The sequence below is a fragment of the Chenopodium quinoa genome, unplaced genomic scaffold (assembly GCF_001683475.1).
Source record: "Chenopodium quinoa cultivar QQ74 unplaced genomic scaffold, ASM168347v1, whole genome shotgun sequence".
Taxonomy (NCBI): Eukaryota; Viridiplantae; Streptophyta; class Magnoliopsida; order Caryophyllales; family Amaranthaceae; genus Chenopodium; species Chenopodium quinoa.
This window is the reverse complement of record NW_018745240.1, coordinates 1,733,479-1,805,567: the sequence shown is the minus strand read 5'-3', so window position 1 is coordinate 1,805,567 and position 72,089 is coordinate 1,733,479. Positions and strand designations below refer to the sequence as shown.

Below are 72,089 nucleotides of genomic sequence, written 5' to 3'. Positions count from 1 at the left end.
ATGTCCTACCTAGTTACTTGGATTACATTCCCGAAGATGATAGTTTCCCACATAATTCTTCTGTAGGATCTTCCAGTGTGTCAGCAACCTTCTAAAGCGTCCCAAAATCCACATTATGATAAGCTAGACCCAATACCGATAGATGATCACTTCTTATACTATACAATTAGATCATAAATGATTTTGGATCCATGATACAATTGGGTTAATATTGCAACAACTAATCTAGATAGGGCCATGCGCATATCCATTTTATGGACCTACCATATGTTTTCACATATAGGGCCTCAAATATACTACCTAATAATTGTGGTAATATTGCAAACACTAAATCTTAATATGTTAAGCTAATGTTTTTATACTTTCAAAACCAATATATCTTTATTGTGTTAATATTGCAAAAACTAATCTTGATTTCCTAAAAAAAAAAAAAATAACTCATAATTGTGTTGATATTGCAAAAACTAATATTGATTTGTTAAGATAAATATTTTTATACTTTCAAAACTAATATATATTTATTGACAATTCTATGAATACACATATTCCCAAAAAAAAAAAAAAGAAATTTACATTACTTCACAAATCTAAATATACTAATAATGAACTTATTAAACATTATTTTGAGCAATGACAATGCAAATGTAAATGCAGACAAATGAGTGAAATGATTATTCAGAGTTCCCTAAAAACAATGAATATGCAGAGCATCTAAATGAAAATTAAAGTGCTACAATTAATTTTATGTCAAAAAATCCAAAAGGAAAAAACGATAATAAAAAAAAATTATTCGCCTTAGGATCGAACATAACATTAAAACTACATAACAAATGATACGCACCAAACAAGTTAACCAAACACTCACACACGTGAATGATTTATGTAATTAAATTTCTATATCCTGTTTTGGGGGCCGAGGCAAATGACCAATTCAATGAATTTCTTTCGCTTTTGGGGGCCCAAACAATCGAATCATCAAAATTAAAAAAAAAATCCACATAACACATAACAAATTTTGGGGCCCTTTTTCTACATGGGTTCTTTTCCAACCCATGTAACAAAAGGGCCTCAAAATTTGTTATGTTTGGTTTAGTTCACAATGGATATCACTATCTAGACTCTTATTGATTATGTTTGGTTTTGTATTTTTCCCATTAATTAGAAAATTAGAGATGACGGTGTATCAGAATAATAGATAATACATTTTAATCAATTTTAATTTTTTTTCACCTTAAATGTGAACAGGAATTTAATTTGTTTAATGATATTGGTAATAGATAACTGATAAGTAGTATTTTAAACATGTTATGTGATTGTGGTATGATATCATTTCCTATTGTACTTGTCATACGTACTCTACATGATAAATTATATTTTTTGTTGGGGCCAACGAAATAACTATATTCGTTTTAATAAATTAGACTATTCGGGAATGTTGTTTATGATAATCTATCTAATTTCAATTTTAGATTTATTTCAAAATACAATTGAACCTATATTGTGACTATAGCCAAATTAAACAAGGTAGGCACCATTAAACACACACAAAATATATAGTCCATTAATACGGTACCCTACATGACCACCTACAACAAAATATCCAAATTCAACCAACACGTTATATAGGGCATACATAACTTGTTCACAAATTTAAACAACTTAGAACTTAAAACACAAACATTTTAACACTAGAAATTTAAACAACTATTTATTTTAGTACGACATCATAACTTCAACAGCTTCACACACACTTTATCACTTGACCGACATACGTCTTAGTTGGTACCAACCATTTGGTTCTTCACCCCCCTTCACATAACTTGGTTCGGCAGCCTCATACTACACAATTAACATATCATAATCATGGCAAGTTAAAATATAGTGATACGTTTTTAGAATAATAATTTAATAATTATAACAATTAAAATATATATATATATATATATATATATATATATATATATATATATATATATATATATATATATATATAAATTGAAACATGTTACTCAGTTGATGATAAAATAGATCCAGTAAATACCTTGATTGCTCCAACACGGCCTAAAACACGAAGCTCATGACTTGGGTTGTCCGACACCAGCACTTCTGCTTGAACCCTATTAGCATTCCACATTATTATAGTCCCACCACCAAGATTTTTTGTCTCTTCCAACTTCCACATCATAGTAGTTTTGAGATTCTGCATCATCCTCTCACATGTAATCTTCCTCACCCGAGCTTCAGTGATAATAACAAGCATTGGCTTGTGCGTTTGAATAGCCCACTTAAAATCATCCTCAAATGATGGTCGTGTAATGCGTTTAGCGTTCCACAAAATTATGCTTGTACCCCTGTCAATAAGAGGCTTACTAGGCTCATTTTCTGGTATAACTCGGATGACATGATAGCGGCTTAATGGGTTGCTATCTATAAGTTTGGCGCGAAACACCATGAACACAGCGTTCGTCACATCAGCTCGAACATGCATAATTTGGAATGCATCAGTTAAGCATCCAACTTCCGTGGTGTACGCTGACCTAGTAAGGGGGTAAATTGGACCCTTACGAGGAATGATTGGCTCTGGGTCGATGTTGTCAACCAAAAGCTTAGGGATGAGCTTTGTCACCCCTTCATACTCAATAGGTTCAATTTCTAACCAAGGGATGATTGCTTGTACCTCCGGAAAGACAACGATATCCCCAGTGTGTGGCAAATGAGCGGGAACGACCTTCCCAGACTCATTCATCATCATAAGCTTGTCCATCTTAGCCGGCATGATCTTCTTAGGATTTGCAATTGCTTTTCGCAAATCCATTAAATTCGCCTCGTCAAGTGAAATGCTACCATTTTCACTATAAAAATACATGTAGCTGTTAAAATTCATTTCTGGGCCAGATTTTTGCTCTCTAGACCAAAAATATGGGGTGCCTGTAACAAGTTGTAGGTGGTAGCCAACCGAAAACGGTGGTAAACTAGCCATCTCAATTGAGCTTAGACGGAGAGGAAAAAATTTGTTTTTCTTTGTTTTAAAAAAAAAAGGAAAATAAGAAGAGGTAAGATGGTTGTGTGGTGAAAGGGATACCAACATCGTACACTTATATAGGCAATATAGGTGTATGGTGTTGGACCCACTTAGTAATAAATTGAAGTTGTTGCAACTCAATTTATTAACCTTTTTTAACCAACCTTAGTTAAATCTCAACCCTAATCGATTCAGCCTAGGGTTTATAGTTTGGGATTGCTCAAAATTCGAGTAGTGTATATACTAATTCATACTCCCTCCGCCCACGATTATCTGCACCAAACGTCCTTTTTGCGGCCTCCTAGGCAAAAAATTTAGTGGAGGCAAATTAAGTTTTGGTGGGTTCAATTAAGTGGGAAAAATGTGGAAAATTGAGGGCCCCCTTTTATGAGTGGGAAAAGGGTGGAAAATTGAGTGTAATTAAAAGATGTTAAACAAAGTTAACAAATAAAAGTAAGGGTAAAGTGGTCTTTGTACTCTTCAAAATTTACTAAAAGAGGAAACAAAAAAAATTTGTTGCACATAATAGAGAGCACCCATTTATGGCAAATGTTGCAGATAAATGTGGGCGGAGGGAGTATTATTTTATAATTTCCAAAGAATAAAAAAATAAAGAAAAAAACATTATTAGACGAAATTCAACAAAACTAAAAAAAAAAATTGGTTAATGGGGTACTCAAACTTCGTAAAACTACAACAGAATCGTCAGTTTTCAAGCAATCACCAACAATCAGGACTTGTTCTCTTCACCTTAAACTAGGGGTGAGCATGGGACGGGTACCCTTACCGTTAACACTATCGGTTCAGGTACCCGATAACCAATAACACTAACAGAATGATATCCATTACCTGAACCAATAAGTTAGGGTACTCGAACTTCGGGTACCCGGATGGTAATCGAGTACTGAATATGATATACAATAATAAAAATTTAGACTGTATAATATAGTTATTATGATATCATTCAACACTAATCAACAATTATATATAACACATGATCATGACCAAATTACTAATTATTACTAATCATATAAATTATGAAGTGATTACGTAGTAAAGTTTGAGATTAGATTTTGCATAAATAGATTTAAGTAGGACAACAAAGGAAAATTAAAATTGCTCATCGGATCGGATCAGATCAGGTAACCGTTAATTTTAAAAAGAAACCCAATAACCGGACATGATAAAAAATTATTGGATCGGGTACCCGAACCATTATAGGTATCACAGCGGGTACCCTAATTTTGGGTTCGCTTACGGTTCGGGTTTTCGGTTTTCCGGTTAATTTTGCTTAGCCCTACCAAAACAAGTAGATATAGTCTGATATTTTTAAGGTTTGATCTGGTGTGATCTGAATTTTTATTATCTGGACTGGTCTGATTTGATTTAACAAATGTGACTAAACTTTGACCGCATTTTAATAATAATCTATAAAGAAAAACATTATCAAAGTGGATCTTGTAAAATTCGTCTCAACTTTTCAAATTTGTTATTTATGAAATATACCAGTAACATATTAATGATATTGAACAATAAGTAAATGATAATTAATCTGAGGTTCTGATCTGACCTGAATCTTTCTACTCTAGCCTGACCTGCTTTGAATTAATTAATTATCTGAAATATAGTTGATGAGACAATTACTCAATTTAAAAACATGTACCCTCGTAGCTCGACGCCTTAACGGGTAATGGTCTCGAGTTTGCAGTCTGTAATAGGCAAATACCGATTCATCTTGGCATTTGGCCATTTTCAGGGGACTTACTTTGAACGTAAAATAGTACGTGTCTATGCTAATGCACGGGTTATATTTAATGAAAGGTATAAAAAAACAAGTATGTATGAACTAATAGGTGAATAAAATAGCCAAAAAGAGAAACTAGAACTCAATTGCAATTTTTAAAATTACCTATAGGAATATTTAGTTATAATTTGAACTAAGAGTAACCCTTACATATAACAATTAATTTTTCGATATCTTAAAATTTCATTGAGTTCATCAGACTTGTAATATGTGAACATTTTTCTTGTGTTGAGCTAGATTGATAGTCGGTCTTGTAAAATAAGAAGATCTACCAACAATATTATCATACGCATAACCTTAGATCGCCCAACGACATTAGTGTAAGGGAGCATGAATGATGAGGGAGTAATAAAGTAACTAACTAGGCCTATTTTTTAAAAATGAACATATTAATATTTACTTCGACTGATAAATATATTTATACTTCGTACAATTTTATTTGTAATCTACCAACTACAGTAATGACCTAGATGTTCTTGTTCAAACCAAAATCTAGGCTAGATTTAATAGCATATATCAACAACTACTAGATTATAATGGATACTCAATTATTGAATCCCTTGTAAAAATATTTTGTCATAATGCATTGCAAACCAGTTTAATTGACATCATTAGTGTCAATAGTTACATAATACATTAAATTCACCACCAAACTATTACTGTACATAGTAATAATAATACTAGTAAATACTATTAGTAATCTAACTCCATGAAACTATGACATTAAGAATTAAAATAACTAAAAGCAACCTATATCCTAAATACCAGTTTCTTACACAAGGGCACAGGCACTTTCATTTACCAACATTGCCAATTCAGACTTTTCTTTTTGCTACACTTCTTCTCAAGCAGCTGCACCTTCTCCATCGACACCTCGTTCAAGCTGATGTGTTCACCTCCTACTCCTTTATAACAACTCAACCAGCTTTGACAGATTTTTTCCATTACCCAAATGTTTTGTCTCCATAGACCATTAACTAACACGTTACGCTTCTTCTTGGATTTACCCTTCCTCTTGTTAATGGATTTATGACTTGCAAAAAACCGCCACTTCTCCATAGTTGTCTTAGGAGAATCTGGTGAAAAATTCAAGTCTCCAATAGTAACATACTTTTTGGGTGAAGCTACTTTCATTTCCGGAGACGCAACTGTGTTTTTAGAGGATGAATTACCGAGTAATTTGCGGGGGCAGGTGAAAATGATTCTTTTGGGGTTGAATACGGAGTTTCATCTCTTCGTTCTTCCAAATGCGAAAATAAATCAAATTCCATAGCATCAACTCGCATCACTTCTAGTTGTTCTTGAAGCATTTGATCCAAATCCATAGAAGAAGGATTTGAACCCCCCCTGCCCAAATCGGCATCGTGGAAGGAGTTGGTCGATCTTATTTAAATCTGGCACGTATAAACAATCTTGTGGATTCTTGTGAAAGGATTTTCTACGAGATTCATCACTGTCGTACATTAGTGAAAAAAGAGTAGTAGTATGGGTTGGGGTTGAAGGGCTTGAGTGTAAGGACATTGTTTGAAAGTTGAAGAGAGTATTTTTTTTTTTTTGTTGTTATGGAATTTAATTTGGAAGCTGCCGAAATAGGGTTCCCTGATCTATTTAAAAAGGACGTTGAAGGGGGGTGAAGTGCACATTTGATTGTACTTTATACAAGAGATGGGTAGCTGAATATAATGGCCTAATGGGCCAGGGATATAGTTGACTGGCTTTTTGTTTAAGTCTTAAAAATATTTTTTTAAGACTACCTAAAGGGTATGAATTGAATAAGTCTAAGAGGGGTATGAATAAAGTGTACTTCAACTTCTAGTACTATAAAATAATAATTCAATTCAAAAATTCAAAATGAACATATTCATGTAATACTTGTTGGATACAACCAGTACACATGATTCCAAATATAGGATATGTTAAAAAACTATCAATACTAGAGCAGGTTAAGGATTTGTTTCACAATTACTACTACATGGATCATCTAAAGATCCTTGACAACCATCATAAAATACTTGATACGAAATGGCCTTGGCACTTGCCTCCATACAAAGCTTCAAAATGATACGTAGTATTACGATTATTTTTAAGGCCAATTGTTGACTTAGTCACCTACCACTAATAGTACTTGAAAAATGGCTCTATAAGCCTTTAACCCAGTTATATTAGTTATTGATAGTGCAAGGTTGACAATTTAACTAAAAGATTTTAACATCAGCTCAAAACCTCCAAACACCATACATTAGATGTTTGCAAAGGCAAATACTTTATCCCCATTCGAGATCTTTGCCTCTAGAGTTGTCTGGAATGTGGTAAGATACTTACGTTCACGGAACAATTTAAGTCGATGTGGAGGGACATCCATTTAGGTGGCCCAGTAGGTGTATACACCATATAAGGGCTCGTGTAGGGGCCACAAAATTTTCAATTTTCTTGGATTATTGCAAATATCCTCAATAGTGAATTGCTTGAATCGTGTGTCCACATTTTTCTCCGACACCTAATAAATACAAATATTATCTCTTTCGATTTAAATACACTTATATTTATTAAATAGTTAGTAAACAAGTATTAGCTAGTTTAATTTAACCAAAATAATGTGTTAAATTGTACTACTTCTCTATACAAGACTTAATAGTACACTACTATAGTTAGATGGCTTGGTCATCATGTAAAACACGTGTAGCAACAAACGTTTAAAATGAAAGAATTTAAAAATAAAAATAATAAAAAAATGTATCTATTATAAAAATAATATGTAACCATCAAATTTATGAAACACACTCACACTCACACTCATCATCCTAATTAAAAATTCGGAGTAGAGTAACACTTAATCAAAAACATTTAAAAACAAAAGTAGCTAATTCGCTTCAATCACCAATTACATAAAGAATAATAATTACTTTTTCATGCAATAATTACTTTTTCATGCAATTAAATTCCACTCGCAATTAAATTACATTTTACATGCAATTAAATTCCACTAAAAAAATTTATTTGTAAGCTTGTTAAATTTTAGGTATTTTAAAGCCATTCACTTTAAACAATACTAGTAATTCCATTAACAGATTATACAGATTAATACTAGACATATTATCAAAAAAAAAAAAAACATGCGTTGTATAAAAAAGGTAAAGCTAAAAAAGATGGTACATAATTTTAACTCGAAATATATAAAGCAATAAACAATATACACAACAGTTGACAAAAATAACCCTAAATATTGGAAGATAAATAAACAAATTTTAAATCAAAAATCGTACCTTTGGACTCACGAAAAGAACCTCACCATTTTGGATCATAGCTTCAAAAGTCGTCTGCAGTGGTTGAATAATTTGATTTCCCTTGCTCAGATTTATCTCATGTGATTCCAAGTCCACCTTTGCTGCGTAATCAGAGTTAATTTGTTGGAAAGTGTGGTCACCTCTAATATTGTACATCAAACCAAAATCATTCAGATTCACAGACCGGACTTTAATGGTGAAAATGGTTATCGCATAATAGGGCACGGGAGTGCAGATTGGTGATTGGGTTGCTTGGCTATGGGTAGGAAGGAAGTTGTAGAACACAGGTCGTGGGTTCACATTCACAGACAATACTGGTTGTGTGTTAACATTAACAGGCAAAGTAGGATGGCCAGCAAAGGTGGGAGGATTGGCTACAACATTTGGTTCAACATTAGGTGCATCTTGACCCTCAGAGGAATTGTTTGGCCTTCACTAGTAGAAAAAATGAAATAGGCACCCCCCTTTAGCACCGGTTCTTGAAAACCGGTGCCAAAAGAAATGGGCGGGATTGAAAAATTCAGTTTTGGCACTGGTTCCAACCAAACCGGTGCCAAATCATATAATTAGCACCGGTTCAAACCGGTGCCAATTTATTAAAACAAAAAAAAAAGTTGGGAATTGATTTGGCACCGGTTCGCCTTAAGCCGATGCCAACTATGGTAATTAGCACCGGTTCAAACTGGTGCCAAATAACTAAAAATCGGGGTATACGTATAATAAACCCTTCCTCACTCTCATCCGCCTTTTTCTTTCATGCTCTCCTCTCTTCTGTGTTCATTCTTCTCTTCTATCTCATCTCTAATTCTCTATTTGTTCTTCTCTTCTCTCTCATCTCTTTTTCGTTGGATCTCTCTTCTCTTCCTTCTAATTTTGTCATTCTTCTCGTTCATCTCTCGTTCTTCTCACAATATAATCTCGTTCTTCTCTTCCTTTTGAATCAAGTTGATTTGTTGTGTTGATATTCGAAATTCAATGAGATTTATGGTTCCTCGCTATTGTTGTTGTTGTTCATCGTCTAAGGTTTGCGATTTTATTATGTTAAGAAGATTTTGGATCTAAATCTATGGTTGGTTAGTTTATTAATTAGGGTTTTTGTTGAACCTTTCATCTTCTTCCTCTGGTTGAGATCTAGAATTCCTCTCTTAGTCCGTCACCTCCGACTGCTCAGCGGCGCCTTTGCGTTAATTGATAGCTCCAATGGCGTTTCGAGGTGTGGGTTTTCAATTGACAGCAACTATAAACTCGAATAAGCAGAGGTAAGCAATTTGAGTTAGTGGTTGCAGTTTTCTATGGTCTAATTGTAGCTTGATTGGGGTATTCTGGTTTTGCTTATGATTAGTTATTGTTGCTAATTAATCAGAGAGTGTTTGCAATTTAGTCTGAACTAATTGTAGTTTGTATTGGTAATTATCTATTTTGATTTATAATTAGGTTGCTGTTGAGTATTTCTAATTGTTTCATGCATTGTTTTTGGGTTAATAGTTTAGTTATTGTTGCTAATTAATCAGAGAGTGTTTGCAATTAGGCTGACCTAAGTGTAGTTTGATTTTAATAAATAGTTTACCGTTTAGGATTTCTAATTGTTTCATTCATTGCTTTTGGGTGGGTATGCGTTTAGCAAGGCCTTACTAGGTGATGCGAAACTCAAGTTTTGCTTGTATTTGTGATAGGTGTATGCTGCTTGGATTAAGATTGTTTTTTTTTGTACTTTTTGTATGTGCCTACTGTCCTTTTTCTTTGCTTTTGTATCAATTGAGATTGTTGCTTGCTGGATTTTTACTGTTTATGGTTGGTGATGGCAACTGCTCTACTGGAAATATGATTTAGAAACCTATTTTTGGGTAGAAAAATCTTGCGCAGTTTTTAAGGCCTTTCCATATCTTGTCTTTTTCTGGGGAAGGAGTTAGCTTTACGAGGGTCGGTTTACCCTTACTATATATATGACCACTCTATTTTGAGTTGAGCTATATGTTGTTTCTTCACTGATCAAGGTGGTTTAGGTAATGAGTTCTTGGAGCTTTATTTTGCTCTTTCATGCTAATTGGTTTTTGTTATTGGACTTTTACTGGAAAGACAAGCTTGGTTTAAAGAACACTGTAACGAAAATGATCTTTACCTACATTGATTGCTCCACTAGAACAAATGAATTGCAATTTAGATAATTAGAATATTTAAAATGTCTGATCTTATATACATTTCTGTGTAAATTAGCTTAATCGATTATTTGATTACAATTTTGGCTTAAATAAGCTTGCCTATCATACTGTTGTTAGGTTCTCAGATTTATAGTTTTTATAATTAGCTATTGGTGAGTACATTTTGGATTTAAAAATCTCAGTAATATGCCATTGTGTTGAAGAAAAGAAAAAATAATATGAATGTCTTGGTTAAAAAGTGAACTTTGAATTTGTTTGTTGCTGTGTGAAAAATCGTGTCTTAGGGGGAAAATAAATTATATTAGTGGAGGCATCATTTTGGTTTGGTTCCCGATTTATAGATCTTAAAGTGACGGGTTTTGTTTGGTTTGTATTAGTTGGATCATTGAATGGTACATACTTTAGGAGAATAATATAGAGGAAATGTTGGCTTGTGCGATGATGTATTGTTTATGAATGAGTTTGTGTTTTACTGCCTGTTATAGTGAGCTGAGCAGAATTTTGTGTTGCTTGCAGGTGCTGTTGTGCTATATTACTTGGTGCTCGTTCTACTCAGATTTCCGCAGGTATATATTGTCCTTAGCATGATCTGCTATATACATTCGGGTTTAGTATGCTCTTTTAATTGCCGAAAAGTAATGTTCTGATTATACTCAAAATTTATATGTTATTCTGTTTACTTGTTTAATAATTTATATGTTATTCTGTTTACTTGTTTAATAATTTTGGTTTGTTAATTTGTTTGAATCAGTGAATTAGTTTTATTTTTCAATTTCAATAGTTGAATTAGTTGCTTTAGTGCTTGTTAGATTACTTAGATTATGTTGAATTGTTGAATTAGTTGCTTTACTGATTGATGAATTGTTAAATTAAGTTAATTTAATTTATTTTATATGCAATTCATGCCAAAATTTTGTATGAATTTAACAGAATTGGAAGATAAAAAACAAAATTCTAGGGTTTATGTAATTTATGAAATACAAAATTCTAGGGTTTATGTAACTTATGAAAAACAGAATCCAGTTAGTTTCAATTTAATGTAATTTGTTTTCGACTTGTTATTGGATTCAATTCATTTTGTTTCTCTTCTTCTTGTGTATTCAGGTAAGAAGCCGCTGGTTATACAATGATAAATCAAAAATATCACCCCTCTGAGTGAATGGGCAGCGTATAATTTTCTTCACCCTAATTTAATTTCTGCTTCTGATTTTTTGAGTTTTCTTGTTGCTTGATTGTTTGAGTTTTACATGAGTTTTATTACTACAATGAGATCATGTTTTGTCCGGATTATATTGTGATGAGATCATGTTGATTTACTCCCTATTCTATGATTGTGATATGTTGCTGGCGGGCTGGATTATTGTTGTTCTGATTTATTGTTGACTGAGATGGAGGATTGTGTGTTGCTTGTTGATATATGGTTGCCAGCAACTGTGATCTGTTGCTGGCCAGGGGATGTATGATTGTGATATATTGTTGTTGCTATTGATGTTGGTGTGTCTGTGATATGTGCATGTGTTTCTTGGATTATGTCCCTTTCAAAGTTCTTGTGAAATTGCATTTTTGAATAATAGAAATAAAGACGAATCTAACAAGATTCCATATGGTTATATTTTGAGGTACTGAAAAACCGTTGAAGTGTTAGATTCCATTTCCATTGGAATCTCTCAAAAAATTCCAAAATGAGAAAACCGAGGGAGTACATTTTCCCAGTAATAAATAGAATCAACTAATACTTATTTTAGTGTTGTTGACTGTTTCTGTTCAAGTATATGACTGATACTCCTTCAATTATGATGCTGAAACATTGCATAAGTTCATAATAAAGGAACCTTGCTAAATTTCCATATATTTCCCATTGAATCAAATTTCTCTGTCTGAGGGCAAAGCTGCAGAAAACCTCGAGACAGAAAAGCTACTGAAATTTAAATAAGTTGATTTAACTTCTCAGGATCCCAAATTTTTTTCAAATAGTTCTCAACTCTCATAGCCTATTATCTACTTCTTCTTTTTTTTTTTTTTGCATTAATGACCTAGTCTCATTGATGTAATGTATACTTTATCTAAAGGAAAAAAGGCAGACCGTTGGTTTGAAGGATTTTCTTGCAATTTTTGTGTAAACTTTTCACTCAAATTTCTGTGTGCATACAAACTTATGCATTAGGAAATTTGATAACCCCCCCCCCCCAACCCTTTTCTCTATTTTCTACAAGCAAAAACCATGTTATTAGTGTCTTGTCCTCCCCATATACAATATGTGTGTGTGTGTGTGTGTGTGTGTGTGTGTGTGTGTGTGTGTGTGTGTGTTTAGCAGCTTTGACAGGTAAAACAGCAGCAACAGCCAGCACCAGGCAGGTACGGCACCACCAGACAACAGCCAGCAGATAGCCAGCAGGCTTTGCAAAACCAGGCCAGCAACCAAACAACAGAATCACAGCAGCTGAAAGAGCATGCAACAGAACCAGCAACCTAAACCAACACGCACCAGCCTGAGCCTAAGCAGCCAGAAATAGAAAGCAGTAGCCAGCAACAGCTAAACACACCCTGCAAACAGAAACCAACAACCAGACACAAAGCAAGCAACACAGCCAATAGAAAACAGCAGCTTACAAACGGAAATTTGACCTGGCTGTTAAATCAAGGGCTCTGCTTCTCCAGACCTTGATTCTGTATTTTTTTTTCTTCAGTTTTTAAAGTGTAATATTACAAGTTATTGAAGAAAATATATGTGTTTTATGTATATTATGATTATATATAAGTATTTGGTACAATTTAAGTGAAAAAAATGCAAAAAAAAAAAAAAAAATATTTATTTTTGGCACCGGTTTTGGGAAAGAACCGATGCTAAAAGTTTTTTTTAATTTTTTTGGGGACTTTTGACACCGGTTCTAAGTCAAAACCGGTGCCTATTGTGATGAAATAAAAAAAAAAGCGCCATGGGTTTTTGGCACTGGTTAATCGGTGCCATAGCTCTTAATAGCCACCAGTTTTTAACCGGTGCCAAATCTTCAGAGATTTGGCATCCCTCAAATACCCAACGGTTCAAAACCGGTGCCAAAGAGGGGGTTTGAACCGGTGCCTATTTTCCTTTTTCGCCTAGTGCTTTGAACTGGGGAAACAGGTTCATTGATCACCATGCTATCCCTTGTCACTGGAACAATTTGGGGTGATCCGGTTGGACTAAAAGCCCTACCAACATGGCAGTTGCCAACCATCTGACCGGCAGCGATATTCCCTAGACGTGACCAAACTTCCCACCGATGGGCCACCATTGTAATGCCTAGGAAGAACCATTTTGCGACGCCTTTTGTTGCACCAAAATCCACCAGTAATTCGGTTATTTGGGTTTGGGGGTGGAGGATTGGAGGAAGACATGTACATGCAAAACACTATTCTAAGTGTTTTGCTTTTTAGGGTATGAAGTGATAAGTGGGATGGAGCTACACTTGTTGCCCCTATTTATAGCAAAAATAATAAATTAAAAAGACAAAGCTATTGATGCCCTAAAATATTTTGAGTAAGTTGGGTATTTTAGGTTTTTCTTATAGTTCCTTTTTTGGGTGTAAAAGTATAAATAGCTAGGAATGGTAAGAACAGGGAGTAGGGGATAGTAACTTCTACTAAATACAAGACTATATTATGGGTTATTTAAAAAATCTATAAAACTTATAAATGGTGAAATTGTTATTAAGATATACTTTAGAGTATATTACATGATAAAGTATATTTGTGATCATTAATTATTTTTAGTGGTTTTCACATTCGGTTAAAAAATAAATACATGAAATACGATTAGTATAAGGAGCTAGTTTGGTCAATCCATGCATGTGTTACCTAAGAAAAATACACAATATACAAACGGAAGCTAGTCAAACAATGATACATTTTGGTGAAAGGGTATTAGTGAAGTCTTATTTTGAAATAATTAGTGAGTACGTAGTTTGGAATTGTAAATGCAAGAAAAACTATATATTATAAGGTACTAAACAACAACTATAGCCATGGCGCTCACCTAGTTGTCGCTAATCATAAATAAATATATTAATCGTAATTGTTGCTAAAACGTAAGCTATTAAGCAAAATAAGTGCTAAAGTCATTTTAGCTATGATTAGCTTAGAATATCCCTTTTAAATAGGGTTTGCAAAAGGGGTTTATGGATACGCTTATATATGAGCCCATAGTTGTTTGGTTGTAGAAGTTCAATTTTGATTTAGGCTTAGAAGTAAGCAAAGCCAAATACAATCCGATGTGAATTTAATTGAGCTTTTCAGCTGTTAGATTTTTTGTGAATTAAAAAAAGGATGTCACACTTAAAAGGTCAACACTTTATTTACAAATACACTTACGAGTAATATATATCCTAGGGTTCATGTTTGATATGAGTGATAATTTGTTTTGAGGTTATGATGTTGGTGAGTGATAACTAACATATTAGCAGCACAAGATCAAGTGTGTTATTTTGTATTTTAACAAAAAGCATATTAGTTACAATTGAGCTTCTCATATAATCTGCTATAAAATGAAATTGGTACAAGGGAAACATGGTCTTACAAATCAAGCAAAAAAATTTGCAAACCCTTGAATAATGCTAATGAATGCAGTGGTAAATACTCCTGACATTCGGCTATGGCAGAGTAGCAGACATGGTGGGTGATAACTTGGGCAAATAAGCAAATATGACTTTAATTTGCTCATCAATTTAATAAATTTTTTTTAAAAGTAAACCTAATCTATTTATTATGCACATGCATCATGTATATACTTTTATGATCACATAACATAACAAAAAATGCAACTCAACACTAAAAGTTGTATTACATGCTTGCAATTATGTGAAGTACTTTTATCAAAGTTATATATACAACCGTATAACTAGACATATTATGTATTCATTTAGATTTTATCAAAGGGATAGTCTTGGAGGCCCTCAAAAAGATATATGATAATCTTTCGTATATTTAAGTGTCTTAAATTATTATGCAGTATATGACACCCCATAAGGAGGTAGCAAAATAAAAAAAAAGTCTACAATATTTAAGATGATTTATATTCCTTAGAAGTGTGATTAAAAAAGTGAACAAAACTATCATAAATGAAGACACTATACATATAATTATAATCGCCAAAAATAAATAATATAAGACAGTATATACATTATATGTAGCCGAGTCAAAGGGTTATCTCATTATGATAATAAGTAATTAAAATTTTATACCAAATTATCAAACCCCTATACATATTAAGAAATCAAAATACATGTTTAAAGCCCATACCATATAGTAAATTATGTGATTTATGGTAAATGGTTAAAGAGTTCCGCTTATATAGCAATAGATGTTAAGGTGTAGCACAACCAATTTTATAGGCAATTTTGAACAAATCGAGAGGCTGTTCGATTTTTGGATGAATGATCTTTCCTGAATTAAATATCATCCTTTACTTACAATTGCAAGCAAACAAAACCATAAGGCAGCGTTGAACAAATTATGTCTACAATAATCGATCTATACCATCATAGTTATATTAGTATACCCATAATTAACTAGTATGCTTAAAAAACAAGATAATAACAATGATCCTAGAGCATACAACCTTACATTGTGACCTTAAAAACAATAAGGGCAAGATAGTCATACAAATATAGCTTACAAACCCTAGAATTCCCGAACCACCCAATGAATGCACTTGCAAAATACCTGATATTCGGCTGTTGCAGACTTTGTGTCATACTGCATCTAGAGTTATTGGAAAAGACACAATTTATTGCGCACTTCATTTTTTTCAGAACTCCATGACAGAACACAAATTTTGTTCAACTCTAGTAAGTATTTTTTGATATAATATGCAAAAGACCAAATACATAAAGATGTAATAAGTATGACTTATAAGATAACTATTGTATTTAATTAGCATTAATCAAGTATTTAAGCTTCCATTACTCGACTATAGTATTAATCAATAATTAATCATTCGCAAATAATAAGCAACATACCATAATGTAGATATTAATTAAGAAAATGATGTAAATGACTTGAGTTGTGAGAGGACTAATATAACGATATGTGTGAATATGGATATAACTCTAGTATGGAGTATTAAAAACCGTACTCAATTGTGTAATCTTTCACAACTACAATATAATATTAATCAATTAATAAATATTTCCAAATAATAAGTAACACAATACAAATATCCTTTTTTGGGTAGATATTAAGAAGGCGTAACGGCATGAGCTGTAAGGACCCAAAGTTAAAACTTATCGTGTATCGCGAGCGTTTAATTATATGACATACAATTGGTTTATATGTATTTAATTATGCATATTATCTGTTTAAGAAATTAATTTCTTCTACAAGCATTTAGTATTACATGCATAATCTTATCATTATACCTTGTGTACATTGATTAAGTTAGCCAATTGACATCCTACTCTTTAGCATCTACTTTCACAAAAAAAAATGAATGTTGAAACTTTGATGATAATGCTTATTAGTTTTCAGAAAACAACCAACTACTTCTACCTTTATCACTAAATGTAAACTCTGACGCCATTACAACTATGAGTGAACTAGAGGTTTTAAGCTTGATGATGATGATCAAACCGAAATAAGTGGAGTGAAGGTGTGAAGCTTGGTTTGCCACAAATCCCACAAGTTGACAATGAATGCTGAAGAGTCACTTCAATTTATTTTGCCTAAGAGTGACATTCAATAATATGACATCATGCATCCTAATAGTGAAGTTGACTTATGTCCTCTACATCTCCAAAAATGCAAGTATTGAACAATACCAAAAAAATAAATTGGCTATTTTTATCATTAACCAATGCATATACTTGAATAAACTTGTGTTTTACTACCTACTTTAAAATTTACAACACATAATTCAAGAAAAAGTTTCAAGGAAATCTCATTAATAAAATTAAAAATATGTATATTACAAGTTTATGCTTGTAGTATTATTAAACGTAAATTTTTTTTTAATAATTTCTTACTCAATTCACTCAACAATAGGTACTTCCAAATTGGGCTTTTGTGAATGGATAAATTTATTTGAAACGAAATTTGATTAATTGAACCTTTGCATGTATAATTACCTTACACATGCCTAGAACTAACTCGTCTCAATAAGGTTTCATGACTCATGCTATATATTAGTAGTGTATAATTTACAATCGAAATGGCCATGTGTGAAATAGTTTCACACTTTATAAGTGTGTAAGTATATTATCGATAAAGTACGTAAACATATCGAATAATAAATATAAAATAAATGACACAATTTTACTTGAAAAAAAATTAATTAATTAAGGCCTATAATCAAAATTAAAAGGATCTTAAGCTTGCCAAACGTATCATGAGTTACTCGGATGGATTCAAAACTTAAGCCACGAGATGGTTTTATTGAGGTAGAACTTGTGTGTGCACAGATTGACAACATGTACACAACTTTTGAATTGATTATATCACCCTTTAGCTCGTTAATAACAAGCTCGATTACCACCCCGTAACTTAGACAATAACAAACACATACATCAACATAGGGTTTCATCCCATTTTTCCAACATATGGTTGTAAAAACATGACAACTATTTATTTGGTGAATGAAAATGCTGAGATCTAAGTTATAAATCAAAACTACCAAGCTAATAAGATTATTTTAAAGGAACTACTATCTCTTTTTTTTTTTTTTTTTTTTTTTTTTTTTTTTTGTAAACTATACTCCATTTAGGTAGTAAAACTAGTATGTCCCAAGTTAAAAAAATATAGTGTATGCAATTAAAAAAATTAAAATTAACATAGGTCTGCACGCGAAACACGTATCAAGTATTTTGAGTGTTGACTAAAACTTTTGTAACAATATTACATTTGTAAATTTGTGAGGATAATATCACAAGAGAGTGGTTATCCTGCACAATAAATTTTTGGTATAAGCATAAGTTCAAACAATCATTATTAGTAATAGAGGCCAAACTTTCTTATAAACACAAAAAAAAAAAAAAAAAAAAAAAGACATCTTATGCCGAACTAAACAATAATTATGAAGTTGTACACTAGTAGTAATGATCTAAGATATTGCTCAAAATGATTCTACATTTCTACTGTCCAAACATTAAATATAAAAAAAAATCGGGACATGAACATTTAATTTTTGTTTCTAAAACAGCCGAATATAAGCAAACGTTTGAAAATTTTTTGTGCCTATATCCGTGGTTTAATAACATCTCACAATTTATCTAATGAAAAAAATATATAACTTAAAACGTAAAACCAAAAATGAAAAAAAGAGGACACCAATATCCATATATAAAAATTTAATTCGAGGAAAACATAAAATATCCACATGACCAATTAGAATGGGATGAATTGCCTTCAAAACATGTATAGTTACGCGGCATATTAATATGGAGGATTCCCTTTTTTTAATGTTACACTTGCACCACTGTATTACGTTAAATTCGAAAAAAAAAATTAATTTATAGACAATAAACTGTACCAACGCTTTATATGTCACTCCTTGCATTAGGGGCACTTATTGAGTTGAGCAGCTCGCGAGCAACTAGAAATCGACTTTGTAAAAGCTCAAACTCGATTACCATTGATCATAAAAGTACTTTTAAAAGTGAATAAACAAGTTAAATGAATAAAATTACTTTTAAAATAAAATATAAACAAGTAAAATGAATAAAGGCACTTTTGAAAGTGTTGTCATAAAAGTACTTTAAATAGTAAGTCACACGAAGTTCATTACCATTGATTGATAAACTGATGAGCTTAGATCCTTGTATTGTTAGTCATTACCATTGATCCTCATGTTTGGATAAACAAAATTATAATGAATTTCATTTTATGGTTGACATATGTATTAGGACATTTAAATAACTCATATCATTTTTTTTGCTAACAATGCCATTAAATCAAATATGTAAGCACATAATTGTGATAAAATAAATACACTTTTGATTATGATACTATTACAATATATTTAACAATACAATATGATTTGCATATATCGTTACTTATATAAGTGTATGCATTAATGTATATATTTTGCTAATGTGTTAGCATAATTGTAGGCTAACACCTCACTTGAAGTTTGTATATAATTGTCACGATGCTAATATCAAGGGCAAGCAATTACATCATAAATCCAACCACAATTGCACCTTGCATTGTAATTTAACTTAATTTCAATTACAATAAAAATAATTACAGTCAATTGTAGATGACATAGAACCGATAATTATAAAACAATGGTTAGACAATTTGTACCTCATGCATAATATGCTAGATAAACTTTTTTAGATTAACGCCAACATTTTAAAGCACCCCTCCATGTCACACGAAAGATGGTCACAAACGAATATTATGAAGGTAAGGATAGTTATTAAAAAAAAAAATCAAATTATTGGCAACATTCACTGGGTCACATACTAGGGTTTTTTTCATTTAGCTGTGGTAGTTACAAAAGCAAGTTGTGGTTGGTCCACCTATCATAATCAAGTGTATAAAATACTCAGCTTGGCTTATAAATGGGATGTTGATAAGGGCCATTAGGGCAAACTCAAAACCCACAATAAGCTCTAATTCTTGTTCATTAATGTCAAGTGGTAAGCAAGTGTTATGTGAACACGGAATACCTGCCAAAATTAGTGCCGTCCGGAGGGGGCATAATGCAGGTAAACGCTATCTACATTGTCCTTACGGACAGGTAATAATGTGCTGGTCGTAATTTATTTATAAATTCATCTACAATGAAACCTAACATTATAATCATATATGTGTCAGGATAATGCAAAGAGATGTGGTTTTTTTGAATGGGAAGAAGAAGCCGTGTCTAAGCGTAACAGTGGGAATGGTGAATTAGTTGATAAGATTGAGTCCCTCGTGAATGAAGTGGATGAACTGAAGGCTGAATTAATCAACACCATATCATTGGTGGTGAAGTTATGCAACGAAAACCTTGGACTTACTAGGCAAAAAAACTTACTTCTTGCTATACTTGTGCTATCTTGGGCTGTGATTGTTGTGAGTATGTATTTTAAATGGTGAGTAATTTATAAGAAGTTGAGTTTGCAATATTGATATTGTGTGTTGTCATTATGTACTTTGGGATAAATTTTATCTTCCTTCCAATTTAACATGGTTAGTTTGTAATAAATGAATATTGATCGAATGAACAAGTAATTCGTTTGAATTTACTCATTATGTACTAATACTTGGCTAATTGAGATGTCTTTCAATAGCCTTTGAAATATCCTTTAATATTTTTTAAATTGCTAAAAAATAAAAGTTCGAAAGAAAATTATAACATAAAACACAAATACATTCTTTAGACAGTTGCGAGCAATACATTACCAACTTAACACATAACGAAAACCATATCAAATAAAGTACAGCCACAAATTACAACAGACGGGGTAAAAAAGTCTTATAAATTACTACAAATGAGCCGGTGTTAAATATCTTTAATGGATGATGAAATCGAGCCGCCACAAATCAGAATAACACATGTCTTGAACTTGGATGACCCTGCAAAGTTTTGTTGCCATTAGATTAAGAGATGTTAAGTTAATTATTTGTAAAACTTTGAAAAACTTGAGATGTACTTAATATATTTTGCTAAAAATTACCTTAAAGTAGACATCTGCCCTCACAAAGTCTGTAAAAATTGGCTTTTGATCACCAGCAAGGACATCGTTTAGCCACATTACAACCACACCACCACATACATCGTCTACTGATGGGGAGTGGAAGTAATGATAATTACCAGGAAGTGCGTTGATAAGGGACTTTATGTTTTCAAGCCCTTGCCTTGTTTCTAACAAAACAACAACACCAGGCTTGTGCAGCTCATATAGTGTTTGAAAATGTTCAACAACAGATGGTCGTGCTAACCCTCTTACATTCCAGCACACAACTATAGTATCGGTTGGGATAACTACATTACTTCCACGTGCAAGATAGAGGGCCTTTTCACCTTCAAGTGTGGTTAAGTCAACCTTATAATATCCAGGAACAAACTGGGCATATTCATCGAACCCTACCCATAGGTGAAAAATGTGTGGAGATGGAGACAATTTAACTTCTTGAAAAGCATCTGTGTATGGGCCAATACACAAATGCACTGGCTCGTGACCTAGATCTAACACAGGTGCATCAAAATTTATAAAAGGCTTAGGATCAAGAAGGTGCAAAACAGGTCGGACAAGGTGAGGATTAAATAAGCCAGATGGCACGAATGTTAGACACCAATTGAGGAAAATGTGGAATTCACATCTAATAGGATAAGTATCAAAAAGGTTAGGAAGATGGGGGCAGGTTTAAGACTTGCATTAGTGCCTGACTCACGCATGTATAAGCCATTAAATTGAGTGTGGTTTCGGCAAGATGGATATAGTATTAGTGCCCCAATAGTCTCAGTAGATAAAATATGTAACTCACCCTTGTTATCTTTGAATAAAAATTCATAAGTAGTGAAATCCATTTCTGGAATCATTCCAGTAGGGGGAGTCAAATACAAGAGTGCTAGAGTACCACCAGGCATTCTTGCACGTCTCGCCTTTAGTTTTTTTCTTTTTAAGAATTTAGGATTAGTGGAAAGCTATACCAAGGCAATTATGGTGCTTAGTGTATAGAATAGGAGCACATATATAAACCATATTATCAACAAGATGCTTAGTAACCACATACACACAAAGTGGTGTACATTTGGCCAAATAATTCATCTCATATTCTAGGTCATTGTTTCAATTTGGAGTGGTGGCGTTACATTGGCCACATGTTTTTATTTCGTATGCAAGTGACTACCTAATCTGAAGCTTCCAAACATGTACTAAAATCCTAAGGTAAACCCTAAGACAAACCCTATAAATAATTGTTAGTGATACCGTACTCTAAACCCTTATGAATAACCCTTTCACTAAACCATACACCCAATTGATATTTTACCTAAATAGGCATATAGCTATGTGTTTGGTCAAACTAGTAATCCGAATATATAATTTCAAATTTTAATTCTAAACCTAAGTACAATGTTGATCTACATGGTATAATTTATTCATTCTATGTTATATGTACAATGGAGTATATTTTTTTTTATGTTATTCCTAAAAAAAAATTTGTTTCTCACTTTAAAGATATTAATTTTATAATATAATTGGCAATCCAACTATTTTATTTGCCTCTTTAGTTGTGTGTACATAATTCCTCTTTGATTTTTATGCAAATAAGGCTAAATAATGAAATTTATATTATAACTAACTGTGTATAATAGAGTTATAGTTAGAAAAGTACACAGCACCCAAATAACAAAAAAATAAAAGAAAAAAACTAAAAAAAATAGTTAGAGATCAGATGTACATATTTGACAGACCCTTACATACAAATGGAGTAAATGACGGGTTTCCAAGCAAGTTTTAATTTTTTTTTTTCTTTTTTATTTTTTAAACAAGGCAACACAGTAATTTGAATTCAGCTTATACAGGGCATGTTCATTAAAAAACGGCGAGGCATCAGGTATATGTTTGAATTTGGTGAGTTAAACCAAAAAAAAGAAAAAAAAAGGGAACAAAAATTACAAATAAGGTTACAATGGTTCCTAGTTTAAAATTTCATTTTTTTTAATAGAGTTTAAAATTTAATTAACCACATATGTTTCGACCACAAGTAACTCGATCTACACCCATTAATCCCCATAATATGTAACGGCCATTTTATTTAGCATGTATAATAATATTCCATGTATATAAGTGCACTTGAAGTCATATAAAGTCATTTTCAAGAAGCGTAAACTAATCAACATGAATCGGTTTCCATAAAAAATAAATTGAAAACTACTGTAATATTCAAATTAAAAAAGACAAACAAGTTTTAAATTGAATACATGATCTTAGTTATTTGAAATCCGTATATATTATTTGTGCGAATTATAAATTTATTTTACTCGATTTTATAGACCTATAACTTATCTAAACGTATATTAAAAGAAGATTTTTGGATTTAAAAATTTATATCTCACTTATCAAAAATTTAAAAATTTATAGGATATAACAGCTAATAAGTTTCAATAAGGTCTAGTCAGGTAATAACAAGGTGTATAAGATCTACTAGAGTTAATAAGTTAGGCGATGGCCACAAAGGTTACCATATGGCATGGCCAATAAGTTGAATTGATTCTACTAGTGCATTTATTTTCGTAATATCTAATTAAGTTAGAATAGGTTAACTCTATACGATCTAATACTATACAGTATAATAAGCTAAATCATGGCCATAAGTTATAACATCTTACCATTGAGTTGAATTGATTCGTATTTAAGTTTTAATTATTTCTAATTAAGTTGAATATGTAGTAAATTCTAATTAAGGTACAATAAGAAGTTCAATAAATAAGATGTATTAAGTGTTAGGATGTAATAGTAAAGTATAGTAACAAGGTGTATAAGATGTTATTTTTTATAAAAAGTTAAACTAGTTAATTTGTGTCTCTGGTGATGCTTTGGATTTTAGATTAATTCAAAATGAAAAAAGTACCTTAAGATTTTAAAACATTAATTTAAGTTAAATAATTAGATAAAAAACAGAAATATTTATAGGTATAGGTATAAAGATAGGTGTACTAGTATGTTTTACAATGAAATAACGTTAATTAAGTAATAAAATGACATTCATTGTGGAATAAAAACAACGAATGTATAGTAACAAGTTTTAGTTTTCGGTGAATCGATGTCTAATTAATAATTTTCTACTATAACAAGGTAATAAAAGTTGGAACTTCGAGCGGTGTAAGGGTTTAAATAAAGAATAAGTTTTAAAGGTTTTTATAATAAATTGACTGTCCCAAGGAGTGTGTTTTATATTTTAACAAATACTATTACGTATGTTCTCAATAATATTGGGTAACATATTATTTTAGTCGGATAATTTTTCGATTGAACCAAAAAGATGTCAACAAAATTATTTAGTAATATTATTTAAAGTCTAATTAATAAAAACGAATTCCATAATTTTTACCCAATGACGTCATGTTACTATGTCATACATCGCTAGTGTACAAAATAGATTGAGTGAATCTAGAAGGTTTTTAAAGTACTATACTAAAAATACCACTTCACAATGATACGGGTACATAAACAACTATCCTTTTCGACAAAATAAAAAATAAAAAAAAATAAAAAAAAGCAATTATCCTTGTCTCATTTATTGCCATGTAGTATCACCCAATTAAACCCTAACCGTGAATATCCTTTAATCTTCTTCTTCTCTATCCTCATTCACCCATATCTTCTTCCCCCACACAAAAGTCCTTCAATTCCTTTGTAACTTTATCCATTTTTCCCGGCGTCGAACAAACTACGGTTGGTTGACCTTCTATTGCGGCCTTCTCTTGTTCAACAGACATCTAAGTACGAAAATTCTCTTGTTCAGGTAAACCTCTACAACCTTAATACTAATCTAACTAGGTATTTGACGAAATTAGACGCAGATCATCTACATTATTGTGACTTGTTTTGTCCTAAAAACGTGATTTTTATGAAATAGTACTTTAATTAGTTACCCATCTGTTGCTGAATATGGTTTTTTAATCTTAATTTTGTCGCTTCAATTTATTGTTTATTAATTTAATTCTTGTGATGTAACTTTAACCTATTACTCTTAATTCGCTGATTTACGGTTTTTTTTTTAGTTGGTTTTTTTGCTTCGATTTAATTTAAATTATGTATGTTGTGGATGACAACCTAAAATTTAGGAAATTACATCTCGTGCAATTGTTGCATGTCATTTGCAATTTAATTATAACGTATACATATGCTTTGGTTAAAGTATACAATCCCCAGATCTATGAGTTTGATTGTTTCATTTGATTTAAAAGGAAATATTTAATATTTGTCTGGATTTATATGGTGTCTAAGCTAAGTTTGACAAATGTTTCTTTTTGGAGTGGTGAGTTTTGCTTGTGAAGTGAAAGATAAAAGACAATTGTTTAGATTATTAATATTTTTTTTGTGGAAAGTTTATATTATTATTATAATGTGTCTTAGAATTTTAGCTTTAACTTTTAGCCATTCCAAAAACTCTTGTCTAACTTGCTAATTTTAGTAAATAATATTTTTTTTTATCTACATCAACAAGAATATTTTTCACATGATGTGATTGAACATTACTAGGTCCTTTAGTTTAGAAGCATGTCTTTATCTTTAACATTACCCGGCTATGTATAGTGAAGTTGTGCATGACTACGATTTGGTTTACTTAATGGAGGCATTGACCAAGTTAGTGGTAATTTAGAGTGTACCATGTTTTAAGTTTTATGAAGTTAGTTGTACCTCTATGTGTATGTAGCTGTAACTAAATGAAAAGATTGTATACTGACTATTTTGGTATTGGTTTGCAATGGTAGTTATCTATAACTTGTGTGTTTGAGTTTATGTCGTATATTCAATACATAATGGATATTATTTTGTTTAGGTAATCATGGCGGCAAATAAAAAGCCAAGCTTTAATGTTGAGATTAACCATTCCATGTTACGCACCTTGGTGAGCCTCTTATTTATATATTCTTGCATGTCATGGAATTTCATGACATGCCTTGATTTTCTTATGGTATTATGCTAAATATTATGCATCTTTACAGCCAATCCCGAACAAGGTTAATAAGTTGGTTAGAGGTTTTCCCATTTTTAAAGTTCAACGAGGAGAGGATACTAAGGTGTACTCCATCTATTTGCTTTATATCTCGTATGGACATCGGGTGGAGACACACTTTGGCAAAGGATGGGAAAATTTCGTGGAGGAGAACGACATCCAGCTAGAAGACATGCTTGAAATAACGTGCGAGGGAAATAGATGCTTTCATGTGGCTGTTTTTAGGGGAGGAATAGAGATCCCCACAGCCGCCATTAACTCCAATATCATTGTTCTCTCTGATGGGAGTTCAAGTGATGGTGATGGCCCTGATGAGGTCGAGGGACAGCCTGAGTTCAGAGCGACTTTCACGCAACCCTACATTAATGTAGGTAGATTGGTAAGGGATTTATATAAAAATGCAATTTTTTCCGTTATTTGGATACCCACTTATTAGGCTTGTTTTGAAGATGCTATTCATTTATGAAATTTGGTATATAGACTATGACTTGGTTAAAAAAACAACCTAATACTTAATAAGAGGCTAAATCCCCCCTCCCCCCCGTAAATTTGAAAAATAACAATTATTAGCTTCATGATGAACCAAAAGTTCAATAATGCATGTGGTGTTTGATTAGACTTGTACTATGATAATGTTAACTTGATTACTCATGCGTACAACTAAATCAGATTATTGTACTATGTTAACGTTTTGCCTTGATTACTCATGCATACATCCAAATTAGATTCCTGTACTATGATTATGTTTTGCCTTGATTACTCATGCATATACCTAAATAGATTTCAGAATATATACTTATTGATGTGATTCATTATTACATTGTTAATTACAAATGTAAAAAGGAATCACATCAATAAGTATATTATGCATTGTTACTTATATAAACATTATTACTTACAATAGTATGTAGGTTAGTGATTATGCATTGTTACTTACAATAGTGGATCAGTGATTATGCAATGAAATGTAAAAATAGAAATGGATTTTATACAATTGAATTTTAATATATGAAATTAGCTTTGTTGTGATGTTGCCATGCCATCCCTATGTTGATAATCAATTTTGTAGAATGTGCCATTGGATTTTGCGAGATCCCATTTGGACTCCCTGGGGCCTGAAACGCCAGTTTTTGCTTGGATGAATAAAAAGTACCCGTCATGTCTCTATGTTAAAAGGAACTCACGTGACCAGATTAGGCTATGTAACATAAGGAATGGAATAACAGACATGATTCGGGGAAAGAAGATTAAAAAGGGGGATAAAGTGGTGGTGCAGATGATTTCCATATCCCCTCCGGCTTTCAAAGTGTCCTTTGCGTAAACTTATGATAGTGTTTTTTTGGTCTCGTTTGGGCATTGTATTACGGCTATTATGTCTTGCTACATTTAGACTTGTTCTTTTTCATTTGAACTCTACTATTCTAGTTGTATCTTTTGGACATGTTGTTATCTACTTTGTAATCCCAAACTGTGATTATACCGTTTTATCTTTGTACAAATTAAATATTAGTAATAGTTCGTTTAAACATACCTCTACTATCGACAAAACATGATATTCGCTGGACCGAAGTTGCTGTTTGAAAATCTATTAGATTTGATATTAGAAGTAATCATATATTGATTTGATATTAAAAGTGTTGACATTAATTATGAAAACCTATTGCTTCAAATCATAAATTTGATCATCATGTTCAATATTCATAATGAAGCTATTAAACTTTTAATATTCGAAAGCCCACTAATTGTTAATTTTTTGGTTATTAAAAAAAACTAGTATGTAGCTGATGGGCGTGCGAACGGTCGTACATTCCACACTCAATCAAACACATTTATTAACAAACACCTTACAAACCAAGCATAATGACAAGTAAGAGTTCGGTCCACAAGGAACAGGATATGATTGCCAAAGATCTTTACACTTAAGCTAGCTCGAAGTCAATTGGTGAATAGGGGTTCGTCAAGAAGACAAACAAACTATGGTGCTAAATCAATGAATTAAAGATACTAGGGAATGAGATCCGCTCAACCAAGGCAAATAGGCAAACGGGGAGTAAAATAGACAAGATATAGCAAGGACTATATGTAAAATCAACCTCATGCAATTAGAAAACAACTCACACTACTAAACTTAGATTCCTCATTAGTTTAGCAATAGATGATACATAATCAAATTACAATAAGTAATGACGTACTCAATTTACACTTCCATGTCAAATTAGGCATATCATACTATCAAGCTCCTTAGTCAAGGGTAGCTAAACCTATCATGAGGAACTAACAAGCAATCTCATATAATCAATTTAATTGCAATACAAACATCAATGCTTCTCCCACATTTGCATAGTTAACCCAAAAAGGTCGAGTTTCACCCAACCCCTAGCAAGAAAACTACTCACAACTCATGTTTATCAACATGCAATCAAGAATTAGGGTTCTAAATACTTCAATAATTGGGGAAAAGTGGTTAACAATTGAAATAACTATCATCCAATAACAAATTACCAAGAACTAAGAAGATTTAAATAACATGCAAATACCAAATGAAATCTGAAATTAAAAGGAAGAAGGTTGGAGAAATTACTAATTGAAGCTTCAAATGTTGAATACAAATTGCCCAACTTTGAGAATAATTCTTGAATTTCACTAATACAATGATTTGATTTGATGAAAACTAAGCTAAATTAATCCTAAGGAATGTTTCAAACTAAGGGAGGTTTCTGAAAACTAGGCTACTGTCCTGCTTCTCCCGTCTTCTTTTAAACGACCTCAAAAGGACCTTAAATAGTCCGTACAAAATCGGCTGAGATCGGGAAAAGGTCCGACCGAACTATGGGTAAGTTCGGTCGGACTCAGGGTAGGTTCGGTCGAACCATGTGTAGGTTCGGTCGAACCTCCCTGATCCTTGTTTGGTCGAACTTTTGAGGTTCGACCTCTCCTGCAAAATTGCTGAAAACAGGTTTGACACTGCCTTCACTGCACCCTGGAGGTTCGGTCGAACTTTTGAAAAGTTTGACCACACCAAGGTTCGACCGGACCTTTCAGAGGTTCGGCCACACCTCCTCTTGCACTTCCTTTTCTTGCTTCCTCTCCTTCCCTTTTGCCCCTCTTTCCTTTGTCCATGGCTTCCATGCTTGGCCAAGGGGCCTCCCACCGTGCATAGGACTGTCACGGAACCTGCAGAAGATACCAAAGTTCACGAGAGCATGGGGATGATAAAATAATGCATAAAGATTATCAAAATAAGCATTACTTTTCATCAACACAAAAAGAAGCCATAAGAGGATAATGAGGTGGAAAAACCTAAGAAAAATAAGAGGAAAAAGACCTAAATACTACCCCTAAGAGTGACATAAATGTCACTCATCAGTAGCCTATGCGATGCATGGGTTAGTCCAGTTGGCTAAATATAAAGTATATGTATTTCAATAAAGAATTTTACCATTGTGTATTTAAGTTGCTCTTAGGTAGGTTTTTTTATTTTTTTATTTTTAATTTTTTATTTTTTCCCCCTTTTTTTACACGTTAGAGAGTCGGAATGGAAAAGTTCATCCAATATTGTTTTAAAATAATAGTATTAATTTTCACTAATTAATTGTGCCACTAATTAATTGTTACTTTTTTGGTTAAAAAAATAATGCCTTTAATTAATTGCAATTTTTTCAAAAATTGTACCAAAGTAATTCAATGATTATGTAGTACGCCAGAACACGAAGAGGCATGTAAACTGGAAAGAAATGAGACTTAATGAGACTTAAGTAATTACACTAAACAGATAATTGCATCGTTTAGCACAAAGTGCTGCTTCGTTTCAAGCACCACACCACCAAACGTTACACATCATATTTCAACTGACATCACCATTATATCAAAAACTCTCCCCTTTCAATCAATAAATTTCCCCAAAACCATAAGTTTTCTATAATTTAGAATCTTAAACTTTCCCAAAATTGGATAACAATGGAGCTTCAAGTTCGAGGTTTCAATCACATGAAGAGACTTTGCAACGGCGTTTGGATGAATTAGTGGCGGAATTGGCTGAGATGGACGCTCGTCGTGTATAAAAGGAGTTGGAAATTATGGAGATCCAATCTTAACTCATGGACATGAAACAAGGGAGGTAGACGGAGACGCTTAATCAGGATGCTTCAAATGAAGGCCCTAGTAAGAGGGGAAGAACGGAGGAAATCGAGAATGTCAAAGCAGCAAAAGAGGCTAGTTTTGAAGAAGGGGAGGAAGAGGAGGCTAGTTCTGAAGAAGGGGAGGAAGAGGACTCTGAAGATGACTCTGACAATGATGCTGGTGTTCAAGTCCCGCCACATGATTCTGACATCGAAGATGACCAGGAGCTAGATGATCACATTCTTCCCCTTTACTTGTCTGGTTCAGGTACTGATGATGATGACTCTAGTTCAAGTTCAAGTGATGATTCCGACGCTTATGGTCGCTCTCCCCACAACTACTACAACATGATATAGGCCTCCTTCTCTTGGCTCCGATGTTTTTAGTTTAATTAACACAATATTTTGTGTATTTGATGTGTTGTTTTTTAAATAACTCAGTTTGGTTTGTAATTAACAATATTTATGGTTTATAATTAACAATTTCTATAATTAACTCAGTTTGGTTTATAATTAACAATATTTATGGTTTATGGTATATTTTGTTATGAATGCTTGTTTTGTGGAATGGTTAATAATTAAAAATTTATATGCTGATGACTGATGATTGAACATGTATTTACTCCTTAATACATGTTTTGTACTTATTAATATTCGTAATAATTTGACTTGATGTACAAATGTATAATCTTGTCAACCTAGCATGATTGGTGAAAGTTACAAACGGAAAAGAAATTGTTTGATGACAAGGTTGAAATATTAGGGAGAAGCATAGTATGCATGAAATTATTGGGTCCATACCATATTTTGTTATGAATGCTTGTTTGTGGAATGGTTAATTAAAAATCTATATGCTGATGACTGATGATTGAACATGTATTTACTGATGAATAATGATTGAACATGTATTTACTGGATTAATTTCGTAATTTTCATTGTTATGATGCCGAGTTTGGGATTATTGTTAAGACGCGCTTAGTTACGACCCTGTTATCTCAAATTGCTCACTAGAGTAACACTACGAGAGTAGCTGGTGCAAAAGGATGTGACAAAACACATATTGAACACAATTCATACATTGAAAGTACATCATTATGATAGAGATATTTAACATTTTAGTTCTAGTTTTAAAATTATTTCAATTCACCTAATGGGCCTAAAAACTTGGTTATAGTTCTGCATAATAAACAATTACTAGTCTATTCTACTTTTCCTACATTTGCATCCAAGGTTGTTAGGATCGGGATCCTACCTTGGATCGATCGGGGGGGGGGGGGGGTTTGATGAGTGAAATTTATGTCACTCTTAGGGATAGTGTTTAGGTCTTTTTCCTTGTATTTTTCTTAGGTTTTTCTACCTCATTTCTCCTCTTATGGCTTCTTTATGTGTTGATGAAAAGTATGCTTATTTGCGCTTGTTTTGATAATCTTTATGCATTATTTTATCATCCCCATTCTCTCGTGATCTTTGTTATCTTTTCCAAATTCCATGGCGGTCCTAAGCACGGAGGGAGGCCCCTTGGCCAAGTATGGAGGCATGGACAAAGGCAAGAGGAGAAAAAGAGAAGGAGAGGAAGCAAGAAGAGGAAATGCAAGAGGAGGTGTGGCCGAACCTCTGAAAGGTTCGGTCGAACCAAGGTGTGGTCAAACTTTTGAAAAGTTTGACCGAACGTCCAAGGTACAAAGGAGGCATTTTCAAACCAGTTTTCAGCAATTTTGCAGGAGGGGTCGAACCTCAAAAGTTCGACCAAACAAGGATCAGGGAGGTTCGACCAAACCTACCCAGAGTTCGACCGAACCTACCCTGAGTCCGACCGAACCTACCCAGTGTTCGGTCGGACCTTTTCCCGATCTCAGCCGACTTTGTACGAACTATTTAAGTTCCTTTTTAGATCGTTTTTGGGGGAGTTTTAGAAAAACAGTAGAATAGTTTTCAGCAAAAAAACTTTCTTTTAGTTAGCACCTTAGTTCATTAAATTAGTTGATGATCTAGTTTGGAAACTCTCAAATCTAATCATTATAGAAGCAAACTTCAAGGTTCATTCTCATATTTTCAGCATTTATTCAACATTTGAAGCTTCAATAGTAACTTCTTTCACTTGTCTCTACTTATTTTCTGATTTTATTTTGTTATTGCAAGTCACTTGAATCTCTCTTAATCTTGATAAATTGTTGTTGTATGTTAGTTTTATCCATAATGAATCACTTTTCCCCAATTTTAGAATTACTTAGAATCCCAACTTGGAGCTTTGCATGTTACTCAAAATGAATTGTGAGTAGTCCTCTTGGCTAGGGGTTGGGTGAAACTCAACCTAATGGTTAATTAAGTAAACTTGGGAGAAGTATTGATGTTTGATTTGTGATTAAATTGATTGTATGAGATTGCTTGTTAGTTCTTCATGATAGGAGTAGCTACCCTAGAATTTGGAGCTTGATGGCATGTTATGCTTAGTTTGACATGGAAATTTAGATTAAGCATGTCATTACTTATTGCAATTTGATTATGTTTCTCCTATTGCTAAACTAATGAAGGATCTAAGTTTAGGAGTGTGACTTGTTTTCCTATTTGCATGAGGTTGGTCTTACATATAGTCCTTGCTATCTCTTGTCTCCATTTGCTCCCAATACGCTTGATTACCATGGTTGAGTGGATCCCATTCCCTAGTACTTTTAATTACTTGATTTAAAAAAAAAAGTTTGTTTGTCTACTTGACGAACCCCCAATCAACAATAGTCTTCGAACTAGCTTGCGTATTAAGATCTTTAGCGATTACATCTCGTTCCTTGTGGACCAAACTCTTACTTATCATTGTATTTGGTTTGTGAGATGTTTGCTTATAAATGTGTTTGAATGAGTGTGGAATGTGCGACCGTTCTAACCCCCATCAAGATGGGTGAGATAGAATCGATAGAATCGGATCGTAGGATCGTAAGATCCTATTTAATAACAAATAATATTATATACTATGTTATAAATTTACTTTAAAACATTTCTTATAAGGGGTTTCAATGCTAAAAGACATTGGTTTGCTTAAGAAAGGCGATCTTCATTTAGCTTTGTCTGTATGATAGCTAGAAGATTAATAACACAAGTTTAAATTAATATATTATGTGCAAATTTGTCAAGAATGAGACATTAACATTGACAATTGCAAGTTGTCAATTGATAAAATCATATTAATGTCTCGGATTTGCTAATTTATTAGCGACAAGGTTTTTAGGATCGGGATCCTACCTTGGATCGATGAGGGGGGTGGGATCGAATTGATAGAATCGGATCGTAGGATCGTAAGATCCTACTTAATAACGAATAATATTATATATTATGTTATAAATTGACTAAAAAACATTTCTTCTAAGGGATTTCAATGTTAAAAGACATTAGTTTTCTTAAGAAAGGTCAATCTTCAGTTAGCTTTGTCTGTATGCTAGTTAGAAGATTAATAACACAAGTTTAAATTGATAAATTATGTGCAAATTTGTCAAGAATGAGACCTTAAATATGACAATTGCAAGTTGTCAATTGATAAAATCATATTAATGTCTCGGATTTGCTAATTTATTAGCTTAATTATTTAATACATTAAATTTAGGTGCATATAACCTAATGAGTAATAAAAAATATGTCAAAATAAATCAAAGTCTCATATTATAGTAAAATGTTGGATCAGATCGTAAGATCGTAGTAAAATCGTAGGATCGTGTTGAGATCCTACTACTCATACTTAATATAGGAGTAGGATCATAATATCCTGCAAAATTTAAGATCCTACCAAAGATCCGTATCGATCACGCAATTTTGGATCGTAGAATCGTAGGATCGTAAGATCCAAATCGGGATTTTAACAACTATGATTAACGATAATTATTTAATACATTAAATTTAGGTGCATATAGCCTAATGGGTAATAAAATATGTCAAAATAAATCAAAGTCTCATATTATAGTAAAATGTTGGATCGGATCTTAGGATCGTAATAAAATCGTAATATCATGTTGAAATCCTACCACTCATAATCAAAATCAATTAATATCGAAGTAAGAACGTAAGATCCTACAAACTTTAAGATCCTACCAAAGATCCGGATCGATCATGCAATTTTGGATCGTAGAATCATAGGATTGTAAGATCCGAATCAGGATTTTAACAACTATGTTTGCATCAAATTATACTGTAAAACGAATAATTTGAACATGGTGTTTCATCCAATGTCCCTAGAATATGTGTTTATGGTTTGAGCATCTCAATATCTCATATAGTATGAATAGGCTACTGCATTCAATCCAATGGGCTAAAGACCTTCGGTACTTGAACTTTTTAATTTGACTAAAAAGATGTGACTGCCCCAATTTGGCCCAATTTTTAATTAGTATACATAGTATATTATTGAAACTGTTAAAAATATTTTACTGATGGTAAGATATTTATCAGTGAAGGGATGAAGATAGGAAGTAAGTAGTAGAATGGTAGGAAAACTCTTTTCTTGTTTTTCAACTTAAGTTCACAATACGTGAACTTTCATTTATATAGCCAAAATAATTGAATACAATAATATACATTATTGTACTTTATACAAATTATTGTACTTAGTAAAGTCTTCATTGACTTTAATTACCACATGTGAAGTTCAATTCAATCATGTTTCTCAACACTCCCCCTTTGAACGTTCACATGAAATGGGGTACAAGTTTCCTCATTAAAAACCTAGTTAGGTAAAACCCTGTGGGATAAAAACCATAGCTAGGGAAAAAGAGTACAACTATATTGTATTATATGTTTTGGTATACTGCCTCGTTAAAAACCTTGTCAGGAAAAACCCGGTGGGATAAAAACCTGATCGAAGGGAAAAAGAGTGCAGTACATATAATACTCCCCCTGATCTCAGCATAGTTCACGAAGATGTCGCATTCCGATTTTGTGAACTAACTGTTCAAATTTCTTCGAAGGAAGTGATTTGGTGAAAAGGTCGGCAAGATTTTCACAAGACTGAATTTGCTGGATATTTATTTCCTTGTCCTTTTGCAGATCATGTGTGAAGAACAGTTTTGGGGCAATATGTTTTGTTTTATCTCCCTTATTATATCCTTCAGTTACTTGAGCGATACATGATGTATTGTCTTCAAAGATGATGGTTGGGTCTTCTGTTATTGTGTTCATTCCACACTCCTTTTGGATATTACTGGTCATCGACCTCAGCCACACACATTCCCATCCTGCTTCATAGAGGCTATCAACTCTGCATGATTTGATGATGTCGCGGTCAATGTCTGCTTTGTTGATTTCCATGATATTGCAGTGCCGCCATAAGTGAACACATATCCATTTTGTGACTTGGCATTTTGAGGATCTGATAAGTATCCAGCGTCTGCATACCCAATGAGAGCAGCATCTTGTTTTGGTTGGTAATATAAACCAAGGTCTTGTGTCCCTCGTAGGTACCGGAGTAAGTGTCGAACTCCCTTCCAATGCCTATATGTTGGTGCATTGCTGTGCCTGGCTAACAAATTCACAGAGAAAGCTATGTCGGGTCTAGTATTGTTAGCTAAGTACATTAAGGCTCCAATTGCACTTAAGTATGGTACTTCTGGACCCAAAATCTCTTCATTTTCTTCTCGGGGTCTAAATAGATCATTTTTCATATTTAAAGAACGAACAACCATTGGGAAGTTGGTTGGGGTTTCTTTGTCCATGAAGAAACGTTTCAAAACTCTTTCTGTATAGTTTGATTGATGGACAAAAATTCCATGACTCAAGTGCTCAATTTGTAGTCCAAGGAAAAATTTAGTTTTCCCAAGGTCTTTCATCTCAAATTCTTTCATCAAGTATTTTGCAGTTTTCTCGAGTTCATTTGGGGTTCCGATGATATTTAAATCATCAACATAAACTGCAATGATAGCGAATCCTGATTGTGATCGCTTTATGAAAACACAGGGACGAACTTGGTTGTTTTTGAATCCTTCTCTCATAAGGTATTCACTCAGACGGTTGTACCACATCCTTCCAGATTGTTTCAATCCATAAAGTGACCTTTTTAGTTTTATGGAAAGCAGTAGTCTAGGCTTGTGGTTTTCTGGTAGTTTTAGTCCTTCGGGGACTTTCATGTAAATGTCCGTATCGAGTGACCCATACAAATACGCAGTCACTACATCCATTAATCGCATTTGCAGTCCTTTTGTGACTGTCAAACTTACCAGAAATCTTAATGTAGTTGCATCATTCACTGGATAATATGTTTCTTCATAATCAATCCCTGGAATTTGAGAAAATCCTTGGGCTACAAGTCTTGCTTTGTATCTAACTATTTCATTTTTCTCATTACGTTTTCTCACAAATACCCATTTGTATCCAACGGGTTTTACACCTGCTGGTGTAAGGGTTATTTTCCCAAAAACTTCTCGTTTTTCAAGTGACTTTAACTCAGCCAGCATTGCCTCCTTCCACTTTGGCCAATCACTCCTACGTCGACATTCTTCTACAGTTCTTGGTTCAACATCATTTTCATCAGACACGATGTTGATTGCGATGGAATTTGCAAATGTTTCATTAACGATAACATCTTTCCTATTCCACTGAGTCTTTGTAGAGACGTAATTCATTGAAATTTCATTGTTATCGATGTTTTGAACATCTTGTTCATTCCCCGTAGGGTTGTCTTCTTGTTCGTCCCCTTTTGGATTATCATCATTTTCTTTACTTTCATCCACATTTGGTTTTTCTTGACCTTCTGACGGGGGAACATCATTAGTCTCATTTTCTATTCCATCCAATCTTTTCAATTTTCTTGGCTTAGAATCTTTTGAACCAAGTGGTCTTCCACGCTTTCTGCGTGCCTGAGATTCATTTTCTATGGCCTTATTACCAGTTGGGATTTCAATACGTGCAGGGGCATTTTCTGCTGGTATATGTGATTTTGTCACCTTCTTTGTGTCTACAAATGCATCAGGCAATTGATTTGCAACACTTTGTAAATGAACAATTTTCTTAACTTCTTGTTCACACATATTTGTTCGTGGGTCTAACATCAACAGTTGTGTTGCATTCAAAATGAGTTCAATTTCTTTCTTACGTGGGTCCACTTTCTCTCCCCCTAAGGCTGGGAATAATGTTTCATTAAAGTGACAGTCCGCAAATCTAGTCGTAAACAAGTCACCAGTCAATGGTTCAAGATATTTAATTATAGAGGGGGATTCAAACCCGACATAAATTCCCAGCCTTCTTTGTGGACCCATTTTTGTTCGTTGGGGTGGAGCAATGGGAACATATACAGCACAACCAAAGATTTTTAGATGTGAGATGCTTGGTTCTCGACCACAAACAAGTTGTAGTGGTGAGAATTTATGATAAGCTGTAGGTCTCAATCTAATTAGCGTTGCTGCATGTATTATAGCATGTCCCCAAGCAGATGATGGAAATCTTGACCTCATTAATAATGGTCTTGCAATCAATGGTAATCTCTTAATTAGTGATTCATCTAGACCATTTTGTGTATGGACATGAGCTACTGGATGTTCAACATCAATTCCAATTGACATACAATAATCATTAAATGTTTGGGATGTAAATTCCCCAGCATTGTCAAGTCTTATTTTCTTTATTATATGATCTGGGAATTGTGCTCTTAATTTGATGATTTGGGCAAGTAATTTTGCAAAGGCAACATTTCTACTTGAAAGTAGACTAACATGTGACCATCGTGTAGAGGCATCAATTAAAACCATGAAATATCGAAATGGTCCACATGCTGGATTAATTTGCCCACATATGTCTCCCTGAATTCTTTCCAAGAATTTTGGAGATTCAGTAGCAATTTTGTTCATAGATGGACTTATTATTAATTTGCCAAGTGAGCATGCAGAGCATGTTAATTCATCTGATCGGGGAATTTTGACATTTCTTATTGAATGTCCAACTGAATGTGCTATTATTCTTTGCATCATCCCAGTTGCTGGATGTCCCAAACGATCATGCCATAAAATAGTCAAATGTTTGTCATCTAACTTCTGGTTAGATACCATATTGATTTCCACGGGTCGTATGTTTATACGATATAACCCCGAAGAGTATGCTGGCAATTTCTCATATATATGTTTCTTGCCATGTTTTTCTGCCGTGAGGCATATATACTCTTTTTGATCTGTTGTCATTGTTTCTAGATGATAGCCATTTTGGCGTACATCTTTAAAGCTTATGAGATTTCTTCGAGATTTACTCGAATATAAAGCATTATTGATTATTAATTTTGTTCCATTTGGAAGCATTATACAAGCCTTTCCAGATCCTTCAATTAATTTAGCTGACCCGGAAATGGTGTTTACATTTGCTTGAAACAACTTTAGTTGTGAAAAATAATTTCTATCTTTTAAGATAGTGTGCGTTGTTCCACTGTCCAAAAGGCATTGATATTCGGAACTAACTTCAGGTAGATCCATATCTTCATAAAATAAATTTGAGATTAGTTTAGAATAATATCATACAAACTTTTATTGATGATAGAGATTAAAAGTACATTAAAATACAGGGAACTAAGAAAATAAATTAAAACATAGCATATGTTACATTAGTAGATGAGAAACCTAAGTATTATTGTTTTCTCCAAGAATGAAATCATTTCCAATTTCAGCATTATCCATGAAATAATTAGACACATCAAGGCTGGGACAAGGAGCATTTTCCTCATTAACATAATTTGCTTCTGCATTTTTCTCTTTGCCTTTTACAGAAGCCTGGTAGAGGTCTACCAAATGTTTGGCCGTTCGACAAGTACGTCCCCAATGTCCTGTCATGCCACATCTGTAACATGTGTCTTTTCCTTTCGAAGGAGTTTGTTTGTGGCTTCCAGATAACTGTCCCTTATGTTTTTCAAAATTTTTGAAATTACTGTTTCTTTGAAAATTATTTCTACCACGACCACGGCCGCGTCCGCGATAATTCCCACGGCCTCTTCCACGGCCATTGTAATTTCCACGTCCACCTCTTCTTGTAGCATTTGACTCGGGTGGATAGGAATTTGTTGCATTTGCCTCATGATGAGTGGCCAAAGACCCAGTTGGTCTGAGATTATGATTTTTCAACAAAAGATCGCTATTTTGTTCCGCAACAAGCAATACACTCATTAATTCATTAAACTTCTTAAAACCTCTTTCACGATATTGTTCTTGCAACAGTATGTTGCTTGCATGAAAGGTAGTGAGTGTTTTTTCAATCATTTGTTCATCGGTGACTGGATGATCACAGTATCTCAATATAGATACTATCTCATGTATGGTTGAATTATAATCTATTATAGATTTGAAATCCTGGAACCGTAAATTTGTCCAGTCAAATAATGCCTTAGGAAGGAGCACCCTTTTGTGGTGTCCAAATCTTTCATTAAGGCAGTCCCATAATTCTTTGGGATCTTCAACCATCATGTACTCAGTTTTAAGGCCTTCATGTAAATGATGCCTTAGTAACACTAAGGCTTTTGCCTTTTCTTGTTCGGTAATGGGTTTTTCAACCGTCATTGCAGAAGTAGTAGTATCAGTTGTTTGACCAGGGGGACTTTTATTTTCATTAACAGTGTGCTCCAAGCCTTGAGCTTTCAAATTCATCATTGCGTCCACTTTCCATTCCAGAAATTTCTTTCCAGATAAATCTAAGATGCTGAACTGTCTTTTCATAAGGTCTCCCATTTTAGCTACAACAAATTTCGTGATAATTAGATTATAATAACAAATTATATGTACAACTCACATGTTTAGTTCTTCCATATTTATATTTAAGTTAATAAGGCACGTGATAATTAAATTTAATAATAATAAACCATAAGTAATATAGTCTTTTCTCCCCCTTGGTTTATTATTGTGAGTAATTATATGATTAGACAAAAATTAATCATGTTAGTTGCAAAAAAAAACAGCAAAACGACAACAATGACAGTAGTAACAATAATTATAATGATAACGGTAATATTATACAATGATGATTAATAACAACAAACATACATAATAAAACAAAAACAAGCTTTTAATATACTAAAACGACAAAATAAGTGAGTTTTACTTATACATAATGACAAAAATTAATATTGCTACTAATAAAATTACAAGCGCCGTAATTAGAAGGAAATATTGTTTTATCTTCATTAAATCTTCCTCAAAAGTGAAGTTGTGGGTGTTTTGGTTGCCGTCGTCGGGGAACATATCGGAGAAGAAGGGGGTGAAAAAAAAATTTTTTTTTAGGTGATTTTTGGATAATAAGTGGGAAGAGAAAGGATTTGTGGTGAAATTGGGGGAAAAATCCGTCTTTTATAGAGGTAGGTTTATCCGTTACTGTTCTGTACAACTGAAAAAATATCATATAACAATCTAATATACTGACAAAAATTATGGTCTAAATATATATATTTATAATTGTAAAAGGTTATCACATTGGGAATGCAAGCCATAGTGGTCCGAGAGCCCTAATATCTATAAAAGATCATGAGTTCGAAAAACGGAAAGAAACACAAAAAGTATGTAAAAGTAAGAAAAATAATAAGTATAAAAAGGCTGCATCTTTTTGTTAATCTAGTTAATAATAATATGCATGCAAAGCTACTACTTAGCAATTATAATAACTAAGATACAAATTTACGTAAAATGAGTATGTAATATCAACATGAATCAAACAAAGAAACATCAACATGAATAAAACAAAAGAGAACTTTCACCGTTGTTTTTGAGGTATATATAATACAGTAAATGTTTGAGTTTCTGGTATAGAGGATCCCAAATATGGGCAACTATAGAGCATACTCCTCGAAACATTTAGAAGTAGATAGTATTATTTGTTATAAATTTTTAGAAGTAGGTATAAATATACCTGACTGAAAACTGGTGCTGATAACGTGTTAAAAATATTTTACTGATGGTAAGATATTTATCAGTGAAGGGATGAAGATAGGAAGTAAGTAGTAGAATGGTAGGAAAACTCTTTTCTTGTTTTTCAACTTAAGTTCACAATACGTGAACTTTCATTTATATAGCCAAAATAATTGAATACAATAATATACATTATTGTACTTTATACAAATTATTGTACTTAGTAAAGTCTTCATTGACTTTAATTACCACATGTGAAGTTCAATTCAATCATGTTTCTCAACAGAAACACGTTTTAATTGAAACAAGTTAAACTAGATACAATTAGTAAGCTTACAAATTTGAATACCATGTGAACTAAATTAATAATATTATTAATAAATTGGTAAACACATTAAACATAAAACATATTGGCCTTTATCTCTTCGTCACTATATAAAGTGAATGGGGATTTGGGACAAAACATAATGGCTTAAATTCATTCATAATCTACTGCCCATTACTCACAACTACATCTGACCCAAATATTATATGGAGGGACATACTGGGCTTCACCATAAGTGAAGTCAGACCCGCATAATTACAAACATAACCTACTGCCCATGCCCATTACTCACAACATAGCTCAGGAGAATTTGAGGTCATAGTGGTAAAACAAAGTAATATCAATACATCAATTGAAAAAAAAAAGGATACTTAAAAGGGGGTAATTGCATTTATGATAATGACAAACCAATTCTTTTTATTCATTTATATTTTGCGCCTATTTTTAATTTTTGACAGTATAATTAACGTATGTAATGAATGCAATAACAACTGTTAATGACTAATGGATAAGTAATATGATATTGGGTTACTGTGAAATTTTTTAATTACTTAAGTTTATATTATTATTATACAATTGGTTTAAATAAAATCAGCTAACATGCTCTCTCTCTAAACTTCTCGCTCTTTATTTTCTCTCTCTTAGTTGCATTTATTATTGATATTAAAACAAAGTAATATCAATACATCAATTTAAAAAATAAAAGAAATTGAATAATTAAAAGGGGTAGTTGCATTTATGAGACATGGGGTAGCTGAGGATATAAGTCATATAACAGCAAAATTGACGTAACGCCTGAAATTGCAGCAAATACACGTAGACGTGCGTGTGTGGCAAAGATGCCGAGTCACAATAAATGCTATTACCAAATTGTCCCAAGTTTAATGATGGAAAAGACGGTGTTACCCTGTTGATTGACAAAACAAGTTGATAAAAAAGATCAACTTGTATTTTGCGGTATAAGTGGCCAAGTGGGCTTTGTAGGAGAGAAATAATTAAATATTTATGCAAGTGGGGCAAGTGGGAGAGAAATAATAAAATAGTATTGGGTCCTTACTAGAAGAAGAAGTGTTGCAACTATTATGAAATGAATGTAAAAGAAAAGTGTTGCAATTATTACAAAATGGAAGGAATACTATATTATTATTTTACCTAAAACTATGTACCCAAGGGTATGAGGCACTTAAAAAAACGGAGGGAGTTTAAAGCATAAATGTAAATATTTTTATATACATTCGAGTGCATAGTACACTTAAAAGTAAATTTACTCATTTTGATCATTAATCATGAGTAATCACAACTATCAAATGACAAAAACTAACATTAACAACACCTTACACTCGAAATATATATAAAAAATTTCAAACTTAAGGATAGTTATTACTCCCTCCATTTTTTTTAAGTGCCTCATTTGGAATTTTAGCACTATTCATTAGACTTACTTTGACATATATATCATGTCACTATGAGGCACTTAAAAAAACAAAAAAAAAAACAAACAAAGGGAGTACTATGTAGGACTCACTTGTTCTTATGTAGCCCACAAGTAACTTCTATACATCAATTAGCATATTACTCAGTCTTCTAATTAATTGGGCACTTTAGCATACAAATTCCAAAACGTTACATTATTGCTCCAATAGTTATAATATGCTAGGAGCCTCGGAATGCTCCAACCATTCGTAAAATGTGTATCAATTTCATTTCGTTATGGATTAATCAAAAGACCCAGTCAACCCAAGAACCCAAAAGGTTATCGATGTGACCACTCAATGACCGCAACAAGGGCAAGAAGCCAAGAACACAATCTAGCAAAGTAGCACTAAGCAAACACAAAGATTGAGCATACAACTTGTTACAAAAAATTGTTGTATTCAAAACAATGTTAATTCAATTTATTTTTTTATCTTTTCCTTTAAATATGTAAAGAGAAACGTTCTATCGAATTGAAACCTCGCTCAAACAAGCTTAGTTTTTAATTTTTATTTAGCAAAGACCATACTACATTTGTACTCCTGAATCTTACACAAACAAGCTTGAGCCTTTTCAAGAACGACATCAACCCTATCTCTATGACTTGTTACCTTTTTATTATTATATTCAATTTTACTATAATCATTTTCCCATCTTCCATTTTCCACCTTCCTCCTTTTCAAACTGACCCTTTTCCTCTTCATACTTGTTGATGCTGCAAAACCCACAAAATAAAATAACGAATTAGAATTTATTGACATTCCATGAGTAAGAAAAAACATTAGAAGTACAAAAGTAATTTAGTTGTGACGTTATAAATTCAAATTGCAACATGGACGTGACAATTAATTTCAAACAGAAGGAGTGTTCGAGAACGAAACAAAAACCCCAAAAAAAAGAACGAACCTTGAGTGGTGGCAGATGAAGTAGTAGGCAAAGGTTCAGGAAGAATTTGAGATTCTAGAAGAGTGATAAATGATTTAAGCTCGTTTTTAAGGTAATCAAAACGATTAGGATGATCAGTTTCAAGCATTTGTAATTCTTCCTTTGCTTTTTCAATCATTCTGTCCATTTTCTCTGCTAATGGCGGCAGATTGATGCCCAAGAAAAGGGCAATTAATTTATGGAAAATCAGAAATGGTGTAGAATTCTTCTTTTGGTTTCTCAAAGATTTTAAGAGAAAATTATTATTGGAAATAATAAACTGGAGGTTTTGGAAAGTGGAGAATTAAAAAGGCAATTGGCAAAAGGAGAGTATAGGGTAATAAAGTGGAGGGAACAGAAAGGTCAGGGTTTGGGTCATTCTATGCTGTCTTGGGCTTAGTGCTGGGACAGGATACATAGATTACATATACTATTAATATCATCCCAAAATCCCTATAAATCTGAATTTTGCTTGCTAGAAGACACAATTAATTATGGAATGTCTAGTCCGATACCACTAAAAGTCCAATTACTGTCTATTCGGGTTCACGGTTTGATTTTGGTTCAGATTGATACGGGTTTATTTGGCTGGCGGGTTAGATTGAGTCGATCTTGATAAGTAGTGATTCAGTTTGGTTTTAGTTTATTATTGTAGGGTTACAATTTGAATCAGGTAGTGATTGATTTGGGTTATGATCACGTTGGTTTGATATGGATCTGTTTAGGAGAGAGTTTGCCCTGGATGCGAGTTCAGGTTAATATCAATTTGTATTATAATCGAATTGGTGCTTAAATGGGACATATAAATCACGTATAGGCCAAATTGGTCGGGATAAGTTGACATGGGCTCATAAGATCTGCAGTGGACTTTGGTTAGGGAAAAGTATTAATCGAACAGTTCAATTTGGTTAACTTTAGTCAGGTTGTAAATGATTTGTAATTTTGACATTTTTTTTTTATTAATATTCCCTCCGTCCCCAAATAATTTTCTCAGTTTCCATTTTGGGCGCCCTAATCTTTTCATTTTATATTTTTACCATTTATGGATAATTGTATTCTCCAATTCTATTGGTTGTCAATAAAAACACATGGTTTACTCTCTTTTATACTTTAATCTTATTGGTCCTTGGAAAAAATAAGATATTTTTTTCTCTACTTTATTGTCGATTTATCTTTCTCATGTATCATCTATCTAAATTATTGTCAAATTAGCTTTCCTATGTACTTGTACGAGTACCACTTTTTCCTTCCCTTTCTTAATTTTTGTGTTTTTCACAAATGGGAAAATCATTTGGGAATGGAGGGAGTATAAGCTAGAAAGAACTACCTCCATATCTATTTAATGTATTCTTTTTTACTTTCATGTTTTTTAATGTAAACTTTTGTTCACAAAAATCTTTAATTATCAATATATTAAATCATTAAAAAAATCGACATTTAGATTCTAAACATTGCAATGTCTAAACAAGGTTTTCATGACTGTTTTTTCTTATATGCTTCCTCCATTCTTTATCAATTGACATGTATTCTTTTTTAGGAAATTTCTTTTTACTCAACCTGTTTTCTTAATTGAAAACTTTAACACTACACTTTTACTTATTTACCCTCACTTTTTCAACATCATTAAACCACCATATTCTTATTACCTTCCATCCTCTCTCACCTCAGTCACTCACCAAAACCCATAATTTTTTAAACCACCTTTCCTCCTCCAGGTTATCCATGGAAACCACCGTCACCACCACCCTTATTATTGAAACACCGCCAAACATCAATCACCACCCTCTCTCGTCACCTCCACCTTCGCGGCGTCAGCGGCGACTCTCCTCCATGCACAAGTCACCCTCTTTCGTCACCTCCACCTTCGCGGCATCATTGGCGACTCTCCTCCCTGCACAAAGTCACCCTCTCTCGTCACCTCCACCTTTGTGGCGTCACCGACGACTCTCTTCCCCGCACAAATCACCCTCTTTCATCTTCACCGCATAAGCCTCGACTCTCTAGAAGTGTTAAGTTTATCAAAATCGAAGCCATGGTGGTCGAATTTGGGCTGTTATTCCAGATCTGAAACCACCATAATCAAATTCAACCTACAAGCTCTCAATTCTTAAAAATTTGTTCAAGTATGTGACGGTGGTTGGTGGTGTGGGTATTTTTTACTTTTCTCTTGTTAATTTGCTCAAGTATACAGATCTGGTGGTATGGATTGTGGTGGTTGTTAATTTGTTGAAGGGTGGGTCTTGTCTACTTTAATTTGGCACTTGACAGTGACGTGCCGGTGGCTATTTTTTGGAGGTCTAGATGGTGGTTGTGGTAGCAAATTCGGCGACGTTGGTGGTTGTGGTGGTAATTTCGGTAATGGGAACAGGGTAAGGGTTAGTTGGCAGTTGTAGTGGGCAAGGGTACATTCGTTAAAGTGAAATATGTTAAAGCCACGAAATTAGAGAGAATGGGAAAACACTAGAGAAGGGAGGCTTCACTCCAAAACCCCTCAAGGGTTAGGAGTCGTTCGTCACTGTTCGTGATACATTGTAGCGGAGGAACTCGGAGCAACCAGAGAGGAACTCAAATCTGAATTTGAGGAACTTGATAGGTTCTTGTTTCGTTTTCTTTTATGAGTCCTTAGTTTGTTATGCCCAGTAACTAATAGATTGAAGCCATGTGTTAAGTATTTGAGACGAGTATTGTTGGTTTTAATGATTAATGCTTTAGAGTATTCTTGAATTATTGATTTGTTCATATAAATGATGATTTCTTATATGTAGGTGCGCAACTATTTGTTTGGGTCTGATTTTTATTGCTAATTAATACTACTAAGCCCGTAATTTTTTGGGAATGTTAATGAAGTAGCAACCATTTGTAGAGGACGTTCCACTCTATTAATTGTAAAGTAATTCTTGATCTAGGTGAAACCGTGTTCCAATAATGTCATAATTGTCTAGGCTTGATGCTTTCCTAGTTCCTAATGTTGTCATCAGGTAGGGGTTATCTGTTGGTTAGGGTTAGTGAAAGTCGTACGGGATCTAACCATTAATAAGGGGAAACAGAGGAACTTGTTCTATAAGTCAAGCTATTCTAAAGGGTTAAGTATTATGTTCGGGATTATACATTTGCATGGTGGATTTCTATATATAGTTGCTAAGTATCTCAAGTTCCTTTTCTGTTCTTGTTCCTGTAAGTTTAAGTTCCTAGTTAGATTTAGTTGTTAGTTGTTCCTTATTCCTTATTCTTAAACTCCCCCCAATCGTTTCTTTTACTGTTTTGAGTCTTGGTTAAGTGTCTTGAATCTTATTCTTAGTTATTTGCAAGCACATTCTTCGTGGGATCGACCCCTACTTCCGCTAATTAAAAGTTAGTAGTCTTAGGGTAATTATTATTAATTTGTGTGCGTTTCGACACCGCATCACCTAGCCAGCCCCACCATCGGCGCCACCAGCCCCAACCGCCGATACCCTAACCCAGGCCGTCGGCACCCCCTATCCCCACCAAATAAAATCGGCAAAACCAGCCCAACCACCCATTCTTGCCTTCCCCCTCCCAAAAAACCACCCCTTCCTCCCTTCTCCCTCCTCAAAAATCACTTCCCCCTCCCCGAAAACCACCACCTGCTTCGCCTCGCCTAGCCTCTCAACATCAACAACACCAAAGCAGGCCCGCAACCACCTCACCTCCAAAGAACCTCATGCACCGCACCAACCCACGCAAACCCCTCAAAATCACCAACCACGACATCCCAACACCGTAGCAACACCGATTCTCCCTCACCTGCCATACTTAGCAACCCATGAATCATCAATTGCAGCCTCGATTAAGGGGGGAAGGGGTGATATTGAGGAGGGGGAAGGGGTGGTTGGGCTAATTTCGCCGGTTTTCGTGAGGGCAGGGGGTGCTGCACGGCTTGGGTTAGGCTATCAACGGCTAGGGCAATTGTTGCTGGGTGGGGTAGAGGTTAAGGTTTTATTCTTTCTTTTTTCTTTTTTATTTTTTCTTTTTATTAATTTATTTTTTAAACCAATAAGCATTTGACACGTGTCTATTATTGCCCATACTAATGGATTCCATCCAAAAATCTGTTAAGAGGTGGTAAAATCAAACTTTTGGGTTATTTTGTGGTGTTATATTTTTTTTTTTTTTTTTGTGGTAGTATAATCTAATTTTGGGTTTTTTTGTGGTGTTATTTTGCAAAGTATCCCAAAATAAATAAAGAGAGTATATATCTCAATATACTACCTCAATTTCATATTATTTGTAACTTTGTAATATTACAAATAAGTACAAACAACTTCAAGCCACATATGAATATCGTGTCACACATGATAAGCTCAATTTTTTTTAAAAAGATAAATTATATCTAACAAATAAAAATTAATAAAAATATACGCATAAAAAATAGTTAATATTTAGAATCATAGAAAAAGTTCAATGTATTTACTCATTTTTTAGAAAAAAAAAAACAAATAAATAAATTAAATTTAAATGCACTATGATTTGGAATTTATTAGAGCATGCATATTATATTGTTGAGAAAATCTAAAAATGATAAGTTTTGTATAAGGCGAAATTTTTTTATTTTATTGAAAGACGATCAATCTGAGAGCAATTTTAATGGTAACTTTACCTATTTAAGGGGCAACTTTTGATTTATAATGTGTTCGATTGTATTTCAATGTGTATTATCTAATGGAGGTTAATATGATTAATCTAATAAATAATGAGTACGTGTTTTTTAAGGATAAAATTTGTATTAAAAAAATGGTAACTTTTATAATATGCTGCAAATGTAACTATAAATACTTTTAGGTTAGTTTTAACTTATCTTACAATAAGTTAACAAATAGTCGGCTTTATTAATAAGTCTTGTGTAAGACGAGTGTACTTTAATTTTAATGTAAGACGGTCAGTTTGAGGGTAACTTTAATTAACTGTTTTTATGGTAACTTTAACCAATTAAAGGGTAATTTTTAATTTGTTGTCGTTGGTTTGAATTTTATTTTAATGTGTAATATCTTTTAGATTCATGATTACATATTATAAAGGTTAATATGATTAATCTAATACATTACAAGTTTTTTGTAAGATAAAGTTTATTATTAGAAAAATAATAACTTTTTTTTTTTTTTTTGAAATTAAATAATATTTTTTGTATTATAAAGGATAACTTGAACTCAACTTACAATAAATTAACGCACAAGACAAACTTTTGATTATTCTTGAACAACATAACTGTATTGAAGTTTGTGTGATCTTAAAATTCTTTCTCCCTTTAAATTCTCAAGAATAATACAAACTTTACATGACCTTCTTTAAACAAGACAAACTTTCGATTATTATTGAACAAGATAAACTTTGATATGTTTTTTCTATAAACAAGACACAACTTGTACATGACCTGCTAGGGGTGTACATAAACAGGACCGGACCTGAAAACCGACCTGAACCGGACCTGTTGGGACCGGACCTGATCCGGACCTGTAGATTCAGGTCCGGTCCCGGTCCTTGAAATTCAAGGTTTCCGGTTCCGGTCCGGATCAGGTCCAAAACCGGGGTTTTCAGGTCCGGACCTGAAACCCGGATTTTTTATATAATATATATATAAAAAAAATATAAAAGCCTAAAAAACCTAATACTTCAACTATTCAGCAACGCCTCTTCTCCTCTCACCTTTTCTCTTATCCTTTCTGATTCTCAGTATCCCCTCTTCCTCTCTAATTCTCAATCTCCCCTCTTCCTCTCTGATTCTCAATCTCACCCTTTCTTTCTGGTTCTCAACGACTCCTCTTCCTCTCCTCTTCTCTCTTCCTGGCTCCAGCATCGTGGGATTGGAGCACCGTCGTCCAACATCGAGGCCCCGTCGTCCACCATCTGCCGTCACCAGAGTTTGTTTATACTTTAGTTTTAGTTGAATATAGGTTAGTATGTAGATCTAGTTTTATTTTTCACATAATTTACGATTATAATTATCTTTTTTAATGAAATTGTAATGTAAAATTATAAATTTTGTAATTTAAGTTTGTAGATCTATTTTTTCGAAATTTCTGTTTTTTTTTTTCTCGGATTTTCTGACAATTTATGTATAATTTGTTTTTTGCGATTTTTTTGTTCGTTTTTTTGTTTTTTGTTCGGATGTTGGATGTATGTGTGGAATCGATTTGGGTTTTTTTCTTTTTCTTTTGTTTTTCTGGGTTGTGGGTGCGGTGGATGCCTGACGGTGGTGGGTTTTTTTTTCAATTTTTTCGTTTTTCTGGGTTATGGGTGGGTATCAATGGGTCTGGGTTGTTGGGGTTATGGTGTCTGGGTTAAGGGGGTTAAGGTGGTTAAGGGGTGAGTTGGGGTCGGTGGTAGAAGGAAAGAAGCTTGTGGTGGTGGGCTGTGCGTAGGGGTGTATGTATTAGTGGTGGTGGGTTGTTCGTAGGAGGTTGTTGATGATAGTTTTTAGTCAAAACTTTGGCTTGAATAAAGAAAAAAAAAGGGAAAATACAAATTCAGGTCTGTTCAGGTCTAAACCCGGACCGAACCTGAATTTTCAGGTCTGACCCGAAACCGGACCTGTTGATTCAGGTCCGGTCTCCGGTCCTCAAAATTCTCTAATTCAGGTCCCCGGTCCAAACAGGTCCGGTCCAGGTCCGGTCCGGTTTTGGACTGGTGTACACCCCTATGACCTGCTATAACAGGTTACATACATGATATATGTATTTAAAATTTTACTAATCCTAATTAGCCAATTTATTTTATTTTTAAAGTTAAATTAAATCCTAATTAAAACTTAACTAACAAAACTAACTAATCTTTTTTTTTTTTTTTGGTAACGCACACAACTAACTAATCTAACTACATTAAAATTAAAAAAAGTACGAAGTTAAAAAAAAAAAAACAACTACTCTGGGAGCCCTCCAACCCCACAGCCCAACATCCACCACCTCACCCTAACCTTCCACCTCCAGCCCAACCCCTACCGGTAAACCCCACTAGCCCCCACCCTAGCTGGTGAACCCACCCAATCCATCCATTTCGGCGACCGTACCCGTAAACCCCCACCACCCCAACCACATCCATTGACCCCACTTATTTCGGCGACGATTCTACACGTGAACCCCCTAGTCCCCCACCCAGCCCCAACCCTACTCGGCTACTAGTGAACCCCCACCTAGCCCCTCCCCTACCCCGTCGACGAATCCCACCCTTTTCCGATTAGGTTTCAGCGAGTGAGATTATTGCAGGTGGGTTTTCAGGTGGGTCGACTATGGTTTCAATGGGTTATGGGTAGGGTCGGGGTTTGCGGCTATGGTAGCGGTGGATCAAGGTGTTCGGGTTGTAGTGGGGGTTGTAGAGTAGTAAGAGTAATGGAGTGTGGACCTTTGCGGTGGTTGTTGGGTTTCGAGATTTTTTTTTTTTTTTTTTGAGAAAACGGTTTAATTTTAATAAAGTAATTCAATTTTTTATTTTATTTCTTTTTTTTTTAAAAAAAAAAAAAAAAAACTCAAACAATTGTTGTAAACTAAAGGAAAGGAAGAAGAAAAGTGGAAGATGTAGAGAGAATATTATATTATCCATATCTTTCATTAGGCAATCACTACTATGTATACATGTATAAGTGAATATAGTAACTCCCTAAGAACAATAAAGAGTCACAATAATGTAAGAGTTACAATGGGAAATAATAAGGCAAAGGGAGTTACAATGGGTTACTAAGAGATGTAATAATGTTAAGGGGGTTACAAAGCAATGCATAATGGACATTCAAAACTATTATTTCATAACACTCCCCCTTGGAATCTTGGATGTCCATTGTTGAAGATTATGCCTCGTCAAAACCTTGTTAGGAAAAATCCTGTGGGATAAACCTAGTGAAGGTAAAAGAGTACATCATTCTTCATAATACGCTTAAGATGCTACCTCGTTAAGAACTTACCAAGAAAACCCAGTGGGACAAAATCATGGTTTAGGGAAAAAGAGTGTAACGCATATTTTCTCCCCCAAATTTTTAAATCACTTTAGATCTTCAATGCAATGGATCCAATACTGACACCAGCAACTTCTCCTATATAGCAACAAAATCTTCATTGATAATTGATTTTCCAAAATTTAACTTGAGTTTTCAAATCTTCAATTGAAACGTTATATTATCTTCTTGTCATCTGAATTATGAGAATAATACACATAGAATGTAATGATGTATATATCTCTTTTTTATGTATCAATGTTTTGACAAAATTCCAAATACATATATATTGATAATAACCTCATTTTAGATAAACACATATCCTGATATAAAAAATAATGGTTCTTATCCATTTATATATATTTGACTTACTTGTACCTTCTTCTGAGGTCATTAATATATAGCTGAAAATTTATCAACATTTGACCAAACACTCGTAAAACATATAGATATCATCATTGTCAAATAAGAATTATTGGTAACATGAATCATCTCAATGCATCGCTTCTGGTTCTTTCGGGCTAGAACAAAATTATTCACACGGATAAGTATTTCATAATTGCAATTCTGTATACATTTTATATTATTTTGAGAGTTCTCTTAAGAATACAAATAATAAAATATTACAACTCTCACATACTTAAACTTCAGGTTGAGATGTCATGAATTTAGTCCAAAATAATCTTGTAGAGTTTAGGATAACATCTCATCAATGTTGCAATAATCAAAAGTAAACCTTTTAAAATAGACATATACATAAACAATGTCTAAGTTTTCAGGAACTAGTCTTAATTTTATTCATGGTTCATAACATGCTATAGAACATTATATGCTTCTAAAACCATTAGTTAATTGGAGTTTGAATATCTTCTTATATGCTTTCATAAAACATGCAAATTATTACAATGCTTGGCATGCATATTCATTTATATATCAAAGCTATAATTTGGAAGCAATGCTAATAATTTTAAATGCATTATGAAAAGTAAGGATATATGAGTAAAGAAAAATATCATACAATGATGAACTATAGATGATATATGTATATGACAAATGAGCATATCTGCTTCCTATACATGGACATGAATGTAAGACTAAAAAATGCAAAACATTGTACAATGTGGATTTTAGGATCCATATTTTGTTGGAGTTCTGGTCCATGAGCTCTTTAATTTTTCATAATCATAATCATAATTATGTCAACATCAAAATGGACGTATAATTTAGATCCCCTCTTCACAAGTCCATTACTTAATGCATATACATATTTGTCGGTTTCATTGTATACTAGTATTTCATGTATATATCATTTGCATGCTATTCAAAATCGTTTCTGAATACATTTTCATTGGTACCATCATACTTTGGTCATCTAATAAAATTCAGATATCTATTCCACTTTTGGGATATTTCATACAATATTATTATATCGATGTTTTAAACTCTTCAAAAATATGATCAAGTGCACTTTCTTGCCATGTATCACATCTTTAAATTGGAACCGATCATATAATCTACACTTTATGTGTACGTAGAGGTTCAATTAATAAATATTGGCAAGATTTATCTCAATGTATGCACATAATTTCACTATGCCAAAATGTATCTTTTACACCTCTAGATGGGTCATAACTAATTACAAATCAAATTATAGAGTAATGCACAACATATCTTGATAATATATAGATAACCGTTGGCCTTACATTTAAACTTTTCACATGACCGATTATGGAGATCAAGTAATAACTCCAATTTTTTGCCAACTTATTCCGGTTCTTCTCCCCCTAAGTTGGTAAAATATTTCAAATATAGGAGCGTCAAATTCTTGACCAACTTAGAATATAATTTCATGTGCAAAAAATTTCATCGTTTAGGAGAACCATAATTAACAAATTTTTATCTCTTCTAAGGAATAATGTAATTTTCAAATGTAATTTTGATAAATATTTCATAAATTGATTCTCTTCTGAAGATCAATATCAATAGGGAGTCATGCATTGTGCAGTTGTCTCTTTCTTATTTTATGTCTTATGTTCTTACATATGATGGCCCCTATCAAGAGATTATTTCACTAATAAAATTACTCATATGTCATAATACCACTATATATGGTGATGTTCACCTATTACTTGTTTTCATACAAAGTTGTTCAAAGACAATACTTATCTCTTGATTTTTATCAAATCAAACTAAAAAAAATCACATGATTCAAATAGTGTTCAATCACAATGTTATATCTTTTATTTTAGTCCATACATGTGATATGAAATAAAGTCAGAACATTATTTCTTTATATCAAATAAACGTTCAAGTTTTCATAATGGGTACTTTAAATCCGGATGACCTAAATTATCACATCCATTAATTTTTCAAATCTAAGTTCTCATTATTCTAACAACATTAGTGATCACTTTATACAAATCGCTCATGCATGGTCATGTATATGATGTGATATAAGAATGTCAACATGCGTTTTTCAGCAAGACATACAATCGACTAATTATACTTTATTTGATGATAACTAATTCTAAAACATCAATTACAATATGGATACATGTCAAATTTATTTATCAAACATATTTTACTCTTTAAGAGCATCCTACATATAATCTAGGTATATACCAATTTTTACTTGATATAACTGTTCTCAACAATGCCTTATTAATGTAGACAATGATATTTGATCATATCCATCTTCCAAATGGTGTCATGGTAAATATTTAATAATTATATTCCTTGACATTTAAGCTAATGTATATACCAAACAAATCATTAATATAACATAATTGGTCATGTGCAAGGATTACAAAATATAAGCTCCCCCCCTAAACCTTACATACAGGGAACAAAAATTCAACAACCTTTACAAATGCCTTGCACCATTTAATTCTTTTAGTATCTTGACAATTTCATTTATCAAGCAAAGTATTCATATACACATATTTTAAAACTTATTATAATAAGGTGTATGCATAAATATGCGCGCTTATAAATATAACAATTCAAATAAACTCTTAATCATGTTCCTCGTGCTCAATTATATCAATCATTAAATCACAATCGCTTATAACTTATAAGCATGGGTATAACAAATATATTAATCAATTAAGTTGACTTGCTATAGAGTTATATATGGACTAGCTTGTAATCAGTTTCTTAAACTCATAAAACATTTACTCCTGCTCAAATAAGTAATCTTTAATCATATATGAATTGCTTGTGAATCTTTACACGAATTGTAATCAAGAATACATCACACAGTCACACACACATGATTGTAATCCATTCCATCATACAATTATTTATTCACTTTTGGGAATGAGTATATTTAGTTGAATGTAAATCATCATTTACAATCTCAATTCTGGTAGGAATATATAAATTTGGAAATATAAGACTAATAGCATGATCTGAATCCTTTTCATCATATCACACTATGTCCCACTCAATGTGGAGTTTGTACATCCAATATATAGGATGAATTTATTATTTTGTTCATCCACGTATAAAAATGAGCTCTCAATTATTCATAAAGTTTCCTTAACCTCTAGCTATTTAATACACAAAACAGTTGCATAAAAGGTTAGAGCTTAAGCTATCACATATTTTCCTAATGATACCTTTCTTTATTTACTCCAATGAACTATTCAGGGTCTTTAATATATAGTCAAATATATAGTCGTCTTAAGATCCTCATAGAGTTGATGACAAATAAATGAAATACATAAATACCATAGATTGGGTCATATTTTCACTTGTTTCTTTATTCCCTTTCCGATTGTATCACTAAGGCAATATATGCATCAATATAGAATTTATTAATTTAACAGTCAATAATATGGAGGGTCACTCATTTAAGAATTTCAAGTTTCAACCATAACAAAATAATATCAAGTCAAAATAAATAATAGTAATAATATTTTAATAAATTCATACACTAAAAGAAAAATAATTTATCGTTCCACTACCAATAAAATCGTGTATGGTAGTTGTTTCGAATAAAAACGATGGGGCCTTCGGCAGGCCCTTTTAAGGTGGAGAAGACTGGTCTCGGTCCAGATAATGCTGGAGCCAAGGATTTTCTGCACAGCAAAGAACACGTAAAACTAGCCTCGGGGTTGTGCCGAGGAAGATCCCTCCGATGCCAAAGTCAGTACGGTGTTTAAAAGAGAGAGAGAATGTGCTATGTAAGAGATTTAGTGCTTGAGGCTGATTGTCGATGAATGTAAAGTGAGGAGAAAGCTAGCTTTTATACCTTTGCTAAAATGAGGGGCTTGGGCCCTTGGAGTCAAATGAGCTTGCCACTTGAACTAGACCGTTGACTGACTTAGCATTGGGCTGGAGAGTTGAACCTTGCCTTTGGGCTTTGCATTGAATCATTTGTGGACTAGGCCCAATTGAAGATAAATTGGACCCAAACAACTTGCCCCCCAGACCCGGTTTGGAAGAATAACGAATCGGGTTTTGACTTGCAAAATTGGAGGGAAGCAAATGATGACAACTTTAATTAGGAGAAGTTGAGAGGTTACTAATACTAATAACCGTTAACTTGAGAATAATTGGAAGTAATGGGGAAGTGGAGTAGATTAGTGGGCCATTAATTGGAGGAGAATAAGAATTATTATTGAGTGAAGTGGGATTAATGAGGTTATTAATGGCGTGAACCTTGAAAAACTTGCTTCCAAAAGATATTTAAGCCACTCGCACCTTAATCCTTGCTCACCTTACTCATATTTGCACAAATAACCCAGCAGTTCACTAAGTTTTCCTCTATACCCGAATTTGTTTCTCACACATATCCAACAATCCGAGGCTTTTGGGTGAAATTCGTTGCTCCAAACTCAAAGATCGGCGAATTCCGCACCTGATCGAGGTAATTTTTTCTAAAATTCCCTCAACTTTCCTTGATTTTTGAACTTCTTTCCTTTTTTCTTCTTTTTCGAACTTCCGTTCAATTAAAAAATGGCCGACGATCGGGGAAAAGAACCAGTTGGGCCTGAATCGAGCGCCGAGGAAGAAGAAGAGGAAGTTCTGCAGCTAATTCTAAGGCGAAATCGCCCTTTGGCGATGATGCCTTTCCTCAGCGGCCAGAACCCTAATGCTAGGACTGGGTGAGCCGTTGTTTCGAGTGGAGTTGCACTGAGTGCAGTGCCTTTGACTAGCATTCCCCCTACAGATTCAGCTGAAGCCAATACCTTTGGCCGAAGTGAGGCTTCGGCATCAAGGCCGTTGACTCCTGAGGAACGGGAGTGGACCGAAGTCAGAGAGAATGAGGGCATAATGAATGTTGCGCCCTACTCTTGGTGGATTGAGAATAATGCCCAGTACCATTTTGTCGAACAACTCGAGATCTATTACGGCATCATGAAAGAGGATGGTTACTGGTGCCGAATGCTCAGTTCTAATGAGAGGATTCATCGACCCCCGCCTAGGTATATCGGGGTTTACACTCGGCAACTGCAGTACGAGCTTCGGGTTTCCCGTTCACTCTTTCGTCATAAAACAGATAACTGCTGAACGGATACAATATATCCCTGTCCCAGCTGACCCCAGTAAGTGTTCGAAGGATTATGACCTACCTTTGGGTATGCTTATTTTATGGGTTTGAGCCGAGCGTTCACTGTTTTCACTACATTCACAAACTCATGCCGAACACCCAATCTAACAAGTGGCATGGCCCTGGGTGGTGGCAGATAAAGGATGAGAAGGGATTTCTTTCGTCTTATCCGAATGACACCTCGGATAAGGATTGGAGAGGGCAATGGATTTGGATCCGAGCACCCTCAGATGAAGCTCATCCGAACTATTTTGGCGCTCCCCGATATCTAAGAAAACCAGATCCCAAAATGTCAAGCATCGACCCTGATGAGTTCACTGACATTGATCACCGCCAAATGGAGCTGTTTGACCGAAACAAAATGGCTGGGGTTACTAGCCGAATGGCGAATGTGCCGATTACCTGATTGCCTTGTTTCCATTACATCTTCCAAGAGAAGATGCTCGATGTTGTCGGCCTCAGCCGAAGATACCAAGGCAGTAAGGGATTCGGCTGGGGCCGAAGTCTTTTAAATTTTTTATTGCTCATTGATTTGTGAACTTAACTCTTTCAGTTGAACTCATTCTTGTTTTCTTTGATTTCCCAGAGCTGTACGAAGGGAACTCAGGCATCAACTACGAAGTGCTTGGGATTAGCGAGGAAAAGGTTCCACTCACCAATACGCCGAAGATCACCGAGTCCAAAGATCGGCCCCTTTCCCTACATCCGAGAAAACTTCAAGTTGTCAGTGTCCTTGAGTATCAGAGGAAGAAGCCTAGCACTGCTATGCTTGGTGTGTGTGGCCCTGCCATGCGCACTTAGGCATCCAAGCAAGCACGCTGCTAGCTGCGATGGGCTGCCTGGTGCTCCTGGTGCTTGCGACAGGCTGCCAGGTGCCCCTGGTGCGCCTATTGCTTGCGGTAGGCAGCGAAGGTGCCTAGGCATCATGCCAGGGCTGCGATAGCGCCTAGGCATGATGCTAAGGCTGCGATTAGAGGTGATCATTGGGTGGGCCGGCCCGGGTTCGGGCCGGCCGAAGCTAAAAAAATTTGCCCACTTCTCAGGTCGGGCCGGGCTGGGCAAGGCTTCGGGCCGAATTTTTTGTGCCCAAACCCACCCAAAGTGGTCGTGCCATGCGGGCTTTTCGGGCTGGGCCTAAAAAATCAACTAAATTGCTTAAAAACGCATTCCCAAACCCGCCTAAAAAAATAAATTTTCGGGCCAGGCCGGGCCCAACCTGATTTCGGGCCGAAAATTTCTGCCCAAAGCCCGCCCAAAACCGGGCCGGGCCAACGGGCCGAGCCATACTTGATCAGGTCTAGCTGCGATCGTCGGCGATGGTGCGCCTAGCACACCTAGTGTGCTTAAGCTTGCGCCTAGCCATGCTAGGTGCATGCTAGCTCGAACTAGCCTAGCATCCACATGGCTAGCCCAGTGTGGTGCTAGGGCTATGTTCATACTTGTCGCTTTGTGATTTTGCGACGCTCGGTCTCGACGCCCTAGGCTCGATATCCAACGTCTGTATTCGTAAAACTTTGTCGACTCATTAAATCCTTTCGGATTAATTCGTCGTCTCGGATCGGTGATTCGATTTGGTTCGACCCGAAGGGTTCAGTTAAGATTAAGCTGTAATATCAATTGTACCTCGATATTACTGATCGGAAGCGGCCTCCACCTAGGCATTCTGATCACTTGATCTTACTGAAGAATTAACTCTGTAATAATTCTGAACCTTCTATCGGAAGAATACACTTGTTGGAAGGACACCATTCCTTTCATCTTTCATGAGTTGTTCATTTTCCTCGGCTGAGAAGAGATTTACTCGCAGACTTTCTTAGCCAATTTCCACTGGAAGCATAGCTTCGGATCCATACACCAACTCAAAGGGTGAATGCCCGTTGCCTCTTTTTCTGTTGTCCGAAGTGACTAGAGGGTTCCAGGAAGCTCCTCTATCCACTTGCATTTTTTTATCTTCAACCCACTTCTTGAGAGCGTTGAGGATTTTCTTATTTGCAGCTTCGGCTTGACCATTACTCCGCGGATGACAGACTGCAGAATATGCCAGTTTAATGTCGAACTGGTCTGTGTACTGCTTCAACGGCAGATTGTCAAATTGCCTTCCATGATTAAAGACAAAAACTTTCGGAACTCCGAAATGAGTGATTATGTTTTTCCATATGAATTTCCTGACAGTTTGCTCTGTAATGTTCGAAGCAGCCTCGGCTTCGATACATTTGCTGAAATAGTCTATTCCGACTATCATCCATCTTTTTTGATAAGGAGCATAGGAAACGGTCCCAATATATCCAATCCCCATTGGGCAAATGGAAGAGGATTTAAGATTGGCTAAAGATCTCGGGATGGTAGATGGATGACTGGTGCGAACTTTTGGCATTTCTCGCATTTTTGGACCAGATCCTTTGCATTTGCGATCATGGTTGGCCAATAGTACCCGACCCTTAGCGCTTTGTGGGCTAAGGTTCTTCCCCCTATATGGTTTCCGCAGATGCCGAGATGAATTTCTCGAAGGACATAGTCTGTATCTGTTGGACCCATGCATTTCAATAGTGGGGCTGAAAAGGACTTTTTTAGAAGTTCTCCTCCGAAGACAACGAATCTTAAGCTGATTCTTTTTATCTTAGAGGCTAACTTTTGGTTTTCGGGGAGTTCACCCGAAGCTTGTAAGCTAGGATGGGATCCATCCAGCTCGTTTCATGTGTAACGCAGCATATGCTAATTGCGTCGTCCGCACTTCTTTCTCGGCGCACCTCCACATATACAAATCGGTTTAACTCAGTTAAAGTTGAACTTGCAAGTTTGGAAAGTGCATCGGCTTGTGCGTTCTGACCCCTTGGGATCAGCTCGACTTCAAAAGTTCTCAACTTCACAATAACAATTTTGATCTTCGCGAGGTAAGCCACCATTGATGGCTCTTTAGTTTCATACTCACCCTGGATTTTGCGATGAGTTGAGAGTCTATCTTTAAGCAGACATGCTCGGCTTCCAATGCTATGCACAATTCTAAGCCAGTAATCTCTGCTTCATATTCGGCTTCGTTGTTCGAAGCTTTGAAAGAAAATGTTAGTGCATATTCAAAGGATTTGCCTTCGGGTGAGGCTAGGACGACCCTTGCCCCCGAACCATTCAAAGTGGAAGATCCTTCCGTGAAAACGGTCCAAATTCTCTTTCCTTCGTCAAGCGTCTCCTGATAAGAACACTTAGCTAGGAAATCTGCTAAGGCATGGGCCTTAATAGCTGCCCTCGGCTGGTAACTGATACTAAACTCGGTGAGCTCAAAAGCCCACTTCATTAGTCTATCGGATTTTTCCACCTTGCCGAGGACTTTTTCCAGCGGCTGATCAGTTAGGACCACTATTTAATGGGAATCAAAATAGGGCCTTAACTTCCGAGCGGCTACCACTACTACATATGCAACTTTCTCGAGTAGGGGGTAGCGTTACTCGGTATCTGTCAGAGTGTGGCTGAAAAAATAGATAGGCTGCTGAACTTTTTCTTCTTCCCTCACCAACACTGCACATACTGTGGCCGGACTAACCGCCATATACAAGTATAGGGTTTCTCCTTCAGCTGGTCTTGCCAATGTTGGGAGTTGAGCCAAATGCTCACGAAGTTGCTGAAAGGCTTGCTTTTGCTCGTCTCCCCAGATGAGCTCTTTTGATTTTGGGAGTTTGAGCGCCTTGAAGAAAGGTAGCCCTTTGTATGAGGCTTTAGAGATAAACCTGGACAAGGCGGCCATTCTGCCAGCTAGGCGCTGAACATCCCTCTTAGTCTTCGGCTCGGGGAGATCCAAAGCTGCTTGCACTTTGGCGGGATTAGCATCAATCCCCCTTTTACTGACCATGAAGCCGAGGAACTTGCTTGACTTCACGCCGAAGACACACTTCTTCGGATTCAGTTTCATTTGGTGCTTGCGAAGGGTGGCGAAGGTTTCGGCCAAGTCCGTAACATAATCTTTTTCTTCCTTGCTTTTGACAATAGAATCATCAACATAGACTTCCATGTTACGACCTTTTTGCTCGGCGAATACCTGATCAACCAGCCTTTGATATGTTGCCCCCGCATTTTTCAATTCGAAGGGCATCATTTTGTAATTGTACACCCCGAAACTTGTAACGAAAGCCGTTTTTGCTCGGTCATCGGGGTGCATGAAGATCTGATGGTACCTAGAAAATGCGTCCATGAAGCTAAGTAGGGCCTGACCACTTGTCGAGTCGACTAGCTGATGGATCCTCGGCAAGGGATAGAAGTCTTTCGGACATGCCTTATTCAGATCCGTGAAGTCAACGCACACTCTCCAGCTACCATTCGCCTTCTGAACCATCAGCACATTAGCCAGCCATTCCGGATACTGACAAGGTTCGATGAACCCAGCATCCTAGAGTTTTTTTACTTCGGCTGCGATGCCTTAGTTCTTTTAGGCGGAGTAGTTCCGCTTTTTCTACTTAATAGGTCATCATGTCGGGTCGACATTAAGCTTATGAAAGATGAGGTTCGGATCAATCACGGGCATTTCTTCTGCCGAGAATGCGAACACATCTTTGTTGTCCCGAAGGAGTTGGATTAGTTTAGCACGAATTCTGGTTCTAGCCCCAGTCCGATGCTGACACACCTTTCAGAATTCCCTTCGGCCAACTCTATTGATTCTGTCTGGTTGTCCAGTTCCATAGCTTTAGCACTGGATTCTTCAGATTCCGGTCTGCTGTCAATTTCAGCATGCTTCCCTGACTCTAGCTGATCTTCTAAGTCTTTCGGCCCAGATGAAGAACTAGGCCTTTCATTCCCCAAAGATTTCTCTTTTACCGGGGCTCCTTAGACCGAAGCACTTAAGCCTTTAAGCTTTTTTGCGCTACGGTCCCGCTCTTTCTCCTCCTCATCATCCTGGTCGCTGCGGCGACCCTTGGATGGTTTGAGGTGGTTACATCTTCGGGAATCCTTTTGACTGCCCTTTATTTTTTCGGAGTGTCCTTCGTCCAAAACATAAATCATCGTTTGATGGAACATCGAGACAACTCCTTGTATGTCGTGAATGAGGGGTCTCCCCATAATCACGTTATACACAGAGGGTGCATCCAAGACCAAGAATTTGGCCATGATGCTCCGCACTGCTCGACCTTTGCCGATGGTGACAGGAAGAAGGATCTTCCTATCCGGCTATGATGAAGAGCCATTGAATCCGGATATCGGGTAGGGTACCGGAGTTAGGTGCTTGGCCTCCATCTTCAGCTGGTCAAATGCTCCCTAAAATAGGATATTCGCCCCATTGCCGCTGTCGATGAGGGTTCGCCAGACGTTGCAGTTTGCAATGCCCATTACTGTCACTAATGGGTCATCATGGGGGTACACCACCCCCTCACAGTCTTTGGCTGTGAATAGAATGTTCGGCACCAGAGACTGAGGCGCCCGGAGCTTACCATGATTTACTTGGTGGGTCAGACCCCTCAAGTGGCGTTCAACTGCGCTCCGAGAAATTCCTCCGGAAATAACAAGAATGTCAAGGGTGTCCTTGTCGTGCTGCTTATCTTTTTTCCAAAGAAAGTCAAGATCCTGCCGAGAGCCTCTCTCGGCTTTCTTCTCCTCGCGGCGAACCGCAAGGTATTTCTTCAGATAACCTTTCCGAACCAGATCCTCAATCTGGTCCTTCAGCTAAAGGCATTCCTCGGTGTGATGTCCAGGGGATTCATGAAACTCGCACCATCGGTCCTTGCCCTTCTGCTGATGACATGGTGGAAACGGCAGAGGCTTCTTGAATCTCCTCTCATCTCTTGTCGTGCTGTAGATCTTAGCGCGAGGAAGAGTAAGGGGAGTGTATGAATCGTATCGCCCGCATAGGGGACGAACTTTTCTTTCTTCGGCTCAGCAGCCGAGGACGGTTCTGAGGCCTTGGCCTTCCCTTTATCTGCGCCGGGCCCTCGGACAATTGTCCTTTAGCTTTCCCAGCCCCTGATTGGGATTGAGATTTCGGCTCGGATAAATTTATCCGAGGCATCCAAAGCTTCCTCCAAGGTCTGCGGGGGATGCATGACCATGAATTTCAGGAACTTTCCAGCTTGTAGACCATTCTGTAGTGAAAATACGGAAAGGCCTTGATCGAGGCTTGTAATTCTGGATGACTCATTGCTAAGGCGAGTTAGATAATCGCGGAGGCTTTCACCTTCGGCTTGCTGCAGGCTCATCAGCTCCGCAGTTGTCTTTTCTCGGCGGTTAGCCGCAGAAAATTTGCTCTTGAATTTGTTGGAAAGGTCTTTCCAACCAGAGATAGAGCCTTCTTTTACCCCTTTGGTGATCCACGATTGTGTAACATCTTTCAAGGTTGTTGGAAAGTACTTGCACCAGGTAGCCTCGGACGTGGGGTTAAGATACATGTGCCCCTCGTAAGAGGCAATGTGATCCTTTGGGTCCGAGGTGCCATTGTAAGTAATGTGCGCCGGTATTTTCACCGTCGGCACATGCTCTTCGAGTATCCAACTCTGGAAGGGCGAACTTGTAGGGACCATGATGGCCTTCCCTCTTTGCTTGGCTGAAGGGACCTCGCTTCTCCCTCTTAGAGAGGTGGAAGTGGTTTTCGTCCCTGGCCGAGACAATTCGGGGTAGAACCCGGTCTTTTCTGGGAAGGTGAGGCGGCTGTGCACGTCCACCTCCCTTGAGCCTAAGCGTTCATGAACTCTTCGGCAGGCCCTTTTAAGGTGGAGAAGACTGGTCTCGGTCCAAATAATGCTGGAGCCGAGGATTTCTTGCACAGCAAAGAACACGTACCGAGGAAGGCCCCTCCGATGCCGAAGTCAGTACGGTGTTTAGAAGAGAGAGAGAATGTGTTATGCAAGAGATTTAGTGCTTGAGGCTGATTGTGGATGAATGTAAAGTGAGGAGAAAGCTAGCTTTTATACCTTTGCTAAAATGGGGGGCTTGGGCCCTTGGAGTCAAATGGGCTTGCCACTTGGACTGGACCGTTGACTGACTTAGCATTGGGCAGGAGAGTTGAACCTTGCCTTTGGGCTTTGCATTGAATCATTTGTGGACCAGGCCCAATTGAAGATAAATTGAACCCAAACAGTAGTAATACTATCAATTCTAGTTATCTATAAAACATATATATAGTATGAGAATAATGTACATTAATATAACAAAAATCCAACTTAATCAACATGTCACATAAAAAATTACAAGCATCATGTCATCACAATATAAAGTGATAGATCTATTGTACATATTAAGAAGAATTATTGATTAAACTTTAAAACTTTTCTCAAATTAATTAGCAGAATTGAGTACTAAACTTTTGGTTACCTCGATCTTGATATATTATATTTAAGCTAAACCTACATGCTTAGAATAAAATCGTGATTCCATACAATATTATTCTTATTCTTGGTCCTGATATTCATTTCAACACACTGCTTATATTCACATACTTTCATAAAAACTAGCGACTTTCAAAATACAAAATTAATTGATAATAAAAAAAACTATATAATAATTTATTAAAATAAATGTAGAATGATGATGAATTCGTTCTTATAATAGAACAAAATCTTTATTTTGACAATTATAAATAATTCATTATGCATCTTATATAGAAGATCACTCAACAAATTAAAGCCAAACATATATATGGACTATTGTAGGTATATATAATAGATATAAGGAGCGATTACTCTTTATTGACATGCTATACAAACTGATATAATGATTTGCAAAATCAATACACACAATATAGAATCCAATATTGACCACATCTCATAAGTATGGAAGTCAAATAATAAATAAATCTACTACTTCGTAAGTAATCATTGTGATAATAGGAATTTCACATCATATGAATTGTTAAACCAACTAGCAATAATTAAGATAGAGATATATAGATCAATGAACTTACGGAAACATATTCAATCAAGTAAACACTAATTTAGGAGTATAGCAGAATATGACATGAACTTACGGAAACATTGTAGCACATTCGTTAATATAATGTAAGAATTTGACATTGGAGAACCTTCTGGCTCTTGACATAGAATTTCGATGAGGACTAGTAGCTAATCACGTCTCCGCCTTTTCAATATTCTCAAATTCTTCTCGACACAATAAATTAAAGAATGGTGCTGATAACGTATTGTAAAATAAAGGAAAGGAAGAAGAAAAGTGGAAGATGTAGAGAGAATATCATTTTATCCATATCTTTCATTAGACAATCACTACTATTTATACATGTACAAGTGAATATAGTAACTCCCTAAGAACAATGAACAGTCACAATGTAGGAGTTACAATGGGAAACAATAAGGCAAAGGGAGTTACAATGGGTTACTAAGAGATGTAATAATGTTAAGGGAGTTACAATGCAATGCATAATGAACATTCATAACTATATTTCATAACAACAATGACCTATTCAACTAGTAACTGATAAATTTTCTTGTTTAAAGAAAGTACATTAAAAAAACTCAAACAATGACCTATTCAACTAGTAACTTTGGGTTGAGTTCGAATCGGGTAAAGTTTGGGTCGGGTCATCAGTTCGAGTCGGGTCACTTCTGGTCAGGTTAACTTTAGAGTCTAATTTTCGGGTCAAATTTGCGTCTGGTCGATTCGATTTGGGTCACTTTGGGTCTGGTCAATTTTCAGCTGCATTTTAATTTTTAACTGGACATGTATGTCGATGTAGAGAGTTAAGAATAACAATAACAATAAGTGTTCCTAATCAAGTAATTAAGCCCTAAATTAGTTAGGTCATTTTAGGTATCAATTATTTTTTGTTCAGGTCATCTCAGGTATAAGGTAATTATAGTTTGAGTCACTTCGGGTATCGAGTCTATCAATTCGGATTAAAATCGGGTCAGGTCACTTCGGGTATCGGGTCAATTTTGGGTCGTGTATAGTTGGGTCGGGCCAGGTCAACTTCAAGCATCTGGTCAAGTTCGGGTCAAGTCCACTTCGGGTCGAGTCGGGTAAGTTTCGTGTTCGGGTCTATTTCGGACCGATGATTTAGAGTCAATTGAATCGGGTCAGATTGCCAAGTCTATGCATGACCCATGATTTTATACTCTCCGCCACTTTTTTTCAACATTAAATTAAATGGTCTCAAAATCTTGTGGAGTAAAGACTTATTTTTAATGACTTATTAATAAATATCAAAATATAAATCAAACAACATATACTAAAATATTAGCACAACATGCACGTTAATATATTAACTACAAACAATAAATCACCTTTACATCTAACAAAACTATATACTTCAATAAAAATAGCTACTACTAAAATCATTAGAGACAACAACAATCCATAAAAGGAGCACCCTGACCTATATTGTTATAATTTTTGTGTATGGGTTGATATTTGATGTACGATATGATATCATAGTTTTTTTTGTTATTATAAATAAAAAAATTGTGTTTGAAGCTAACCTAATAATTGTGGTTTGATCATTTTTATTTACTACCTTACAAATTTATATATATTATTTTTTACGAGGACAAAACTCTCTCTCTAGAAACCTTTCCTTTCTTCTTTCTCCTGCCCCAACAGCCATTAAAGCCTAAGGAACTTGCCAGAGTTCCGATGCCGCAGTTGTACTCCGATAAGTCTCCTATTTCATTTCATCTCTGTTTTACTCACAAATTCCTCCTTCTCTCACAAACAAACTTTTTTCCCCTAGCCTTTCGTTTTTGAGAGTTTAATTTCTTATTAGATTTGTTTTAAAGGTGCATTGGTAAGTTTATTATCCCAGTTAAGAAGATGAGAGGAGAGTTCTTTTGATCCACAAGTTCGTGTCAAAGAAAGGATTCTGCTGGCAAAACAAGGACAAAGGGTTAGGCCTAACGCCGCCGTCAGTGGTCATTGGTGGTTTTGATCGTGACGAAAACGGTGAAGTTAGGGTTAGGGTTTTGGGTTCCTTGCGTTGGAAGGCTAGGACTAATGCCGCCGTTAAGAGTGTTCTGTGACGGAATCGGTGAAGTCAGGGTTAGGGTTTTGGGGTCTTTACTTTGGGTAATGGTCGTTGGGCTGCTCCTTCAGTTTGTTCTTCTTACCTTTCTCTTTGGTTTAAGCTTTGTATCTACTCCTCTTGTGATGTGGAGTTTCTTATTTGGTGTTTGGTCTTCTTTGCTATTTGTGTTTTCTTTGTTAGTAGTACTTTATTTGGAAGTTTGGTGTCTTATGGGTTGGTTGAAGTAGACCCGGGGTGATTTTCTCTCTTTAAGGTGGGATGGTCATGCCTTGTTTGGAGGTTTCTTTTGGTAGTTGGTTTTCTAAAGGATAAAGGAGTGTTGTTGTGGGCGTTATGGTTTGTGTTAGTCTTTGCAAAAGGAATTATAAGGTATTTTAATGCCTTGTTTGGTTCTAGGTTGTTGGTTGTAGTGTTCGATAAAGAGTTGGTTGAGGTTTTGTTGTCTTTGTTCGTGTTCTCTTCCGATTTCATATGTCAGAAGTTATTTGGAGAATTGACTTTGTCTAATTTCTCATTTAAAATTTTCATTGGTTTCTCTAATCATTGCCTTGAAGGCGGCTCCCTAGATGCAAATTTTGGGGGTTCATAGCATGTCATTTGTTGCCCCTCTTCTTGAGAAGGGACAAAGAGTAGTACCTGTTTATGGTACCAAGTCACAAGTTGTGACTCTTCTCACCCGGTGTGACCTTGACACTCTTTTTACCAAGTATTTTGCCTATAGGTGGTTTGCTCTTCAACAACAAAAGTTACTCCGTCCTTATCTCAACTGCAGTGCTAGTTCTTGTGACGACTATAAAGAAGTACGATCCAAGAAAAGTGGTTATGGTTTCAAGCAATCGAGTTCCTTCAAACAAGATGTTTTTAAGTATTTGCTATTGTTTATGTTGGTTTTTAAGAGCTAGTTTAGCTCATTTAAGTGTTTTGTTGATCTTTTGCAATTTGTAATAGTTAGGATTTTGCTGTTGTAAATAAATAAATAAATAAATAATATGTAGATATTTACACACACACACACACAAAAAAAAAAAGAAAAAAAAAATGAATGCATCAATAAATGCCACTTGTCACTATGCCAAGTGTTTCTTTTAGTATATATTCAATTAAGTGTCTTAGAAAAAAAAAAAAAAAACAATATCTTTATGAGTATTTGATAAGATATTAATTTATTTATTAAGTACTTTTCAAAAATTTGATAAAGATTTTACACTCCTTAAAATTAAATATACATAGTGAATTTTCAGTACCTAATTATCATTTTATACATAAAAGTTCAATGTATAGTGTAAATAAAATTAGTTTAGAAGTATGTGAAATAATGTATAAATGATGCTTTAAATTAGTTAATAGTTTAAATTAAGAATAATGTTATAGTTTACAACTATTCTCTAAAAGATTCTGGTTATACAATGTGGGAATTTTGAAGGAAAAAATAAATATACCAAAAATTGATGTGTCATTTTTTGTGTCTGATTTAGTTATTTATAAATAGATTTAGATGTTGATAGAGTTTACTCGACCGCAAATTTCATCATACACCGAGGTATATCATGCCCCATCCGCATAAAAAAAAATGGTGAAAAACTACGAACGGGATTTTTTGGTATATATTTTTTAGAGAGATAAAATGAAATAAAAGATTTTAGAAATCTAATTTTTTTGAAACGATTTATGTATGGTAGGTAGCATTTTAATGTCTTTTTTTTTACCTTTTTTTTATATAAAATTGAAGGAATTTAGATAAATAAGCTCTCATTTTTGTATATGTATGTAATGTTCTTATTATATAAATGCAATGTTCTTTTTGAATAATTGTTGGTGCATAGATCCTATGTACTTTTCAATAGATTAGATAGCAAAAAAAAAAAAAAAACCTTTCTCTCTCTAGAAGGTGCTTCTCTCGCTTAACCTCTGCAATGGCGAGGAAACGAGCGAACAAGGATTCTGCTACAGTACGAGAATGCCATGAAAAATCAGAAATTCGTGAAGGAATTGAGCTTGCGAACCCATTAAACACGGTTTCGAAGACAAAATCAAGATTGACAAGAGAGGGTATTCTGTAACTAAACTTCGATGATGCTGATGAACTGGAGTCTTATCTCCAGCTCAATCGATTCAAGAGTTGATTCAAGGGTCCAGGCAGAAATCACAGCTGAATGAATGGTTGAATGTAATTGTTGCTCCTTCAGAAAGTGGTATTGTTCGATTGGAAGAAAACAGAGCATCTGCGATGAGGTAAGCAATTCGAAGCCTCGATTGGATTCGTCTTTGGATGATGTTTATGATAAACTTGATTACTGGAAATTGGGGGTTGTTGCTTTTGTTATGGGTAGCAATCCGTATCTCTGCATTTTTGGGTTTTTGTAAAAGAATCTCGGGTGAGAAGAATGTCGACAAAGTAATTCCATTGAAAAAGGGGGTTTTCTTGATTAGATTTTTGAATGTAGAAACGAGGAATAAGGCTTTGAATTCATTGCATGTTATGTTTGATAGACGCCCTATATTTCTGAAACAATGGGTTGATGGAATGGAATTCAATGTCTCTAAATTTTCTAAAATACCAGTATGGGTTCAATTGCCTAATCTTCCATTAAAATATTGGGGGAAATCTTGCTTGGAGAAGATAGTTGGGTTAATTGGTAATCTTATAAAACCTAATTCTACTACTGAATTGAAAGATAGAGTTGCTTATGCTAGATATCTGGTGGAAGTTGAATTGAATGGAGAATTTGTTGATAGTATAGAATTTGGTACTGAAACTGGGGAGATTTTCCATCATAAAGTGGTATTTGAATGGAAACTCGGTAAGTGTAATGCATGTCAGAAGATAGGGCAAGTGAGTAAGGATTCCAAGGTGGTGAAAAAGGTTTGGCAACCTAAGGAGAACTAGGTGCAGACGGGGGTAAGATGAGAATAAAAGGTGTTGGTGAGAATGAAGCTTAACCACTTAGTTTTTGCAGATGATCTAATTTTGTTCAGCAAAGGGGTTAAGCAATCTGTTTCTCTGCTTTTGAGAAGTCTTGCTACTTTTGCTGCCTCTTCAGGTTTGATTGCTAATAGTGGTAAATCTAATATTTATTGTTGCAATATTAGTATCGGTGATAAAAGAGAAATAATTGAAGAATCTGGGTTTAAAGGGGATTTTCTGCTTTTAAGTATCTAGGAGTTAGTGTGAGCTCTAAGAAACTTAATAAGACAGATTGTCAGTGCCTTATTGATAAGATTACAACAAGAATCAAATCCTGGGGCTCTAGAACTCTTTCATATGCAGGAAGGGCTCAGCTTGTCAACTCAATTTTGATGACTTTGCATTCTTACTGGGCTTCTATCTTCATTTTACCCGAGAGGGTGCTTGATGGGATTGTTGTTGTTTGTAGAAATTTCCTCTGGGATGGGAAGGCTGTTTCAAATAGAATTCTTCTAATTGCTTGGGATATTGTGTGCAGAAGCAAGGTGGGCTTGGAATTCATGATTGCTATCCCTGGAATTTGGATGCTCTTGGTAAGCAAATTTGGAATATAGCTAGTGTAGAAACCTAAAAATGTCTCCCCAAAACCAAACCCGATGATGAACAACCTTTCACCGCAATTATTGGTTGGATCGAGTATTTAATATCGGGAGTGCTTAAAATCCATATTCAGTCAAATATAGCCTGCAAATCAGTCAACAAATCGGCCCAAACATTTATTTAAACATAGTCCAATCCACATTTCATGCCAAACCCTTTTTAATCCATTTTGTATTATTTATTAATTGAGCTCGATTAATAAATATGTAAACCCTAAACCTAATTAAACCTTGGAATAGCAGAAACAGTGCACAATTATCCCATACTTAATGCAAAATAAAAGGTAAAAATGAACCTAGACGAAATTCTAGAAAACACAAATGTCACGACACAGCAAAATCTATCGCGACACGGCAAATTCTGCCATGCCACGGAAATTCTACCATGACACGACAAATTTCTAGGGTTTTGTTTTGCGGCGCCTTCAATTCTAGGGTTTCGTACCTCACCCGTCATATTTTCTCTATAAATACGAGGTTGGTTTCTTAGTTTCAGGGCACCAAACAATTCTCTCTCTTTCCCTCTTATACACCAAAAAATCATTCTCTCTTTCTCTCTTATGCTCTAGCCTAAACACTAGCCTTCCCTATTCTTCAACAATACATCCCCTTAGCACTCCCCAGAATCCGTACTTTACCCGAGGTTCTAAACTTAAACCAAGGTGTGAAAGGTAGAACTGTTTGAGGGTTTGGCCCCAAATTAATTCTACTTTTATTTAATTTAATTTCAATTTTGATTTATTATTCTTTGAAGTTACTAACAATTTATTCATGATGTATTAATTTAAAGGAGTGCACAGAACGTGTGTAATTAATCACTTAATTACTCTTATTTTATTCTTATTGCTAGTATCATGATTAGTGTTATTATTATGATTTGATTTTACTAACATTATTATGACTGAATTGCTTCCAATGTTAATGATGGTTCTATTGTTATTGTAATGATCACCATATTGCATGTTTAAAGGGAATATGTAATTGAATATAACGCCTAATAAGATAATTTGGACATGCGGTTTAGATTCCTTTTTAATCTTGTTGCTTAATCTAGTGATCACAATATTTAGAATTATGAGTTGCATTAACATTCAACCTATTTAGCCTAATAATAGTTTGGAGCAAATTGAACCTTTGTTTGCATGCTTTTGAGATTGCAGGATTACTTTTCACTATAAGAATCGAGTAGAGGCTAATGCGGGCGAACGTGACTCCATGACTCACTTCGTACCATCATCCCCGATCCTCCTTTCGTGGTTCTGAACCGTATGGAGTTAGTAATTTCATGAATTATGAATGGGATGTAACCTTCACGGGTCAATCGTTGTTGCCTATCATTGTCTTTTTATCGTGGTTGTCTTATAATGATCGATGGACGGTTTACAAGTTCCTTAAAAACTTGTTGGCGGCTCCCTACTTTATTTGTCCCTAATCGTATATGTCAATTCCCACTTCCTATGAGTGTCAAGCATATTCACAATATGGTTA

The 72,089-nt window shown here is 34.9% G+C and overlaps 3 protein-coding genes across 3 annotated transcripts; 1 reads left to right on the top strand and 2 right to left on the bottom strand.

The window, feature by feature from the left end:
• Window positions 1-24,162: 24,162 nt before the first annotated feature.
• LOC110711144 lies at window positions 24,163-27,407 on the top strand. Its single transcript, XM_021889526.1, has 4 exons — window positions 24,163-24,699; window positions 25,741-25,809; window positions 25,907-26,296; window positions 26,987-27,407. Exons 2-4 carry the CDS (start codon window positions 25,747-25,749, stop codon window positions 27,236-27,238), a joined length of 705 nt encoding a protein of 234 aa, XP_021745218.1. The 5' UTR covers window positions 24,163-24,699; window positions 25,741-25,746; the 3' UTR covers window positions 27,239-27,407.
• An 11,201-nt stretch (window positions 27,408-38,608) lies between these two features.
• Window positions 38,609-39,706, bottom strand: LOC110711200. Its single transcript, XM_021889579.1, has 2 exons — window positions 38,914-39,706; window positions 38,609-38,811 (listed from the first exon to the last, which is right to left on the bottom strand). Exons 1-2 carry the CDS (start codon window positions 39,704-39,706, stop codon window positions 38,609-38,611), a joined length of 996 nt encoding a protein of 331 aa, XP_021745271.1.
• Window positions 39,707-42,619: 2,913 nt separating this feature from the next.
• Window positions 42,620-43,997, bottom strand: LOC110711146. The gene is made up of 2 exons (XM_021889527.1): window positions 43,581-43,997; window positions 42,620-43,389 (listed from the first exon to the last, which is right to left on the bottom strand). The coding sequence occupies exons 1-2, from the start codon at window positions 43,744-43,746 to the stop codon at window positions 43,184-43,186; spliced, it is 372 nt and encodes a 123-aa protein (XP_021745219.1). The 5' UTR covers window positions 43,747-43,997; the 3' UTR covers window positions 42,620-43,183.
• Between the last annotated feature and the right edge of the window lie 28,092 nt (window positions 43,998-72,089).

What these genes read in the sequence shown, in the direction of transcription:
- LOC110711146 (XM_021889527.1), bottom strand. Translation starts at nt 43,746, where the DNA reads ATGGACAGAATGATTGAAAAAGCAAAGGAAGAATTACAAATGCTTGAA. An exon ending in TTCATCTGCCACCACTCAAG is followed by an intron (nt 43,390 to 43,580) that starts GTTCGTTCTTTT and finishes TGGGTTTTGCAG; the next exon opens with CATCAACAAGTATGAAGAGG.
- LOC110711144 (XM_021889526.1), top strand. Translation starts at nt 25,747, where the DNA reads ATGGCGGCAAATAAAAAGCCAAGCTTTAATGTTGAGATTAACCATTCC. An exon ending in ATTCCATGTTACGCACCTTG is followed by an intron (nt 25,810 to 25,906) that starts GTGAGCCTCTTA and finishes GCATCTTTACAG; the next exon opens with CCAATCCCGAACAAGGTTAA. An exon ending in ACATTAATGTAGGTAGATTG is followed by an intron (nt 26,297 to 26,986) that starts GTAAGGGATTTA and finishes TCAATTTTGTAG; the next exon opens with AATGTGCCATTGGATTTTGC.
- LOC110711200 (XM_021889579.1), bottom strand. Translation starts at nt 39,706, where the DNA reads ATGGGAGACCTTATGAAAAGACAGTTCAGCATCTTAGATTTATCTGGA. An exon ending in AAATAATTTTCAAAGAAACA is followed by an intron (nt 38,812 to 38,913) that starts GTAATTTCAAAA and finishes GTGGCATGACAG; the next exon opens with GACATTGGGGACGTACTTGT.